General features: G+C 48.2%; 1 protein-coding gene and 1 long non-coding RNA gene across 3 annotated transcripts in view; one reads left to right on the forward strand and one right to left on the reverse strand.

The window, feature by feature from the left end:
- Positions 1-21,517: 21,517 nt before the first annotated feature.
- On the reverse strand, positions 21,518-33,683 carry LOC144162087 (uncharacterized). 2 transcript variants are annotated; one of them, XR_013320602.1, is made up of 2 exons: positions 33,359-33,683; positions 21,518-22,468 (listed from the first exon to the last, which is right to left on the reverse strand). It is a non-coding gene; the product is annotated as an uncharacterized LOC144162087 (long non-coding RNA). The 2 variants fall into 2 exon arrangements; XR_013320603.1 differs by having other exon boundaries at positions 21,518-22,491.
- A 21,658-nt stretch (positions 33,684-55,341) lies between these two features.
- Positions 55,342-72,089, forward strand: part of Udt (protein undicht) — a 28,260-nt gene continuing 11,512 nt past the window's right edge. Inside the window, exons 1-5 of the mRNA XM_077693825.1 lie at positions 55,342-55,470; positions 60,791-60,977; positions 65,193-65,254; positions 65,847-65,939; positions 71,377-71,616. Of these exons, the coding sequence (XP_077549951.1) occupies positions 55,380-55,470; positions 60,791-60,977; positions 65,193-65,254; positions 65,847-65,939; positions 71,377-71,616 (673 nt within the window). The 5' untranslated portion in view covers positions 55,342-55,379. The remainder of the gene's footprint in view (positions 55,471-60,790; positions 60,978-65,192; positions 65,255-65,846; positions 65,940-71,376; positions 71,617-72,089) is intronic.

The raw sequence follows: 72,089 nt of genomic DNA on the forward strand, positions 1-72,089 counted from the left end.
TTCAAACATCTCAGCGATTTTCCCGATCATTGGACGTACCGCGTAGGAGTCGAAGGTTACGAAACGCCAGCTCGCCTTTTTGCCGTAAGGACATTGGAGCATCAACAAAGATTTCATCGCATTCCGCTTGCTTTTTAAACGCTCCGCGACAACGCAATATATTGCTGCGTTTAGGAGGAACAACAAGGCCCCATCATCGCTGTAAATATTTGCAGAAACGATGCGGCACAGACTGCCGCTTTTTTTTGCTATTGGCGGGGCCAAATATCGTCTTCGCTTTCTCTCATCAAATCCGGCTTGTTGTGGAACATCGGGCACTTTGTTTTTTAATCTTCGGCTTGAAACGAGAATGCGTATTTGCTGGGTTAGTTCGATTGTTAGAATTATTTTCGAAAGGAAAAACCAATGCACGAATAGCGAAACGAAGCGAAAGCTCGCTCGGTCATTGTATTTGTCGTTTTAGCGCTTTTCTTCGCGGGATTTCAATTTCACGCTCGCCGCTGTTGAGTTAACAGTAAAATTTGTTGAAATATCGTAATAACGGGCGCTCGCCTCGGTTTGCCTCCCCCCTCCTCGCCCTTTATTTCTTATCTCTGCAGGGCCACACCGTCGGCGGCCATCTGCTGAACACACTTCGGAAGTGCTTACATTCTTTTCTGAGTTATTTCCGCTGAAATGATTGATTTCTGTTATTTTCTCCTAATTGGTTCTTTGCAGGAGGGGCGTTCATGCTTATTTCTAGTTTGGCGCTCCTATTGCTCATGCAAAGCGTTGATTGCTCCATGGCATTGTATAAACGCGCAAGCTCAAATTAAATCAAGCAGCCCAACCGTTGTTAAAAATACTCCTGCGGTATGAACAACGAAATGCTGAAAGGTGCTGGTTATGAAATATTGTGAACACGTAAAAGTGAAGGCGGAAACCGGGGTGAACCAATCGGGGAAATGATTAGCGCAGGGCGTAACACACGTGTTTGGATATTGCTTCGAAGAAATAAATGGGGGCTATAGTTCTCTTGCTAGATGTGAAATGAACGAATGAATGGACATCATAGAGCACGAGCATTGAAACGTAATTTGTATCATAAATAAATGCATTGTGCAGTAATGAAACAACGAAATGGCGGCCGAGGGTAGTTTACATTTGTAATTGGGGAAGAAAAAAATTGCCTCATCTTGCACGATCGGTGCTAGCAAGCCTGGAGAAACAGCAGAGCTGGCGTTCCTTAAAGTGCGCGTGCGTGCGTGCGTGCGTGCGTGCGTGCGTGCGTGCGTGTGCGGGGGGGGGGGGGAGTGAACCAATCCGGGCTTTGCAATATGATGTCATCCCCTGATGTCAGCCCGGATGTCCATCTGACATGATGTAAACGTGGACGCCAGCAGAGGCGCTGCCCAAATCCTATAAATACGAGGAACCCGAGTGCCGGGTGTCGGATTTTGCTTCGCGCAGGCACTACGCGCCAAAGGCTATAGTACCGACTCGTTTGCAGGTACTCTGTACCTTCAGATACGCCGGAAGTTGTAACGAGTTACCCCATTTTATGTACAGGATGCTACGACGATAATCGGAACACTCTAAAAATGTTTCCTGAGACAACCGCTGCTCTGTGCGTGCTCAAACTTCCCACGAAGGTCGCATTTTTCGGACGGCGCTTCCCTGTTTATTCTGAAAATAAATAAAAACGATTTTCGCCTATTGGAAAATAGCGGCCGATTTGGACGTGCGAGACAGTGCAAGCTGATATTTGAACGATGGCGCCATCCAGAGTATACTCAGCTGGCCAGCAAGGCCGCTGAATCTTTGACCCCTGACTAGCCGGTAATTTTTTTTTTGTTTCAAATGTAATTGATTGATGGCGTGGGTTAACGCTACACAGGCGATGAGGTGCGCCGTAGTCGAGGGCTCCGGATTAAGTTTGACCACCAGGGTATCTTTAACATGCGCCGGAATCTTGAAAAAACGGGCGTTCTTGCTTTTCGCCTCCATCAGAAAAGCGGCCGCCGCGGCCGGGAATCGAACCCGCGACCTCGTGCTCAGCAGCGTAACGCCTTAGCCACTGAGCCAACGCGGCGGGTAATGGGGAGTTATGAATGGGTTAACCATAGGCAATAAACCAGGCAATCGATTGCTATCAAATAATAGCTTCAAACTCTACCTGCCACCTTAATTCAGAGTACTCTCCTCTGTCGTCCCTCAAACATACATCCACCGAGTTGCGCATGCGTAAACCGAGACATTGGTGAACTATGGACAAAATGTCGAATCAAATGCATAATTTTAGTAAAGTCCTTACAATCAAACGACAGACCGTCAATCAATTGATCAACGCACGAATCAAGCACTATCAAACAATTATTATAATCCAACTGAATCTAGAGGTCAACCGAATACCAAAACCAATAAATGAATATATAAGTTTCATTTACCCACTCATGAGTTCTGAGAGCTTCAACTCGGTCTGATATTCTTCTGCATGGTCAGGGTTATTATCGTGCTTCGATTTCATTCACTTTCCCAGCTGGTGGCTTCCTTGACGTAGTTGCCACTTCCGCCTCCACAACAGGATACTGTCAACCCCATTTCCTCCTACCTTGCTCTAATAAAAATTTCTTCCTTCTCCTCCGACGCATCAGCTTAAACTTGCTACCTAAGGACCCTAAAATGGATTTATTTGATGATGGTGATGATAATCATGATGTAGTGGCTTGACCCTTTGTAGCGGGTGGACACCAAAGGGGTGTCCCAGCCGGTATTACAAAACAAAAAAAAACACGCAAACACACAGGGGGACATGAAAACACAAGAAAGTTATTGAAAAGTTGTTTCACGGTTAGCGCGCGGTGCTCCCAAGGAAGTTGGGTGCTCCACGCGCGATCCCGCACGTGCACATCAGTAAACAGGTCTGTGGCGCCCCGCCGTGTTGTATTTGCGAACTTCACCATGGCTGGAAGGTTAGGGTTGGCCCGGGAGCTTTGAAAGGCAGCTGGGGCAGCAGGATCGGTAAAACTCGCTGTCAGGTGTTCCGTCCCGCCGGTCAGCACTGTATGGTTCGTATCTCAGGCGTTTAGTCTGCTATGTGGTCGAGTCATATCAGAGCAGCCAGAGCAGCTTCAGTGGAAAGTCATTTCGCGCCAGGCACTCCAAATTCTCAATCAAAATGCACCCGACGCCCGCTATAATTTATATGGACTGCAGCCCACACAGGTCTCGAAGCAAACGAGGCAGCAAATAGGTAAAGTTCGAGGGCTTACCGTCCGAGCTGCGCCTATCCCCGTTCCCTTCCACGGATCCATATCAGCTCGAGACAGTCTCCTGAGATACCAGGATATCACGGCGCACGACCGCCTCTCGCGCGGCCAGCTGCCACGAGCCAACCAGGCGCTAACCAATGCTAAAGAAAGGCTATAACGACTGGTGCAACAAACACCCTGCCATGTAGATACAGAATGTACGTGATCTACCCCCCAGTTTAACCCTCCCCGAACCACCCCGCTTGGGGGAAAGCAGACACCCTAGAACACGCCGTGTGGGAATGCCCCAACGACTCTTTCCACGAGATACCAGACGGCAAGCGCTGGGTTCAGGCGCGAAGGAGATCAGACATAACCATCCAAAAAAGCGTCAAGACGACAGCAGCCAACGTTACCGGCCAGCTAATGCTACCCGTCACCACGCCACCCTAAGGACAAATTTATATGGTTAATAAAGTTTATTTATCTATTTCTCTATCTCTCCGGTAAATAACGCTTTACTCACCCGGACCATGATTATGCAGAGAAAGAGGTGTACGCGATCAGTAGTTGTTATGAATTGGCGCACGTAAGGGGAGGAATGAATTAACTATGAGCCGCGCACTTCAATATGCGCCACACTTTAGCCCTCAAAAACCACATTCGACCTGCCCATCAGGAGCAACTAGAAACCGGGAAATAAATTTGGACTGTATATTCAATTGTAAAATCGGGTTTTCGGTAGTCTTTCTTTGTTACTTTATGATCCCATTTTAAACCAAAAGTTTTGCGAACACTTTTTAGCAACTTTATATGCAGTACATTACCAACACAGCGTATACCAACTTCAAAGCAAGAGCTAACTTTCAACATCATAGAAACTTGGGCTAGCACATCACGGCAACGGAAACTGCGCAAAAGACGTGAACCCAAGAAGAAATTGGACACCCATAACTTTACAGACCTAACATGACAGACATGAACCAAAGGCGAGAATATCCACAGACCCGCCAATTTTAGTGTTACCAGCGTTCGTGCATCCGTTTGTGCGTCCGTAGTTATCACGCCCCTGTACGCCAAGTCACCAGTTGCTACACTGGGTACATCAAGTATACTGCAATTACCGTAGTTGCACGATTTTAACGCGCCCCCGTCTGGAAAGCGCAGGTAAGTTAAATCATCAAAATTCAAGAACATAATTTGACGCCGATGCAACCGCGCCAATGTAAAATATATGGCATCACGTGCCCGTCAGAAGATTTTTTTGACGCACGCAACTGTGGCAGCAAAACTTCCTTGTGGTTCATGAAGTCGCTTATTCAGCTCGTGTTCGCATTTAAACTAAAGTGGGCAACATTGACAGCCGACTTCGCCTTCAGCCCGATTGTATTAACACACACGCAAATTTTAAGGCTACTTTTAACAAAAGAAGGCGCGCGTTAAAATCGTGCAAATACGGTACTTCGGAAGTGACGTCACCACAAGCGACTTCGTCCCTTCCGGCGACATTAACACTGGTGAAGTCAGTGTTGTGCTGCGAAGGTGCACTGGGTGTGAAGCCCGTGCGTCCTGAGGCATAAAAGAAATGTGGAGGAGCCGCGAAGGGCTGCCGCACGGTACTCTTGATGCACACTACAACGTTTGTCAACGGTGAGAAACGCTTCACAAAGCGAGGGAAAGTTTGCAGTCAGTTTCGATTGATTGTAGCGTTTAACGCACCGACGCAACGCAGGCGATGAGGTGCGCCGTAGTGGAGGGCTCCGGATTAATTTTGACCACCTGGGGATCTTTGACGTGCGCCGAAATCTCGTACACACGGGCTTTTTTGCTTTTCGCCTCCATCAGAAATTTGCAGACAGTTTCAAAAAAACGTTGCGTAGAGGCGATGTTCACCTAACATCCCGATTTCATAGTGCGGAAGACAGGTTATTTGTGTACATGCATGCGCACCGTTCTCAAGCCGGCGTGGCAAGCCAGCTCAGGCGCAATGGAAGAGGCGAGGGTAGTTCAGGAAAGTGCTTTAATTCCGAAATTCTCTAATTCCAAAGTCTGTTTCGGTGTGACGTCTTGCTGTGGCGGGAGGAAGGATTCCTGGAGTCTCGTACAGGAGGACACTGCAGGAAGGATGGGACGCCGGCTGACTTTTTGGTACGGGAAAAAGAATAAATGTTCCCACGCACCTTTCTCCTCCGAAGGCAGCACCTTAAAAAGAAGAAAAAGTAAAAACCAAAATCACGCTGAAATTGGCCGCTAAAATGACTATGATTAAGCAGGTGAATTGTAAACGTTGTAAGTTGTAAGTTGTAAAGTTGTAAACAGGTAAGTTGTAAACGTTACGGAATTCCCACCTGCTGTCATTTCACGTCGTTTACGTAGGAAGTGATTTTTACAGAAACGGCTGCAATTCTTGTATTATGAAAACGATTATGAAACAAGTTACAATGAAAATTATCCGCTAAGACACCTTTACCATTACACCGAGTTCCATCTACTTTTTGTTATTACGGTGTTCAAATTGAAGTTAATATTGTGAAATTTCCGTCTGCTCTCAATACATGGACTTCTACGGGAGGGAACCGTGTAGACCCGCATTTATCCTCTAGAATAAAACAGCAGTAATCTCAAGTTTCATTCGGGTAATTGATTAGGTAGTACACCCTCAAACGCAAATTGCAAATGTGTTCCGCTTCGTTCACTTCTTGAACGGCGACACTCAAGTTGCGCCCAGATTTACGGGTCATTCTTCGTTACAGAGTGGATGGACTCTGTTTTCTTTCTTCTTTTTCTTGCATTCCCTTCAGCGGAGCAATTAGTTGACAGCATACGCGAAATGTAACCACTGCGCAAAGCCAAGCCCGAACCACGGCAGTCACGAAGATGGAAATTGGTGGCTATCCGCCGACGATGAGCGTTTCCGACCACTACGGGAAAACAGCAGGGTATAAAGCGTTGGAACAGCTTCTGAGCAGCCGTGATGGCAGCAAATCGCCGCTTCTTTCCAGTCGGTGATAAGGGGAGCCGCAGAGAACGTGCCAGCCGGGTGAGCTGACACCCCCTCGCTCTGCTGCGCATTGGGCAGTGCGTGCTGACGGGCACTTTTTCCAAGCTCGCCGCCGCTCGCACGCTCGGCCGTTTTACTTTCGGGGCACCTGCACCCGCACGGCGTTCTGTGCCGATTGCTTGTTTAGGAATTCGGCGACGAGTGTTGGAGTACTACGTTTTGATGGTTCTTGAAATAAGTTTCCTAGTGACAGTATACGTACACTTCCGGCAACCACGATGACATGGGCAGGCCTTACAGTTGGAAATTTTTAAGACAGCGGGAGCGACGACGGACCGTGATTTCAGTGCCTTACCACGGTGTTCACCGGCAAAATAGGAGAGGGTACGCGCATGCGCATAGAACTCTTTTCTGGGAGCGCCGTCCGCTCCGCTGTTCTCTGAGCAACCCACCTGTTTTTATCTTGCAAGGCAGTTTCGCTACCGCGAAAGGTAGCTACGCAGCGTGGAGCACAAAGTCATTCTGATGCAGTGATAGGGGGTATACCACTCTCAAGGAAACAGCGTAGCAGACGACTCTTACAGCACTCGTATGCGCGTGCACGTACTCCCGCCTATTTCGCTGCTGAACACTGATAAGAGGCCGACATTCCGGTCTGTCGTATCTCCCGCTATACCAAAATTTGGGAGGCGGTCACTGCACTCAAGCCGACAAAGTCGGCGAGCACAGGATTCAAGCCAGCGACACTGAGTGTTATGGTTTGAACAGTTTAATTTCTGCAACTATAGGTGACACGAGTCCAGGTACAAAGGTTTCAACACTGCAGGCAGCCACTGGAAGCACAGGCTTTGGTGCGGGGCACGGCAAACGGGACCACGGCAACAGGGAACCAAGTCCAGGAAAAAGATGCCCAATTCGCCGCACGGCCAGGTATACCTGCGAAAGAAAAAATAGAACGATGTAAGAAACAACTCCCGAAGCAGCAAGGCAGCCAACTCACCGAGCATGGGTTCCAGGGATCACGCCAGGCCGGAACAAAAGGAAGCTGGAAGGCAATTCAGTTGCACAGTAGCAGAGGGAAAACCGGAACAGCTTTATTTGGCTAGAAAACCTATTACAAAGAGCGGCCAGCTAAAGACAGGACAGATTGGAGACGTGTACCTGCCTGACTAAATGCCCATAGTGAGTGTTTGCGTGAAGGTGAACAGAAATGAGACAGTACGCAAAGGGAGGGGAACGCGCGGTAGGCTGCAGGCAGGCCGGCTGAAACGAACCGAGGACAACGAAAGCAAGCACTCGCCTTTGCCGCCGCTCCGGACAGCGTCGAAAGCGACGAACCGCTGAGCAGAGATCCGTGCTTCAGGGGCGCTAGATGAGTTTGGCGAGAATTCCGAACGCCGTGAGCGTAGCGCACACGCCATGACAGTGCCGTAGAGTTTAATGTAAAAAAGAAAACCTCTAGAATTTTGCATGACGCTTGCCCAGTCCTCACGGCGTTCGGAAAGAGACATTGAGCGTCGCAAAAACCTCGCGAGGGCTTGCGAGCTATCCCTATCGAGGCCACAACGCATAGGTCCCACATGGGCCATTACGTTGCCGTCCCGGAAGCTAAAGGGCCTAGGGGCAGCAGCGCAGAGTTGACGCGACCACTGCGCCGCTGTCCCGACAGCTGAAGCCTAACCGCCCACCGCGAGGCTTTCACGACGACAATGTCCCACGAGTGGCGAACTAAGAAGCGGTGGGCTCACAAGCGAATGCCGCTCCGTTCGAGAGGACGATGTCAAAACAGACCAATGTTAGACCTAAGCCCGGCTCCTTAGCCCGCACACACCCGCCCCGCGGCTTTGCCACGGAACTCACCATTTTGACGAGTCGCAGAGGACGCGACGCCCGTGTTGCTCTCAATGGTTCCAAGCGCCCCGAGGTAGCAGTCAGGTTTCCCGAACCACGGCCGGCAACACAGTCCGGTGTTCCGAAGTCACAGTCCGGCTTACCCAAAGGCACAAGCCGCACAACACACGCACAGATACAACGCTATACACTGCTAAGAATCGCACACCCTTCTCAGCAACCAACGCCTCCGCCCGCAGCAAGAAAGAATTACAGCGTCGCTACGCGGCCCGGACCCAACAAGAAGTAGCGCCGAGAGCGGTGACGTTGCGCATCTTATCGGCACACGTGCTACCCTGGCGCCACCAAACGTACGCAACTAGGGAATGGCCAGCACCCCTCGTCATACCTTTTCAAGTGTTCGACGTAAAATTCCCGCACAACAACAACAAAAAAACGATGTGCCACGCCAACCATCTAATCACGTATCAGCAGGAAAAACAGGCGGCCTGTTGCTGGAGGATGACTGAAAGGATTTAATGACGCCGCACCGCGCATCGCTCGCTCGACTGCTGCCCATTTCGGCGCGCAATGCGCGTAGCCCATCTTTTCAGTCTCCGACGGCGTTTAGATGTTTTGAAGACCGGCTGCTAATCAAAAAACGGAAAAAAACGCCAATTTTAGAGAATGAGTGCTTGGCGCACCTTACTGCAACGTGTCTGTTAATGTAATTAATGCAAGAATTTATTTTTTCTTTGCTTGATGTTACACGGAACACTTGCTGCCACCGCACGATCGAAGAACGTGCCGGGATGGTTCTGGTGGACGGTTGAAGCGGAAAGCACAGGATTTTGTTACGTTTCCGCACGGGAAAGAAGTCGCGCCTTGCTACCATCACTGCTCAAAGGCTCTCCTAATGCTTAATGCATGGCTTTGTTTGCCCGCGTGGTCGGACAAGTTGATCTTCGGCGAAACGCCACCACTTTCAATCTGCGCGACTGCCGTAGTTCGCGCTTGGCTTTGCGCAGAGGTTAGGTCGGACATATGACTCCCCACTGCTTTTCATGATAATAACGTTTACTCTTTTCTCTCTCTCTCTCTCTCTCTCTCTATATCTCTCTCTCTCTCTCTCTCTCTCTCTCAACTCAAGGAAAAAATCGGTGTCCTTCCAGTCTGTGGAGAAGGATGACCCGCGAAACTGGGCGCAGTCCAAGGAATGGACGAAACAGAACACGTTTATGATTTGCGATTAAGGATACTTTCTAGTTAATTAGTTGAATGAAACTTGGAAGGTCTCCAGCTTTATTCTTGGGGAAAAACATGGGGCTGTACATTTTCATCCCGTAGACGCTCTTATATTGAAAGTAAACGGGAATCGCACAATATTTGCAACTTCGCAGTGACCTCAGGAATAACTATGTAGATGAAACTTCGGGTAATGTTAGAGCCGCCTCAGTGGCGAATTGTCATTAACTTGTATCGGGATAGTTTCGATTGAACAAAAGTTACAGCCGTTTTCTATAACCATGCTCCCTCCGTAGGCGCTCGTGTGCTGACAGCAGACGGGGATTCTGTAACGTTTACAATTTAACTATGGTAACTGTGAACTAACTCACTAGAGAAGTGCATGAGCTCAGCCTAAAGAAAGAGTCGTATCGGTCAATTTCGTTATGAATCCTGCTGTTCCTTTTTTTCAGCTTTCGGAAGAGTACAGTGCGTGGGGACATTGTGGAGCAGTCAGGTCTTCCTTTTTTCGTACCAGAGTACACCAGCATCCCAGCCTGCAGTGTTCTCCCGTAAAAGACTCCAGCACTCCTTGGTCTCACAGGGAGACGTCAAATCATAGCAGGCTTAGTTTACTCCTAGTTTTTCCTCCGTTTTTGGAATTAAAATATTTTTCACCTTCAACCTCTTTCTATGGCCCCTGAGCTCACTGACTACGCCGTCTTGAGCATGGTGCACGCGCGTGTACTGAAAGAACCTATCTTCCTCACTGTGTAACTGGGATGTTAGGCGTACATCGCCAATACGCAACAAGCGCGAGCGCGCGCGCCCAGACTGGCCATGGTCTCCACCACCTCCACGCTCCAAGCAGCATGACGTCATTCCCAAAACCGTGACGTGTACACACGGCGGGGCATCGCGCGCCAACCGCAGCCGCCGCGTTGGCCCGTCACGAGAGCTCTCACATCGACAGCTCGGGGCCCAGGAGTAACAGATGACGTCATGCTGATGCCATTGCAAAAGGGTATTCATTCTGAGCTTTCTCGTGCGCAAAAATATAAAATTGGTGTGATATATTCTAGACGTAACGGCTAAAGTTGAAACTTGCTGGGAGATATCCCAATATAAAAAGGAAGCCTTTTACATAGTTATCCCAGCTTTGAAATGCCGTGCCAGTACTCCTTTATCCTCGCCATCCCCATCAAACAGGTAAGAGATGGTTTTATCCGATACGCACCACTTACCAGCACGTTTCGGCAGATGAGATCCCTGGAAAAGCCTTCAGAATCCCCTAAATTACAAAGGCGTTAAAGAGTAATGCCAGATATATCCCGAATTGCTATTTAGCTTAGTAAAAAAAACGTTCCTTAGCTTTGGTTTGGTGCTTCCGAAACGGGGTTCTGCCTTCGGGATGTATGCATTGACCTCCAGAGCCTTATTAACCTATTCGCTCCCGCCGCTCGAACGCCCGTCCCCGCGTGCTGTACCGCGCAACTTTCGGCGCTGCGGGCGGCCCTCTACGCCGTCGTAAAGAAACCTCCACAACTCCGGCTATTTAAATCGCACATTAACACTTTTTTATTTTATTTGTTCAAGAAATAGTTTGAAAAGCACTGCAGTCAGAAAACCATGCGTGTGTGGAAGATCTTAAAGCAGAGGGCCATGTGAAGCGTCCCCCCACATTTCTCACACTCCCACCTGCTCTCGTTCGTTTTGCGCTGGGCTTTTCAGACGTGGCATTGCCTGGATTGGTTTAGCTTGATGGCATTCGGGAGTATTTGCCGAGGGAAGCGAGCCCACTCACAGACCTCTAGTCGCTTTGGTGAGTCAGCAACAGGCAATTTGCCTCGACGCCGGTAGCCCGGCAACACAGCCTCGTCGCGCTTCGATCATCTGCTCCGCCAGGTGGACTTTCCAGTCTGTGTAGCTGGCTCGTCTTCCTGTAATCTTGGCTGAGAAGACGTAGCTGTTGTTAACAGCGATGTCCATGATGTGGAAGGTGGTGGGTTGGAGAGGGCGCCTTGCGGTACACACATCGCGTTCAGAATCACTGCCTCTTTCAACGTCCCTCTCTTCACTGCTGCTTCCTTGGTCCGAGAGAGCTTCTGAATCGTCCAGAGTCGCTCTCGTCGTCACTTTCGAACACCGTCCTCGCACGTGTGACGCGAGGCTTTTTTTCTTCGCAGTGTCTAGAGTTACGTCCGACGGAACCCAAAATCGAAAACTAGAGTTACGTCCGACGGAACTTTAAGCCCGTTTCTAGAGTTACGTCCGACGGAACTTTAGGCTGGTTTCTAGAGTTACGTCTGACGGAACCCCAAATTGAAAACTAAAGTTACGTCCAACGGAACTTTAGGCCAATGTTTTGAGTTACGTCCGGCATAACATAAAGCACAAAAAATTTACAGCTCTTGAAGACTTTTGAACCAATTTACATGGTTCAAGAGTAATTAATAGGGTTGGGTGTCAGTTAATATTTCAACTCGATTAATTGGCATCGATTAATTCGATTATGCATGGATTATTTTGTTGTATGGTTTTTTTAGAAAAAAATGACCAAAAATAATTATGTAGTAGTACATATCAGATCAATATGCTCATACACTTGTTCAGAAACATTCCGTATGAGGTAAGTACGTCATCATCACGGCGCATGATGCGGACGCGACGCTTATCAGCTCGTTCGTCACTCACATTTTTTTCTCACGCCGCGCTTTGTCTTCGGCACGAACAGAGGCAAGGGGCATCTGAACAGGCGAAAAGCATCTAATAGCCGGATTTCCGGATTACAATGTTCTCAGTTTCTTTTACTTGTATTTCCTTATATATTATCTGCGGATGAATCGTGACCGCCGCACGCAAATGGCGGCAGTTCTCGGCCACACTCGGCAAGCATGATGCCAACTCCCATTTGGGCGGGCGAGAAAGTTCAATGAAAACTACTCCCCTTGCCTCTGTTCGTGCCGAAGAAAAAGCGCGGCGTGCGCGTGACGTGTACAGCTCTGAGTGCCATGAGCGCGTGGGCGTGGCTTTGCGGCGCTCAGCTCCCGCACGGAGCCCGCTGTGTGCATCTGGAGAGCTGAGGTTCTGAGCGCTGTGGCTCTGCACGCAATTACAATTTCAAAAATCTAATTATCGATATCGGATGGACTAATGATCCTTTACAATTTCCCTATTACAACCAAGCACCTAACTAGAATAAATAGAAAGTTAATTAATAACTTCTAGTTAAGTATGCCATGGCACTTGAAACCGTTTTATAGCTCCCGCCACGGTTCCTGTTCACTTGGCGCAATTAAAACTATTTTAGCTCCGAAAGCCTATTTTTAAAAATTACTTTGTCTTCCCGGAAACACCCAGTATATATATCCGCCGCTGAAAATCGTTCGTCTCCGTCCACGGGGACGACCTGCTGTATCCTAGCGATATACAGTTTCGATGTAAAAAACAAACGCACGGGGAATAAGATGAATACTTGACGTGTTGAACCCTCGATTTGCTACAATAAAGGCAAGAAAAAAATGCTGGTCATACACGACATGTTAAAGCGAAGCTTTTTATGGACACGCGAAAGGAACATCCGGCGCTGCCGTGTACGCAGAAAACTCCGCCGGCGCAACCGCATGCCATACGCTAGAAAAGAAATACAGGCTGGAGAGGAGTTAGAAGTAAGGGGAGAAAGATTGGCTGAGTTTGTAGATGACGTAGCTATACTATCGCTTCTACCGACCCTAAGTGGGAACGGCGCATTGGACGGAGCGGAAACGAGTCTTTCTGGAAGCAGAGCGCGAGCGCAGCGCGCTATCTACGTGAAGCGCAGCTCAAGCGACAACGGCGGGTAGGTTGTAATAAATAAAAAAAATGAATTATTTAATTGAAAAATCCATCAACCCAGCTGGGATTCGAACCCACAGCACTGCATCGTACATCGTATGTCGTGTATCGTACAAGTGACAGATTACACCTATGGAGCGGGGAGGTTCCCGTTTGAACCCATTCCCATTTCACCCTTCCCGCTTGTTCCGTCCCGTTTCAACCCGGCGCAAAACGACCTTCCCGTTTCGCCCTTTCCCACTTGGCCCGTTCCCGTTTGAACCCGTTCCCATTTTAACCTTCCCGTTTGTTCCTTCCCATTTCAACCCGGGGCGAAAGAACCTTCCCGTTTCACATTTTCCCGTTTAGCCCCTTCCCGGAATAACGTACCCAGTTTATGAAACGTTATAAAAACATTTTCATATTGTTTTTCATTTAGTTCCGTTTGTTCACAGCCGCTGCGATAGCATGCTCAGTACATCCAGAGTCCTCAATTGACTGCTTTTCAAACGTGGGCTTCACTTTTTGAATCTAGAGACGACGACATTTGGTTACAATTCGTCATACCAATTAACAAATCTTTTAAATTAACAAAGCCTAACAAACAAAGTAACAATTAACAAATAAATTAACAAATCTTTTAAATTAACAAACAAGTCTTTTAAACTAACAAACCAAAAAATGATAAAATAAAAAAGCCCAGAAAAGCGCCGCGGAAGCACAAATAAAAAATCGCAAAAACACCCTCACTTTGAATGAAATCGTATTTGGCGGACTAACACATGTAATCGTTATAATAGCGCAAGTGTACATCAATGTCGAAAAGAAACAGATGAAAACTATAAAAGATAAAAAGATGTATAAAAATAAAGTAACCCTATGTATCTGGATACATATGCCACATCTGGCTATAAAAAATCGCAGTCATGAGAAGCGGTGAAAAATATAAACTTAGCTTTGCGTTTTATTGATTCTGTTTATTCCCGTCACTCTGGCGTACTCAGTTTGCATAGTAGGGCAAACCTTCAAAAACTTAAGCAGCGCAGGGTCGTCTCTAGCCTAAATTTTCTTTACTAGAGAAACTTAAAATTGTCGCGGGAATACTACCTCTAAGGGCCTTTCAGACGTTCAGCGAGAAGACATCATAGTAAGACTATTAGGCAGCCAACCAGCTGAACGGGAAGGTCGTTTCGGGAACTGGCGCACACGGGACGGGTCAAGCGGGAAGGACGTTTCGGGAATGGGTTCAAACGGGAAGGGGTCAAACGGGAATGGGTTCTTTCGGGCTACACCCATTGATTGTGGCTTGCTTGGGATTTCTGCCTCAGTCTTAAGGCGAGCTGCAACCAGTTTTGTGAAGCCCATATCGCCACTTTGGATGCAGATAAGCCCGGACTGAGCACTTCTGCAGTGCAGCCTCAGAAGTGCTTCACCTCGTATACGTTCATATGCCTTTGTAGATATATGGGGCTGAGAACAACACAGCGACAAGTTGTTTCCTCGGACCATGTCGGCCTTACTTTCTTAAAATTCCTTACTTGTTCAAGCAAGAATAATGCGGAAGACACGTTTTCAGCGGCCTTTTGCCGTATGTATGAAAGGTCCGCACTGAAGGAATCCTCTCTCAGCTGTTGCAGCGGTTTAGTTGCACAATTTGACTCATGAGGTCGCTTTCCTTCCTCTTCCACTTAACTTTTTCTGTAGTCAACAAGGTTGACGCCGATCTGCTGTCAACATAAACACCTCCATCATGCTTGTCTTCAAGGATCACCGCTCCAGGCTGTCCCGAATATCCATCTGGTAGCGTGCCAGCGGGGGCGTCGTCAGGCAGGGTTTCTGGTGTGGCAGCACACGGAAGCGGGATAGAGCGAGATGTAACAGCTGACGAAGCGTCAGCGCATCCTGCGTCCCCAAAACGAGCCCTTTTATTGGAGCGCTCTTGATGTTCCGGCGAGCTCCAGTCCGGTGCTCTGGCTGCAGAAAATTGCATGCAGATGACAACGAACGCGAAAAAACGATGAGAATCAGAGCTCTTTGCCTTTCCCATTTCCCCTGTTCCCATTTGAACCCGTTCCCATTTGAACCTTCTCGTTTGTTCCCTGCCGCTTCAACCCGGTTCAAAACGCCCTTCCCGTTTCGTATTTTCCCATTTAGCCCCTTCCCGGAATAACGCACCCAGTTTCGACTCAGGTGACTCGAACCGAGGCGTGCGATTTTTAAAATTAAAGTTGCGTCCGACTGTATTTTAACCTAATGTTTTGAGTTACGTTCGACGTAACCGAAAGTCAGAAACTTGCGCCCGCCGTAACCTGAAAATTAAATTGAAGTTACGTCAAACGTATTTCCCCGTAAAAAAACGTTACGGCTGGCGGAGCCAAAGTATGAAGACGCCCTATGAACCTGCAACCTTTTTGCAATGGTCCGTTTTACGATACGCGGCGCCAATTAAAAAACAACACGTAGGTTGCTGCGTTACGTCCGACCCGGTACAGCACACCTTCCGTCTGCTTCTGCGTTGGTCGAGCGCGGTCTGGAACGTGTTACTCGCATGCGTACGCCGCGGCAGCGGTGATGGTGCCAGTCCGTACGGTTGTGCCAGTCCGATGGTGCCAGTCCGTACTTATATGCAACGCACACAAAAAAAGAAAGAGCGAGAATTAACAAAATAGAACCTTTCCGCGGTCGCAGTGCCAGTCTGTAGCGCCCGCAGCTCTTCTCAAGAATGAAGTTGGGGTTTTAACAAATGCAACTATTAATTTATTAGGGGTAGTATAGGTATACTGTTTTATTTGCAGGAAAATTATTATTACCAAATCTTAACTAACTACAGAAAAAACTTATTTTATGAAAGCGAGAAAGGGCCAAGCCATGGTGGTACGATCCATTTTAATGTGTACGTCGCTAACGGTCACTTTATATGCAAATGTCTGTAGAAGAATGGCCATTGAAGTCTAAAGCTGAAATTTTTCCTCGGAGGAAACGGTTCGCACATATTTTTCATCCAGGCGTTAAGAACACGTACCCCAAGCCGTTTTCTCTTGCGTGTACTTTTTACGGGTAATACATAAGCGGGCACGCAGTGCGTGGAAAAGCAAAACCACACATTTAGGTAGTTATCCGTCTGTAATAGCGTTTTAGCATATCGTTACTGTGTTTGCGTCACCGTTTACCGTGTTACCGTGAGCGGGAGTTTCCGTTTGCCGCTGAAAACGGCATGTATTAGGCAGTTTTAGCATATCGTTACCGTGTGTGCGTTACCGTTTACCGTGTTACCGGAAGCCTCTGGCGACGGTGAAGCCTGTGCCGGCAAGTTACCGTTCGCGGTAACTCTCGCGCTGCGCAGTCGACTCCCGCAAACACGGTAAACGGTAACGTAAACACGGTAACGCTATGCTAAAACTCTCTTTTATTTAGCACACCGTTTGCGGTTTGCGTATTTCGGCCGCCGCGGCGCAAGTAGCGACATCTGATGAATTAGTGTCAAAGCAAATCACGCATAATTTTTTTTGCTGATATCTATTTGCTTTTGTTTAAAGTAGCTGGAATATTTCACTTTTCGGGTGAAGCGCTCACAATAACTGTAGTTGCTTTGACAATATAGCCATCACCTGTAGAGCTTAAAAAGAAAACGTGTCGGAAGGACCCTTTAAACCTAGTAGAGTTAGAGTCAATAGGCAGTTTTAGCATATCGTTACCGTGTTTGCGTTACCGTTTACTGTGTTACCGGAAGCCGCTGGCGACGGTGTAGCCTGTGCTGGTAAGTTACCGTCCGCGGTAACTCTCGCGCTGCGCAGTGGACTCCCGCAAACACGATAAACGGTAACGTAAACGCGGTAACGGTATGCTAAAACTGCCTATTGACTCTAACTCTACTAGGTTTAAAGGGTCCTTCCGACACGTTTTCTTAACCGTTTACCGTGTTACCGGAAGCCGCTGGTGACGGTGAAGCCTGTGCCGGTAAGTTACCGTTCGCGGTAACTCTCGCGTTGTGCACCAACACGGTAAACGGTAACGCAAACACGGTATCGATATGCTAAAACTGCCTATTGCAAAATAGAATTTGCCCACGCGCTAAATATTTAGGCAAGAAATGAGTAAAATATGTTGTAGTAACTACTCAGTAACTTAATTACACTACCTTGCCCAGCACAATTTTGGAGGCCTAAAAGCCCACTGAACACAAAACGTCTTATAGATGTCCACCATGGTCTTGCAAGGTCTTAGACATCTTGCACTATGCGAGTTAGCTATAAGACGTCTATTTTTTATGTCTCAAAGATGTCTTAAGAGAGATATCTACAGGACAATTGTGCAAGATCTCCGACGTCTTGAGCTCCGTGAGATGTTGATAAGTAATCTTTACTAAGATGACTAGAAGACGTACGAACCTCAATGTGTACAAGACGTTCCCAAGCAGCAGAAATTGCCAAGCCCAAGCACGGCAAATCATCAGTGGCCAATGCAGGGCCGTACCCAGAGGGGGGGTTTGGGGGTTCGAACCCTTCCCGAAATCTTTTCCAGGCAGCACGTAAACAATTCTTACTGTTGCTTTCAGCCAAATTACCCCCTTCCCAAAATTCATAACACCCCCCGAAAAAAATTTATGGGTACGGCCCTGGCCAATGTGTCCGAGCTTGGCAATACTTCGGCCGCCATTATTGGCTGGCGCTTGGGAAAGTTGACAAGCCAACAAATGGCCAAGCTCTGGAAGGCCAATATTGAACAAATCTTGGCAAAGTATGTTGCCATGATAATGCCTATGGGTGCACCCCGTGAATTCTCATGCACATTTTTGGCTTTGTGGCCAGTTTTTATGACCAATGCCTATTTTATGGGATGCCTCGCTGCCCGATTTCTGCTTTATACATGCCCTTTAAGAGGAATTTATTTAACGTTACTCATTTATTTAATGCGCACTCGTTAAATAATTTCCTGTACAATGCATCTATAAAACAAAAATTGGACCGCGAGGCACAATAAACAAAATGCATCAATTTTGCGAAGCAATTACGGGACTTGCAAAACAATTCAGAAACAAATCACCAGGTACCTCTGTGTAGTTGTTTTTATTATGTACATCAAATTTACAACGGGAAACCTGGCTTAACAGTGGCAAGAATAGGAACACAAACACGAAAGCAAATAGAAACAATAGTCGAGAAAAAAAGCGCAGCTCATGAAGCGCGAACCGATTATGCTTCGGAAGACAGCTACGCCGCAGTGCCAGCCGCAGGATGGCACGAAGGTGACAGCTGTCTTTCAACAAGCCCACAGTAAGACAGCTACGGCAAATCATACGGATAAATACGGCAAATACGGATGGCACGAAGGCGACAGCTGTCTTTCAACAAGCCCACAGTAAGACAGCTACGCCGCAGTGCCAGCCGCAGGATGGCACGAAGGCGACAGCTGTCTTTCAACAAGCCCACAGTAAGACAGCTACGCACCCGCCGCGGTGGCTCAGTGGCTAAGGCGTTGCGCTGCTGAGCACGAGGTCGCGGGTTCGATTCCCGGCTGCGGCGGCCGCTTTTCTGATGGAGGCGAAAAGCAAAAACGCCCGTGTGTACGAGATTTCGGCGCACGTTAAAGATCCCCAGGTGGTCAAAATTAATCCGGAGCCCTCCACTACGGCGCGCCTCATCGCCTGCGTTGCGTCGGCGCGTTAAACCCTACAATCAATCAAGACAGCTACGCCGCAGTGCCAGCCGCAGGGTGGCACGAAGGCGGCAGCTGTCTTTCAACCATACCCACAGTAAGACAGCTACGCCGCAGTGCCAGCCGCAGGGTGGCACGAAGGCGGCAGCTGTCTTTCAACCATACCCACAGTAAGACAGCTACGCCGCAGTGCCAGCCGCAGGGTGGCACGAAGGCGGCAGCTGTCTTTCAACCATACCCACAGTAAGACAGCTACGCCGCAGTGCCAGCCGCAGGGTGGCACGAAGGCGGCAGCTGTCTTTCAACCATACCCACAGTAAGACAGCTACGCCGCAGTGCCAGCCGCAGGGTGGCACGAAGGCGGCAGCTGTCTTTCAACCATACCCACAGTAAGACAGCTACGCCGCAGTGCCAGCCGCAGGGTGGCACGAAGGCGGCAGCTGTCTTTCAACCATACCCACAGTAAGACAGCTACGCCGCAGTGCCAGCCGCAGGGTGGCACGAAGGCGGCAGCTGTCTTTCAACCATACCCACAGTAAGACAGCTACGCCGCAGTGCCAGCCGCAGGGTGGCACGAAGGCGGCAGCTGTCTTTCAACCATACCCACAGTAAGACAGCTACGCCGCAGTGCCAGCCGCAGGGTGGCACGAAGGCGGCAGCTGTCTTTCAACCATACCCACAGTAAGACAGCTACGCCGCAGTGCCAGCCGCAGGGTGGCACGAAGGCGGCAGCTGTCTTTCAACCATACCCACAGTAAGACAGCTACGCCGCAGTGCCAGCCGCAGGGTGGCACGAAGGCGGCAGCTGTCTTTCAACCATACCCACAGTAAGACAGCTACGCCGCAGTGCCAGCCGCAGGGTGGCACGAAGGCGGCAGCTGTCTTTCAACCATACCCACAGTAAGACAGCTACGCCGCAGTGCCAGCCGCAGGGTGGCACGAAGGCGGCAGCTGTCTTTCAACCATACCCACAGTAAGACAGCTACGCCGCAGTGCCAGCCGCAGGGTGGCACGAAGGCGGCAGCTGTCTTTCAACCATACCCACAGTAAGACAGCTACGCCGCAGTGCCAGCCGCAGGGTGGCACGAAGGCGGCAGCTGTCTTTCAACCATACCCACAGTAAGACAGCTACGCCGCAGTGCCAGCCGCAGGGTGGCACGAAGGCGGCAGCTGTCTTTCAACCATACCCACAGTAAGACAGCTACGCCGCAGTGCCAGCCGCAGGGTGGCACGAAGGCGGCAGCTGTCTTTCAACCATACCCACAGTAAGACAGCTACGCCGCAGTGCCAGCCGCAGGGTGGCACGAAGGCGGCAGCTGTCTTTCAACCATACCCACAGTAAGACAGCTACGCCGCAGTGCCAGCCGCAGGGTGGCACGAAGGCGGCAGCTGTCTTTCAACAAGCCCACAGTAGTTGTAGTTGTAGTTGTAGTTGTAGTTGTAGTTGTAGTTCCTTCCGCAGCATCCCCAGGGCACGGCTCAGCAGCTCGACGACATGAATGTGAGGAGCACCATTCACCGTTCTTCGCTCTCCCGGTTGCAATCACGACGTCTGGCGGAGCAGCAGCCGCATGTGGTGGCGCTCACACCTACCCCGCCCAGAGAACGAAGTGAGGACCGGTCCTACCACTTTTCAGACATCACGACGTCCACATCCTTGAACAAAGATAACGTGAGCCTTGGAATGGAGCCCTGCAACAACTCCAAGGTGCCGGTGAAAGACCACATTCCGCTTACCACGATGGGTAACATGAACTACCCAGGAAGAGAATCTTGTGCCGACCAGAAGGCAAAAAGACGACCGCTACCAACATCTTGGGAAACTCATCCACAAACGTTTATGAAGAATCCATTGAGGATCAGGACATCGTTTCAGCTAAAAATGATGAAGCCGAAGCCAGCGGTGAGGTAGAATCAAACGCCCGAACAAAAGATGAAAAGCACGACGAACATAAGGATACACCTGCTACAGACAAGGATGCTTTTGCGACAATTACCGATACCGACAACAAAAATCTTGAAGGCAAGCACGTGGACAAAAGGCGGACTTACGCATAAATGAAAACGAGAACCAAATGACCATGAGAGGGAGGAATACCTTCAAACAAACGGACAGCATTGACAGCAGAACACGCCGCTTAGAAACGCCGGAGAGGATCTTTCTGGAATATGCAGTGAAGAATTCCTCATCAATGGAAACAAGCTTTGCTCTAGCACTGGCCAGAAAGAAAGAACCGAACCACGAGACATAACCAACGGGAAGAGACCTGCAACGGACTCTTTAGCCTTTCGTGGGTCTGTCGAGACAGAGCCAGGGGCCCACGCAAACAGCTCGGTGGTGCACCTCTTTGCAGTGTGGCCGAGTGTAGAGACGTAAAACATCAAGCAAAAAGCTGAGACCTAGGTCACTGGCCAATCCACTTCGAAACCGAGGAGGACAGCCGCCGAGTGGAAGTGAAGGAAGAAGCGGGGAATCCGTCCTGGGGAGAACAAACATGGCGTCTTAAGAATCGGACGTGGTGTTATATATATATATATATATATATATATATATACATACATACACATACATATATATATACATATACACATATACATATACACATATACATATACATATACGCATATATATATATAGTAGGATTCTACATTTCACACACTAGTTATTTCCCACCCCGCAGCCATCCGCGCTCAGCAAACATGCCTTGCGAGCGCCGGCTGCGTACGGGTCCGTTGTTTGCGGAGGCAGACAAAGGCAGGAGGCGGAGAGGGCAAAACACCATATGGCAGCATTTATTGCAAAGTGCAAATCAAATATACTGCATACAGACTACTCGTAGGCCATAACGGTAACACTGGGAGCGTGGCATTAAACAACGCTAGAGATCGAGATGGTTTGAATCACCGATGGCATACCGGAGCAGCGGAGCGCTGCGCGTGCGAGCGCGGTTGCAGTCTCCCAGCTCGCCCGGACACGTCCCATTGTGGCGCGTTTCCCAGGTCCGGACTGGCCGCCGAAACGTCCGCGCGCCACCGCATCCCCAAGACAAGAGAGCGTCCTCTCGTCATGCGACAACCCACCAGACCTCGCCATTTGGTGGCGCTAGTGCCGAGGAAGAACTGGTTCTCAGGTAAGGCAGAGGGGAAAAGGGTCAACGCCTCCACCCTGGCGACAACGAAGACTCCGGTCGCTGGCGCCCTCTCGTATGGTTCCCGTCGCGCGAGCGAGGCGCATTGTGCAACGGCAGCCGCGATGGGAAGCTAGCCAGAAAGGGTTCGCGTGAAAGTCGCGATCCCCACATCCCTCCCTCCTAAATTTCTTGCGTACGCCGGCGAGAGCTGACTACAGGACTAGAGGCGACGGAAAGTTCGTTCGTCGATTAAATCGTTAGTCACTGCATAGCGTTACCTACGCCGGCTTCCGCTTGTCCAATGCCACCGCTGGCAATGTTCCAGCAGGCGCGGTCATCACCCGCTGATGTCTGCAGGCAGGTAGATCCGTGAAGAATCGCACCAGCCAGCCCAAGCAAGCGTTGCTAAGGTGGCGGTGCATCCGTGATGGCCCGTGGCCGCAAAGTAGAGACTGCCGACTCCCTCGGCCAGGCTGCACCACTCCGCTTCAGCAGGCTCGCCAGCTGCAGACGACCCGTCGTCCGGCGCAGTAGTCAGCAGCATAAACACGCTCCATCATGTGGTCCAAGCCTGGGTGGCTCAGCTGCACAAAGAAACTCCCCGCACCTTCAGTGAAGGGCAGAAAAATAGCTCTCCGAACGCACCGCCTTTGTGGCGCGATGCTAATGACAACTGCCAGGTTGTCAACATTGTCATCACTCTGTTAATGGCAACAAAGCCTAATAAATTGTCCAAACCCTAAAATGTATACGGCGGGAAAAAACAGGACCGCGTAGCCCCGTAGGAAAAGGGCGCGTGCGCAGGTCGCTATTCATAAAGCCGGTCGTGCTCCGGCACACCGCGCACTCCGGCGCCGCTAGAGCCATCTTATTGGCCGGCGAGTCCTATGCCGTGCGTGCAATGCTTTTACTTTTTTTTTATTAATGCGTGCTCGATTCGAAGACGTTTGTTGTGCACTTTCGGCGTTGAGAGGCCGCGATATGGATTTACGCGAACTATAGTGTGACAGCAGTCTGGAAAAACTAACCTGACCTGGGCAATGGTCGTGCTTGCGCGAGAAACGCGCAGCGCCCCGCGTCGTATGTTGCACCTGGGCGTCAATATTTGTGTAAAGCACAAAGCTACATAACAAGCTGCCAGCCGGCGCCCGCGCGACTGCACAAAGGCAATCGTATGTAAAAAAAAACTCGCGCCAATCCACCCCGTGAATGTGGTTGGAAAGCAAAGCTGTAAACGGCACAAATAAGGATTACCCATGGGACATCACTTAAATTCACTCACATCGCTTTACAAATAGTAAAACCAGAGATAAGTGAAATGCACTTAACCACACCATTTATTACTTCAAAGAGATATTCTTGGTAAGGTTAAATCAATGCATGGTGCATGAACGGTGTTTGGTTGAGTGGCATTGGTGTAGCCCAAGAGTGGAAACTTTTTTTATAAAATTAAAGTAAGCTCCAACCCGGTGTTAGACGATCAGACTTCTCCCACTCTGCGCCGCTGATAGAGGCGACGACATTTGCGGCAGATAAGGAGGAAGAGGAGGAACAAATACTTCTGTCCAGATTTCTGAACGGCCCAGAGTGCAGCCCTGGGGAGTGATTCCTTCTTCTCTGGGGCCCATATGCAGTCCGCACGGCCTGTGTTCTGTCCACCCGCTGAAGCTGGGTAGGTAGAGAGGGCCTGGACAGCAGCATCTCCCATTGCTCTTGTTGGATATTAGGCGGAAAGAGAGAAGGGTGCTCAGGGCTAAAGTCGCACACCCCGATTAAGGGGCGGAGTGTTCCTACTTCTGAAAGAAATTTAAATTGACCTTCGTAGCGATTCGGATACATTAAGGGAAGACGCGTAGGCTGTGGGAAGGAGCCCGGATTGTATGAGCCGTAGGATAGTTTGTTGTTCTCTGGAAAGGTCAGGATAAGGCGGAGGTACGGTCTGTCTCAAAAGGCGATAATCCAGGGTCATCTCCCTGAACGTGACAAGAGGGTGACTGTCCTCCTACGTCTCTATAGCACGGGAGGTAAAAGCGCAGGCTTGTTGTGTGGGCGTATTTGTTGCCCTCCATTTAAGCGTAAGGGGGTGTCCAGATAAGCTGAATGGAACCGTTTGGGGAGTGGTTTTTTAGCACGGGCAGTGCAGGCCAGGACACCCAATTTGACTGGTAATTCCCGTAGGCTTGTTCGGAATCGGTGACTACCCTCCGATCCCCTGGTTGAGTGAGAGCCGAGGTGATGGCTGCCTCTTCTGCTGCCGTCATTTCTTTGCTCCTAAGCGAGGTACACGCAAGGAGGTTGGTTCTGGAGGTAGCCACGATGATGGCGTATTGCTGCCCTCGATGTTTGGAGGCGTTTGTGTAGATAACTGCATGATCCCCACCGAGGGTGGTGTTTAGCGCTTGAGCCCATGCTTTTCGGTGACCCTGGTCATATGAGGGTTCATATGTCTAAGCTAAGGGAGCATCTTCAGTTTTAGTCCCCAAGAGTCTGGGAGTAAGTCAAGCGGAGTGACATTCTGGGCTGCCCAGTTAATCTGGTGAAGCATGCGGTTACCCACCGCAGTTCTGAGTCGGACCTTCTGGTTAGAAAAATGACCTATCAGCTCTTCCACCGTGTTGTGGAGTCCCGTGCTAAGCAGCCTCTGTGTGGACGCACTCATGAGAAGGACAATGGCCTGCTCGACCGCCTTTCTAAGCGTTATATAAAGCATCTCTATGTCTTCCTTGTTGAGAAGAAGACAGGGGGTTGACGTTAGTGACTCTCGAGAGGACAAAAGCTTCAATTAATCGAAAGGTACCGGATTACGTTAGGCCTCGCTTCTTGGTGGCAACTCGCCTGATCATGTGTATGATTTGATTCATGCTGTTTTTGAGGCGCTGCAAGGAGACGTCACTCTTGGTGTTAGCATCGAGATGTAGGCCCAGGATCTTGATGCTGGGGCTTGGAGTGATGGCCTGGCCATCAAGGAGTATTTGAATGTATTCCTTGATTTGGCGTGAGGGCGGACGACAAGGATCTGTGATTGTTTACGTGAACACTGGAGGCCACAGGCTTTAGCACATTGGCGTACTAGAAGTGAAATGCCATGCATTGGTGTGACGTTCCTTTAATTTTTGTAACTCTTAGCACATGGCAAGGTGCGCACCGGGCCGCTATACGGGCGTGAATGGTCGCGTGACGCTTTCACGTGGCATTCAGCGAGAACGCAGGGGGTAAACCCGTAGATGTGCTTGGTGAGTACACCACCTGCCTTCCCCGTCTTTGCGTGGGCTCGTAGCTAAATCGGTAGGACAACGAGCTCTCCCTTTGTTAGTCTGTTAGTTCCAGGTTCGATTCCCGGCGGTGCCAGTAAATTCTTTTATTGTTCGCTGGAGTTTTCTGGTGACACCAACGGTCGCGAAAGAACCCTTGGGGGGTAGAGGTAAAAAGCTTTGCTTAAAAACTGTCGGCAGCTTATTTTAAGCAACGCACGTACATACCGCGGTTTGCTTGTGCATGTTTACGCCATTTGTTTAGATACTCTTATTTATCATCGCTAGGTAGCTACTCCAGGATACTGATTATTAAAACCAAACAAGCCGCGGATCTCGTTAGGGGCGAACGGATCTGATAGTACGGTGAAGCTAGAATGTCTAGTTCATATCGTAGCATCGCCCCCGCTCCCCCGCCGACCTAACGCTTGTCATATTCGACCCGCAGCCGTGGGACACCGCGGGACGCTGCCGCTTCCCACCATTTATTTAGCCTACGCAGGAATTTAGATCAATGGTCATAATATAGTTTTACACCTACAATTTCATTACCCAACAGCGCTTGCGCAAGATTATTCAGCTTACATTTGAAGTGACCCCAGTTTGCGAACTGTAGTGAAGCAATATTCAGTCAACTGGGGTGGGTGGATCGCCATATCCCCCCTTAACAACAAGTACCCATCTTCCAGCCTCTCCCTCACACAAACCCCTAACAACTCCACAATTCCGTAAATATTTTAAAATGACTGCAAGCCAAGCAGCCTCATCAAGAAATGAGCATTACTAAGCCCTAGGAATACCCATGCACGCTCCAAACGAAAAATATGACGCGTTGGGTGCGCGCAACACTTTCGAAGAACAAATCAAGGTGCAAGCCGTGCAACACACTGCGCACCTGGATCACCTCACCAAGATAACCGCGAGCAGACACCTATTAGACAGCCTCCGCATTTTACATGAGAAGACCGCCTTCGACAAGATCTCCACCCCTGCGGAGAGAGCTGCGAGTCCAGGAACTCGAGGAAATCTGAACGTTGTTTGTATTGACACAGCCACGTGGAGCTATGGTTTCAGCCGCCACCGACTGCTCGAGCAAAGTTCTTGACCCCTGCTCCACCCAAACCAAACACCCGAAGGAGGACGAAGAACTGGCCTTTGCCCTAGCCCGTTCTGGTTCTGCACGTTCTGGTCCATATTTTCATGTTCGCGTTCCATTTGATGCCGACAGTACATCCCAGCATGTAGTGCAACTAGAAATGATCACTTCTTTCGCACTGTGAAGCTGAATGTGTAAACCATGCGATAAGGGAAGCAGATCTTGCATTTCAGTAGTTGTTTAATTAGCATTATTTTTAATTGGTTAGCAGTAGTAGTTCAAACCTAGAAGTTAGAATTGGTGTAAACTTGTATGTGATTGCAAAACAAAGAACTGCTTCCCATGTTTCATTCTCCACAACTTCTGGTATCTATTCATGTCTTGCTGGCAATCTTGAATAGTTTTTTTTCTACTGTTCTCATAAACAACCAACGAATTCTTTTAAATGAACACAGAAACTAGTTGCCTCACATCAAAACTAATTAGATATTTGAAATCAGCTAAAAAAACTGAACAAGCCTATGAAGTTTTCAGAATTGGTTGGAAAGCAAAAAAAAAAAAAGATGTTTCTGGAACCAGTGTTTCCTTAAATGGAAAGCCTACAAAACGGCCCTTCGACTGCCCACCTTTACACCCTCACAAAAACTCTTGGGCACCCACAACACAAACTCACTCAAGTTCACCTTCAACTTGCCACCTAGCATAATCAGAAGTTCCAAGCAGGAAAATTTACCCAGAATGCAATACTGCACCGGCTAAGGAAATGATTACACACTTGGTGAAGGGGCGTGTTGGCTATTGAAATGAACTTTACATGAAGTTTTATTCACCACGCATAAAATTAAAGGTAGAAACTAGTAGACACACTATGCAGAAACTAGCAGACACCCGAGACAAACTATGTCACTGCGATCGCTAATCAGCTATAGTGTCAGCTCTCAGATTTTTTAAAATTACAATTCGGGATTGGATGGGAATAATACACACGACTAAAATGCGATCCCAGTACGCATCCCCGTCGCCAGTGTGTTTTATGGTTCCAGGTGAAGGTCGGCCTTGTGAATGCGTTGTGGCTTTCTACTTAGAAAGCCGACTCGGTAGCCGACCTGCAAACCTAGCAGCTACTGTAACTGCTGAAACGTTTATGTACGTATTGAAAACCTTACAACACAAGTATTTGTACAATGTTAAATTGTATATGTATTTCTAAACATTTTCAAAATTCGCAGATCTAAAAATTTCGATTTAAAAAGTTCTAGGGCGTTATCAGCAAGACCGTTTCTCGTCAAGGTGCTTTAAGTGATGCCCTTTCATTTGGGATAGAGAATATATACTCGACAATAATCGGTTGTCTGTCCCTTTAGGACGCCTCACTTTAATGCACCATGAGTTGCACTTGTAAGAAGGCGCGTGCTAAATGTAATGGGGAAACGTATTGTGGCGCGGAAACTATCAAGGCCGCGCCATAATTGAGGACGCATGCACCTATTGCTTCTGTAATTCAGGTATGAATGAGCACAGAAAAAGTTACATAAACTACGCAGCGATTCGTGCTGGCACGCATACGAACAAATCAGGAGCAAGGATAATCAAACGGCCCATATTCAAAGCTTTCATAGCTTGAGACTTGTCATATGGAACTACTCTATTCAGAAGTTGCTTGTAATCGGTCGGCCTGAATTTGTAGTTGGGATAACATACCCTGCACGCGAAACAATACTATCACAGCCGTGATATACTATTATAGTTACAAAAACATCACTGTAGAAAGGACCAATTAATAAATGTAGGTACCACCTCCAGGGACGCCAGGAGCCGTTGCGCATTACTGGCTCTATGGAGTGGAATCATGGGCATGGAGTGGAATACAACACATACTGCAGGCATTTTTTACAGCAAAGCTGTATACCTCTACCCCCCCCCCCAACGGTTTCATCGACGTGAGCAAAAACGATCCCTGTGGGCAAAAAATGCCCGCCAATCCACCCTATGAAGGTGGTTTGAAAACGAAGCTGTAAACGACACCCACAGTGATTACCCATGCAACGTCACTTGAATTCACAGACGTGACTCTACAAAAGATGAAACCAGAGAGAAGTGAAATGCACTTAACCATACCCTTTCTTGCATGTTCTTTGTTAAGGTTAAATGAATGCAGGATTTATGAACGGTGGTTGGTTGAGTTGTATCGGTGTAGCACATGAGTGGACACTTTTTTTGCAAAATGAAGGAAACTCAAACCCGGTGTTAGACGATCTCACTTCTGTTTCCGTCGCTTCCGACAGAGGCGACGGGATCGGTGGCAGAGACGAAAGAGAAGTGCGATGCCATGCGTTGTTGTGAGATTCCTTTTATATTTATATAACCGCATCCTAGCGCATGCACAAGGAGCGCACATGGCCGCCACACGTGCCGTGAGCGGAGCGCACAGCGGCGCGAAAGGTAGCGTGACGCTATCACATGGCATTCAGCGAGAACGCAGGGGGTAAACCCGCAGATGTGCTCGGTGAGTGCACCGTCTGTCTCCCGCGTGGGCTCTCTCCGTGTGATACCTAGCCCTTCGGTGAGCAACATTAGGTTGGGTTTTGTTACCGACATCTCCATCATGACTGCAGATAACAAAAGTTCTGCTCTTAGATGTACTGCTTATATCTAGAAAAGTCAAAAATCCTCGACTACCAAGCAAATTGCGTTAGTGCTCACATGAAGTCAAACAAGCCGATATCAGTGGGCATGGAAGTACAGCAACGATGCGCATCTACAGCGACCCTTTCGCTTTTGTTGTGCAGATTTTGACCTTCCTTGCCTCGTGGAAAATTCTTCCGCTCCCGGCTAAGACACTGCAGCCAACTGCGCAACTCGGCGGCCAAGGCTTCCAGGCGTTGCATTCTGCAGTAAACACTCCGGACTGCCAAGCGCAGCAACCGTTTTTGTGGAACGACTCCCCGGCCCTCTGCGCACCGCCGTCATCCAAAGTAACCGACGCATCACCGCAGCTCCACTTAAACAGCTGGGACCCGAGGATCGCCTTCAGTGGGCATGGAAGTGCAGCAACAATGCGAGTCTACAGCAACCCTTTCGCTTTTCTTGTGCGGGTGGGTTCTGCTCCTTCCCTTTATAGCAAAAGATCAAACAATGTTTGCTTGCTGCTGCTTCCATGCCCTTGTGTAATGATTGCTGTGACAAGCGAGTGTGTTCATGTTGTAAAACTGCTGATCATGTCTTGCGATATTGAATCAAACCCCGGCCCCCCAAAGGATGTTCCTGACAAACACTACAACGAGCTGCTTTCCCTTATTAAGTTATTGCATAACAAGATATATGTAAAGCACGATGAACTGATGGAGTCTATTAATGAAGTGAAAGAGGCGCAATCATCCCTTGAGCAACAGATTACGGATCTCGATAATAGGCTTTCGGAAGTTGAAAAACATGTCAGCTGCCCCGAAGGGCTGCCCACGCAAAATTATCAACCACAAGTAATGGCGCTGAACCAACGGCTAGATGACTTTGAAGATCGTTCACGAAGGGAGAATTTAATATTTCATTGCCTTGCAGACAGCTCTTCCGAGACGTGGGCACAACCACAAGAAAAGGTTTGTGCAGTTCTGAATTCCGTATTGAACTTAAACTTGACTACTAGCGACGACCGAATATCTCGCGCCCACAGGTTAGGCAAGTTCATTCCTGGTAAATGTCGGCCAATTATTGTAAAGTTCTCCTCATCCAAATGAAGAAACAGCATCTTGAATTCCAAAAAAAAGCTGAAAGAGTCTGACGTGGTCGTGAACGAAGATTTTTGCAAGGCAACGAGGAGCATGAGAAAAAAGTTGTACGAGTACGGAAAGGATAGCGGCCAGCAGTTTACCATTCGTTATAACAAGCTTTACCTGAACAAAAAGTGCTATGTCTACTCTCCTGCTACCGATATCATATGCGAACTGGAAACGAACAAGCCAAGGCAGATCGATGATACGTCCGGGGGTTCAGATACCGTGTCATCCTAACATCTGACCCGCGCCCAAAAAATAACGACAAGAACCTGTCAGTCTTATTTTCAAATGTGCGCAGCGTCACTAAAAAGCGCGATGCCTTGTTTTCCCTTTTTGATGACTGCGCTGCAGACATAGTAGGCAAACTCGGAATTGTTTTGTTGCGATAAAAATTACTTTGTATACCGAGCTGATCGTTGTAATCAACCTGGTGGCGGTGTATTGAACGCTGCAGCCGATTGTCTCACTTCCAGTATGGTGATAACAAATTCAGTCTTAGAAATTATCTGTGTTTCGATACACTTAAATAATCAAAACGCCCTGTTTTGCGCCTGTTATCGTCCGCCCAATGCTACATCTGACTTTTGTGACAAAATACATGACGTTCTTAACAACCTGGTCTTGAAATTTCCACATGCGCCGTTGTTCTTGCTCGGGGACTTTAACTTCCCCAAAATAAACTGGTCAGTGCCCTGCTCTGCTTACAGTAATCTATCAGGAGATAGTACTACATTTTTTAACATGTGTCTCGACTTTAATTTGACTCAGCTAGTTGACAAACCAACCAGAGTGGGTCCGACGTCCGCTAACATACTAGATCTGGTCCTGAGAAATGTTCCAGATCTTGTGCGACTACTAATTTTCCTTCCTGGTTTAAGCGCTCATTGTTTCATTCATTTTACCTTAGAAGCTGAGGTTTCGCGCCGGCTAACACACAGCAAAGCAATAAGAAATTACGCCAAAGGAGACTACGCTTCAATTAATACAGAACTCGAATGTTTTATCGATGCCTACATGGTAGGCTTTTTTGATCGCACGGTTGAACACAGTTGGCACTTGTTTAAAGAAAAAGTTACATTTTTGACTAACAAATATATTCCTTTAGTTGTTATTTCTGGCAAGCAACGCTCACCTTGGTTCACATCTGATCTAAAACGACTGCAAAGCCTAAAGAAACGCTCATTTCGTGTAGCCAAGCGCAAAAATGAGACATCCCGCTGGTTTGCTTACAAAAATATTTCCGACGCTTATCGTGTAGCCATAAAAAAAGCAAAGGACGTCTTTTTTACAAACACTCTCCCCTCGCTTCTCCAAAGTAACCCAAAAATGTTTTGGAAGACAATTAGACCTAATAAAAAAGAACGTATATCTCTTAGATATGCTGACAACCAGGTCATGCGCAGTGACGAATGTTGTCGCGTTCTGAATCAAGTATTCGCCAAGTCGTTTTCGAATTGTCCTGCGGATGTTGTGCCGCAATTATGCGATTACAACTTTTTTCCAATGGATCCTATTGTAGTAGATCCTGTTGGAATTATGAAGCTGATTCATGACCTTAAACCTTCCAGTTGTGGCGTAGACGAAATTAATCCCAAGCTCTTAAAAAACACCGAAGTTTATTCGTCACTAATCCTGCCACACATCTTTTTTCAATCCCTTCAGTGATGTGCTGTGCCAATTGATTGGAAGGTGGGGAAGGTCCTCCCTGTTTTCAAATCCGGTATCCAAAGCTCTCCTTTAAATTACCGGCCCATAGGCAGTTTTAGCATATCGTTAACGCGTTTACGTTACCGTGTTTGCGGGAGAAGACTGCGCAGCGCGAGAGTTGCCGCGAACGGCAACTTACCGGCACAGGCTTCACCGTCGTCAGCGCTTCCGGCAACACGGTAAACGGTAACGCAAACACGGTAACGATATGCTAAAACTGCCTAATATCGTTAACGTCTATTTCCTGTAAACTTTTAGAGCACGTCATTTATTCTAACCTTCTGTCATTCCTGGAATCCAACTCCTTTTTCAGCCCATTTCAACATGGCTTTCGGAAAAATTACTCATGCGAAACTCAGCTTCTAACATTCACACACGACGTTGCATCAGCTCTGGATCGCGGTTCATCTGCAGACTGCATCTTTGTAGATTTTCAAAAAGCGTTTGGCAAAGTGTCTCATCAATTATTACTTCTTAAGCTCAGTACCCTAAACATTGACCCTAAAGTGGTTAAGTGGATAGAATGCTTTTTGACCAATCGCACCTAATTCGTGACTGTTAACGAATGCAATTCTCTCCCTACTGATGCTAAATCCGGTGTACCACATGGTTCGAAGTTAGGTCCTCTTCTATTTTTAATATTTATTAACGACCTTCCTAATGGTATAAATTCCTCCATAAAATTATTCGCTGATGATTGCGTAATTTCGCGAAATTTGTGACCGAACGGACAACTTTAATTTACACGCCGACCTCGACACTGTCTCTAAATGGTGCAGCAAATGGCACATGATACTTAACACAAACAAATGCAAAAGCATGACCATTACGCGCAAACGTTATCCCCAGCAGCCCTTTAATTACAAAATTACCAGAGCCACTCTCGAATACGTTACATCCTACAAGTATCTTGGTGTTCATATCAGCAATGACTTAACATGGCACACATACATTAATTATGTCTGCAGCAGCGCAAACCATTCCTTAGGATATATTCGCCGTAATTTCTCTCATGATCCATCCCCCCTCAGGTTAACACTTTATCGGACACTAATTCGCCTGAAACTAGAGTATGCCTCGGCAATGTGGGACCCTGCACAACAAAACCTAATTTCTCTTCTGGAATCTGTACAAAACCGCTCAGCTCGATTTATACTTTCCGACTACTCCCGTACCTCCAGTGTTTCACTAATGAAAAATAACCTGGTTCTACCAAGCTTGCACCATCGCAGAAAAATTTCACGACTCTCTCTGTTTCACAAAATCTATTTCCATAACCCATCTATAAGACGCGACCTTTTCTCACGGCCCACGTACATATCATCCCGCATCGACCATCCGTTCAAGGCAACAACGTTCCATCTGGCCGCACCAACGCATTCTCAGATTCATTTCTCCCCAAAATGTCTGAGGAATGGAACCACCTTCCCCACCACATTGTGTCCATTGAAGATCCGGCATCATTCAAGAATGCACTTTCTGTACATGTAATGCAGTAACCTGGTTTCCGGAAATATGCTTGTGTTTACATACCGCCTGTACTTCTACACTGTTACCTGTTTTCATGCACTGTACCCACCCCCTCTGTAACGCCGTAAAGGCCCTGAGGGTACTCTAATAATAATAATAATAAAACCGTGCTCTCACCAAATCCGACGCCAAGACCAACGCCGACGTATACGCTCCCTTCCGTCGCCACCGCTGCCACCAGCTGCCTGGACGACCGCCGGCTTGCCCAAGAAGGGAGGCGACGCACGTAGTTCCAGCAACACAATGCCCGTCGTTCCTTCAGCGACGCCTATTTTGTGCGCTACCTAGCCAATCAGAGGGTGGCAAAATAAAAAAAACGAACTAAGCGATTACAACAGCCCGAAGACGGGACACGAGAAAGGAGGAGACAAACATGTGCACTGACTATCAACCACATCTTTTTTATTGCATTAGGGCGCAACCTTTGTACGAAAGAGTCAAATCTACGCAAGAATAAATAACAAATAGAAGAAGGCGACGGTGCTGTACGAATTCTTAAAGCACACAATGATGGTAGGAAACCCGTATCAATTCGAAAGATATGCGATCCCTTTTCCGTTCACGCGAGACACTGGGCATACGAATACACTCGTCGCAGCATTGTGCGATACAGAAAGCCTCGTGGGTCACGCGTGCCCTTTCTTCTTTTTTTTTCCAATGCACAGCAAGCTGACTGCTAGCATGACCCTTTGAGAAAGTTCTCGTAGTCACGCAGGCGATCGTCAATGCAACGTCCTGACAAGACAGCGGGATTTTGTAAACAATTCTGTGCCTGCATTCCACAACCGAGCATATTTCTTTTCGCAAGACTTTTCTGCGTTATGCACTGCGTTCCAAAAAAGTGCGGGCCAATTCACCCAGTGGAGGGCGTTTCGAAAGCGACGCTTTATACACCACCTACCACGGGTGCCTACGGCCCGGTTGCGTTATTCACACGTTACACTGTACCTGTAACACGTTATTTATTATTTCACTTCAGCACAATGTTCACAACGGACTGATGACCGGTGTGATACGCACTCAGACTTTGCATTTTCAGCGCAGTTATATTATTCGTGAAAGTTAACTCAAAGCACATTCCACGTATGGTAGTCGGTTGTTTGGTATCGGTATTGCACACGAGTCCAAACTTTTCGAGGTCTACCTGGACAAACCACTGGTGCACACGGCCGCCACACGTGCCGTGGACGGAGCGCACAGAGGCGCGAGAGGTCGCGTGACGCTATCACGTGGCATTCAGCGAGAACGCAGGGGGTAAACCCACAGCTGTTCTCGGTGAATACACCGTCTGTCTCCCCTGTATCTGCGTGTGCTCGTAGCTCAATTGGTAAGACAACGGGCTCTCGCTCCGTTTGTCTATTCGGTATATGCACGAACAGGAAGCTGTCGGTTTTCAGAAGGTACCTTATGCAGGAAACACTAGAGTAGGTAGTGATAGAAAATTCCTCATACGTCTCCTTCGTGAGGAACTCGCTTGGATCGCCGCAACTTCTTTTAACATCTTCCAAATACATAGGCATGGTAACCTCCAGCCACTCAAGCCTGTCATAGTCAGCATCGCCGTAGTGCCGGACATCGGGGAACTTTTGCCGCAGGTGCCGGGTTGTATTGCTCATGTCCAGAAGTATGAACTCCTGATAGAGGTTCCTCATGAATGTGATGGTGTGGCCTGCAGTTGCGAACAATGGGCTGCATGTGTGCCTGGCTTGTTCTTTTAGGTGTTATAAGGCAGCGGTCACAGCCGGAGGCAGAACTTGAATGGTCCTTCTCACGTTCATCTTTTCGATATTATTCGTATGGACGGGCTTTCGGTGTAGATAACGGACCGGTTTCACCGTCAGGTTCTCTTGCAGGTCATACACATACTTTAGGTAAGATACCTAAATTTTCCCCTTAGGTCCTACGTCATGAGCGTGCGTTCTTCATTCTTCAGCACATCGCAGGAGTCGAAACTTAGGAGTACAGGTTTGTTACAGTCGCACGGGGGTTCTACTTCAAACGCCAGAGTGCCCTGGTCCAGCATCTTCATTTTGACTCGGTGGTGGTCGGTGACAAGTTGCACTATGCGGCAACCACAGGTTTTTTTCCTTTTTTCATCACAAAGAGTACTAGCTCGGGAAGCTGACTACCCGTTGGACGTTTAGTGAAGAAGTAGCCTACTGGGATTGCGTACGACGAAGACAATCCACTTAAAACGAAGCAGAGGAGGGAGTGGGCTAAAACAACATCGTTGCTGCTAATCCAACATCCGCTTGCCTAACAAAGCATGCAGTCCCGCTGCTTGTTATACTGAAGCTTTTCCCTAAAGGCCAACTGCACTCAAATTTTCGACGGCGTAAAAATAAGGCCATCCAACAGGGCCAATAAAAAGAGTGCGACATGCAAATATACTGCGTTTCAAGCGTGAATGCGCGCGACGCAAACAGCTCGTGAAGATTGGTGTTTTGGGAACCTAAACTGAAAAACGCGGCCATTACCGGCGGCCGGGCGTCACATAGGTGATGGAACGGAAGCATGCGCATCAGAATCAGAGGCCGCTCACAGCAGCCTCCAAATGCGCGTGATAACGCCGCGTGTCCCAATGTTATTTCCACAGAAGATGTCCCACTAACGTCTGCCCAAGCTAATGAAGTTAGGCGCAACTCCAACACCACGTTGCTATCGATCAGGATGAAGAAGACCATCCGACAGTTATTTTTGCATCAGAAAAAGTTGCCGTGACATGTTGGACGCGATAGCGTTACTTTGACGCCGAATGAGCGTTTTAGAAGGGAGTTGCTGCGTTTACAATTTCTGCTTTCCTGTTACCGAAGGTTAGCCAAGATGGTTTTAAATTGCCCTGACACACAAATAACAGACGGCATCTACGCTTGTGTGGCTGAACATGTGGGAGTGAAGGTTGCGGCTGCTTGATCTTGGTCAGTTTCAGCGACAAGGCGACACTATCTGTCGTACAAAGCGCTTATTCCCTCATGCCGTGGCTCGTCTAAGCATTTTGGTTTTGGTTTTTACTCTACGCTACCTCGAGCAGTATTCGCGGGGTGACCAGTTTTGCCCTTGCGCGCTAGAGGTCAAACCACACCCCCTTCCGTAAGCGCCCGGCAGCGTATTCCCAAACCATATCCCGTAAGGGACCAGGCCGACCCCCCCCCCCCCCTAAATAGCGCCCCAGCATCGTGATGTCACCGACGTCACTTCCACTGAAGCTGTAGCCAAAATGGCGGCGCCCATTTGAAAGCAGTCCTGCTGTGGCGTCTCAGGCTCTCAGGCATTGCGCTTGCTTTGGATCCCAGGATGCGTGCTTTGACAAACTACGCGCACCGCTACGTATTGCTCAAGTCGTCGCTACGCCTTTGCGAAAGTTCGCTGCACGTTTGCTTTTGTCGTGAGAGGAGCGCAGCGCTGGCGCAGTTAGAATCTCGGTGATTTGCACGTAGGAGGCATTTGCACGCAATCTTTTGGCTGATACCTTCAGTGCTAGGTGCATCTACTCCGAATCATTACGTCCCCAAAGCGCTGGAATCGCGAAACAGTAGCCTATAATCGATATCGGCGCTCTGCATGTAGGTAGGGGGTAAGTGATTGCTATCACATGTACTCGCTCGCACGCGTACGGAGTGAATTGGCGTAAAGCTTGCCGACTTACCGCACAGTTATTCTTCCAAATCTCCGCCTGCGCGTCGCTTAGGCCTGGGCGGTGCTCTATAAAATAATTTTGCCCTATTTTGAGCATGTTAGATGCGTTTTGCAATAGTGGCCAATAGGCAAGCTCTGAAATTGTTCGACACGTATGCATATTGCGTAAGAATTCTGGCCTGGTGCAGAGGTAGTGCAGAGTGCTTCCCCTTCTCTACACACACGCCCACACAAACATTTTGCAAAGTATATTTCACCTTACGCGCTGCGCTGCAACGGCGTACCCGTACGAAAGCAGTCGCTGTTCGTTTTAATCGAGACAAGCTGCTTTCTCAAGCTGGTCCACTTTCAGGCGGGAAAACTCTTTATTCCTTAAAACAAACTGAACGTCTATATGTACCCTTGTTTCATCTTCAAATAGGCAGCGTTGGTATAATGTTGACACATTTTATAGCAAAGTTTTTTTAAAGCAAAGCTTTTGACCTCTACCCCCCAAGGGTTCTTTCGCGACCGTTGGTGTCACCAGAAAACTCCAGCGAACAATAAAAGAATTTACTGGCACCGCCGGGAATCGAACCTGGAACTAACAGACTAACAAAGCGAGAGCCCGTTGTCCTACCGATTTAGCTACGAGCCCACGCAAAGACGGGGAAGGCAGGTGGTGTACTCACCAAGCACATCTACGGGTTTACTCCCTGCGTTCTCGCTGAATGCCACGTGAAAGCGTCACGCGACCAGTCACGCCCATCTAGCGGCCCTGTGCGCACCTTACTCATGTGCTAAGAGTTACAAAAATTAAAGGAAGCTCACACCAATGCATGACATCTCACTTCTACTACGCCAATGTGCTAAAGCCTGTGGCATCCAGTGTTCACGTAAACAATCACAGCTCCTTGTCATCCGCCCTCACGCCAAACCAAGGAATACACTCAAATAATCCTTGATGGCCAGGCCATCACTCCAAGCCCCAGCATCAAGATCCTACCTGGGCCTACATCTCGAGGCTAACATCAGGAGTGACGTCTCCTTGCAGCGCCTCAAAAACAGCATTAATCAAATCATACACATGATCAGGCGAGTTGCCACCAAGAAGCGAGGCCTAAAGGAATCCGGTACCTTTCGATTAATTGAAGCTTTTGTCCTCTCGAGAGTTACTTACGTCAACCCCCTGTCTTCTTCTAGACAAGGAAGACATAGAGACGCTTTATATAATGATTAGAAAGGCGGTCGAGCAGGCCATTGGTCTTCTCATGAGTGCGTCCACACAGAGGCTGCTTAGCACGGGGCTCCACAACACCGTGGAAGAGCTGATATAAGGCCATCTTTCTAACCATAAGGTCCGACTCAGAACTGCGATGGGTAACCGCATGCTTCACCAGATTGGCTGGGCAGCCCAGAATGTCACTCCGCTTGACGCACTCCCAGACTCTTGGCAAGTAAAACTAAAGATGCTCCCTTTGCTTAGAAATATGAACCCCTCACATGACGAGGGTCACCGAAAAGCACGGGCTCAAGCGCTAAACACCACCCTCGATGGGAATCATGCAGTTATCTACACAGACGCCTCCAAACATCGAGGGCAGCGATACGCCATTATCGTGGCTACCTTCAGAACCAACCTCCTTGCGTGTACCTCTCTTAGGACCCAAGAAATGACGCCAGCAGAAGAGGCAGCCATCACCTTGGCTCTCGCTCAACCAGGGGTTCGGAGGGTAGTCATTGATTCCCAGCAAACCTACTGGAATTACCAGTAGGGTTGGGTGTCCTGACCTGCACTGCGCGTGCTAAAAAACCACTCCCCAAACGGTTTCATTCAGCTCATCTGGACACCCCCCTCACACTTCAATGGAGGACAACAAATACACCCACCCAACAAGCCTGTGCTTTTACCTCCCATGCTATGGAGCTGCACGAGGTCAGTCACCCGCTTGTCACGTTCAGGGAGATAACCCAGCATTATCGCATTCTGAGACAGACCGTACCTTCGCCTTACCCTGACCTTTCCAGAGAACAACAAACTACCCTACGGCTTATACAATCCGGGCTCCTTCCCACAGCCAACGCGTCTTCACTTAACGCATCCGAATCGCTACGACGCTGAATGTAAATTTTGCTCAGAAGTAGGAACACTCCGGCCCGTAATCGGGGTGTGCGGCTTTAGCCTTGAGCACCCTCCTCTCTTTCCGTCAACTACCCAACCAGAGCAATGGGAGATGCTGCTCTCCAGGCCCTCTTTACCTACCCAGCTTCAGTGGGTGGACAGAACACAGGCGCGCGGACTGCATATGGGCCCCACGGAAGAAGGAATCACTCCCCAGGGCTGCACTCTGGGCCGTTCAGAAATCTGAACAGAAGTATTTCTTCCCCCTGCTCCTTATCTGCCGCAAATGTCGTCGCCTCTATCAGCGGCGCAGAGACGGAGAAGACAGATCGTCTAACACCGGGTTGGAGCTTACTTTAATTTTATAAAAAAAGTTTCCACTCTTGTGCTACACCAATACAACTCAACCAAACACCGTTCATGCTTCATGCATTGATTTAACCTTAACAAGAATGTCTCTTTGAAGGAATAAATGGTGTGGTTAAGTGCATTTCACTTCTCTCTGGTTTTGCTATTTGTAGAGCGATGTGAGTGAATTTAAGTGACGTCGCATGGGTAATCGTTATGAGTGCCGTTTACAGCTTTGCTTTCCAACCACATTCACGGGGTGGATTGGCGCGATTTTTTATCATGTTATCACAGGATTCTCTGTGATGCCTTTGTATGTTCTAACCTCACAAATAAAAACTTTTGCATAGAACAACTTCAACTGTTGTTTTGTTCTTCGGACACCTGACAACTATTCGAATTCATCTTCGCAGCGCACAAATGACAGGACAAAGAGGAGGAAAACACTGGACAAGCGCTGAAGATGTATCCTGCCTTTCCTCCCCTTTGTCCTGTCATTTGTGCGCTGCGAAGATGAATCTGTACCAACTAGCCCGGTTTTCTGCGCGACTATTCGAATTCACTTCGAAAATATTCGAACCCAGGACTATTTGCTTCGAATTCGCTTCGAACTAAAATAACACTATTCGCACAAGCCTAATATTTTGTCATTGCAAGATGCACAATTTTGCCAAATGTCCACCACAAGAAAAAAATGTTCTATTGTGGGTAGTAGCCTGGAAGAGAATGCAGCCAATATTCCACACCCCCTGTGTTTGTGTTGCCCCTCTTCTAAATTTGCTTTAATATTGTGGAAATTGATGAAATGATTTTATGCTGCTTTATTTTGCCTAAAATAGTTGTCAAGCAACGTTTTACTATTTCCTACAACTAATTTGGATTATTAACCTGACGTTGTCATATTGGGCATATTATTGGCATCTTGCATAGGTGGCACTCTGAAGCCTCTTAAATGTATACCCACTAGCCCCCTTCCCCTATCATCAGTCGCTGTTGACTTCCCCTACCCATGGCCTTCCATGTATCAAAAGAATGGTTCATTAAAAATTTTTTCAGCAAGAGTTCACTGGTTACCTGTAAAATAGTAGCTACCTTAAGCATTTACCTTTGCCCTGCCTTGTGGTCTAAAAAAGTCTCCTTACACAAAAATGTGTCCATCGGGTGTTTCATTTGGGTGCGTGTCTGTGTATACTCAGATTAGTGTGTTTACCTCATCGCAGGAAGGTTAACCCTCCGTCATTGGATCAGCCTACCTGGATTTCCAGCACTTCAAACATCATCAAGACTCGGCCACTTTGAATAGGTTTTCACTCTAATGCACATGTTTTGATATATTTTCGGTGATCCCTAACTTATTTTTTATGATCATTCTTTTTAGTTCTTGCAGTTGACTTTTTTTGCTATAACATTGAAAGGCTGAAAGGCATTCAGTATCTAGTCATTTTTTATAAGCATGTTTTAATTGCTATGGCAGCCAAATAGAACGGGTTGTTTCTAATTTTTGCCTTTTATGCATATCAAGTTTTTTTTTACTCCCACATCTTTTGGCCACCTTTTATTCTATTTTGACTTGTCATGTGTATTTTGAATAATTAAATTGCTAGTCTTGCAAAAGTTGCTCAGTGTGCTTATTGCTGCATTTAAGGTGTGTCTAGACACTTTAGCTCAGTCAGATTTGTCAGGCCACACGAAATGCAGTAAAATGTGGTTATGCTGTCCCATCTATACAATATCAAAGTTGTTTTAGATGAAATAAGTTATATATGTGCACTCTTATTCTGATAACCACATTTCTATATACCCCTGGGCGTAAAACAGGAAAAGAGCTATAAGAGTCGTCTTGATGACATCTTAATAAGGTGATAGCAAGATGGCTACAATGCCGCTGGCGTAAACTGCTGTGAGAGGTTTTCCTTTATGTCTCCACAATTACTAGAAAACATCTTTACAAGACATTATGTCTCTATCTGGCATGCTTAGAAGTCTTCTTGTAGATTGCTATTCAAAATTTTTGAGAATGTCGTCAAAACGGAGAATAAACGTTTTGTTGCTTTCAATCCAGATAGCTATGAGGTGTTTAGTATTCGTCCTGTAAACGTCTTGTTGGAATTTTTAGCAGTCTCTGAGATATCATCAAGAATATCTTGCAAGACTTGTAGCTCAGGCATAGCGTCGCGTTAGCCGAGCTACAGGATGGCTATCTCCAGTCTTGGCAATGTCTGTAAAAATCTTCAGGTGTTGCGTAGACATCTTGGAGGTCTTGCCCAGATGTCGTATAGAAGTGTGGTAGCTGTCCTAATGTGCAGATCAAGATGTATTGGACAGCTACACAAGATAAGTTTGAGAATTCTACAAGACGTGCTTGCGTTCACTGGGAAGTGAACTGCGAGCTCAGAAACTTATCTGAGCTATTCGAAGCGGGCGTTTTGGGAGCGGGTTGAAACGGGAAGGGTGTTTTGCGAACGGGTTGAAACAGAAAGCAGCCAAACGGGAAGGGCGTTTTGGAAACGGGCGTACACGGGACGGGCCAAACGGGAAGGGCGTTTCGGGAATGGGTTCAAGCGGGGCGGGTTCAAACGGGAATGGGTTGTTTCGGGCTACACCCATGGAGCGTCATGGTATTTGGTGCCGTTAGCTGTAATTTTTTAATGCTTTACGTTCGCCGGACGTAACTCAAAACATTGGCCTAAAGTTCCGTTGGACGTAACTCTATAAACTGGCTTAAAGTTACGTCGGACGTAGCTCTAGTTTTCAATTTTGGGTTCCGTCGGACGTTACTCTAGAAACTGGCTTATAGTTCGGTCGGACGTAACTTACGTTTTCAATTTTGGGTTACGTCGGACGTAACTCTAGAAACTGGCTTACAGTTCCGTCGGACGTAACTTTAGTTTTCAATTTTGGGTTACGTCGGACGTAACTCTAGAAACTGGCTTAAAGTTACGTCGGACGTAACCCTAGTTTTCAATTCTTGGTTCCGTCGGACGTAACTCTAGAAACTGGCTTAAAGTTCCGTCGGACGTAACTCTAGTTTTCAATTTTGGGTTCCGTCGGACGTAACTCTAGACACTGCGTTTTTTCTTTCGCGACGCCATGCTTCGAGGGCGGCGAGCAACTCGAAAGAGAAACGGGAACCAAAAGAGCCGCCAATTTTTTTTCGACAACCAAGTGTGAGAATACTGGACAACTACGTCCATCTGGTGTGAAGAGAAGAAAACAACCAGGCAGAAAGCAGAGGGTAGCGCCTTCTACCGGGGTGTTTTAAAAGCAACATTTTTTTTCCGGAGGCCGGCGAACCGCCGGCTTATCGCAGGTTGGCCTTGATTCGCGGCCGGCCGTGGTGTTGGGCCGGAGGTTCGCCGGCTATAGAAGCGAATGGGTTAAAAAAAAAAAAAAAGAACTGACCAATTCCTGCTAGAACTGGCGTCTTTTGCTGTCGCTACTTATAAAATTTGTATTTATTTTTTTATTTACACGATTCTCGATTAGGGTTTCTAATACTCTGCCTTAATATTTATCAAGGTATGACTAAACTCCGTAGCCATTACCACTTAATAACGACATACGCTAGTCAGCGCTCATTAGGACCAAGTGTGCTGTCTAAGCATCCAAGCGGTAGTCGCGACTGTGACGTGTCAGCAAACGCTGCGCATGCGGTTTCAAGATTTCGCTATGGTGGATTTCCCCCATAGAGTTTCTAACAACAGTCGAACACGGATATATCGAACTCCAAGGGGATCGCGAATTAGTTCGATATATGAAAAATTCGATATAAAAAATATGGGCTCTGAGACCTCACCTATGGCGGACAATTACTTACCGATCGTCGCATTCAAGAATGACAACTAATTCCGCACTCACGACGCAACGGGACACTTTATTTCCGTGAAAAAAATAATCGCTGATCTTGGCCTGCTTCTTCGTCTCGATCTTCTCGAGGCTGCACAACTAGAAAATTCCAGCAGCACGCTGCGCCTTCGCACCATGCACAACACGCACGCAAAAGAAGAGCAGCGCGCACGTACCACAAGAACTTTGAAGGTAACAATTCCAAGGCTTTCTGAACGGACTCCAACAAAGCGCTCGCGATGGTCATCTCCGAGAGAAACAGTGATCTCCGAAAGGTGCGGGACAACTCGCCAAACAGCAGCAACAGCAGCAGAATGCAAAAGAAGGAGGAGGCCGCCAGCGCCTTCGTTCCATCTTTCCTTTCCCGAGACGACATCGGGGGAAGCAAGGGGAAGACAGACCCAGAGAGAGAGAGAAAAATCTCTTTTTCGGCAAGACCGGGCTCCGTTCGCTAACGCTACGGCGGCCGGTAGCGGGGCCCGACTGGGCAAGCGCAAATTCGTTCCGGTAGGGGGGATTAGTTCCGCGAGCCAGTCTTCGCCATGCCCGCGCATTCTTACACATCCTCCTCAACGTCAATCGGGAGTGCAGCGACCTCCGAAGAGCACCTTCCAACTCGCGCGGCGTTCGATATACCCAATGTCGGGAAAAATACGGTTCGATATAAACGTACGAATTCCTATACTTTTACACAGAATTTTCAAGGGGATAATTTATGAGTTCGATATAGACAATAATTCGATATACCCGTGTTCGATATATCCGTGTTCGACTGAATATCCTTACTAAGAAACTCTATGGATTTCCCCCTTGCCACGGGACAGTGGCTGTGGCTACGGCTAAATGTGCGCCTGACCGTTCAACATTTTTTGTTTCGGTTTTCCTTGCCTTCCTCATCGTCTGCTTCATGTCTACTGTAATCAGTTTGCTTGCATGCCTGTGGCTTTGTGTGCCCTCTGTCGTCACCACAATCCTCGGCGCGGAGTGGCCGTTTAGTAAGCTTATTAACTATCCAAATATCTCATTTAGCGCTCAAATTCGCTGTGAAAATTGTCTGTCGTACGCCGTATGCTCTGCTCCGAGGTTTCGGACCAGGTGCTAGTCACCTCCCGAGGCCTCCAGGTCGCTGCGGCCCTGTGGGTAAGGTCCCTTACCTGTGGGCAGCCGCCACCGCGCCATAAGGGGGAGTTCTTTCAATAAGTGTGATTTCTCTCTCTCTCTCTCTCTCTCTCTCTCTCTCTCTCTCTCTCTCTCTCTCTCTCTCTCTCTCTCTCTCTCTCTCTCTCTCTCTCTGTCTGCACCACGGCCAGCAAACGGCGCAAACGCACCAGAGGGAGCGCTGAACGGAGGGTTGGCTAGTATCATGTGTGCCGCAGACGGTGGAGACACTTATACTATAGTGCCTAGAATATATTCTAGGCACTATACTTATACGTTAGCGCCACCATTTTTAGTTGCTCGCTCGCCGCCGCAGCAAGTCACTGCATCAAAACCGCGCTAAAATTATCGCCGCAGCGCTGTTCAATCGCGAAGTTTAAAATCATTTTATTGGTTTCGCGTTCGTGGGTTTGTGGGAAACGAAAAGAACAACGGGTTGACCACTTTGACCCAATTAATAGCGGTGGCATGGGACCGGTCAAAGGGTGTATCCACCCTGTACAGCGGCGCTGATATCCAGTAGTTTGTCTCGCGCGGAAACGAAAACCGCGAAAACTTGGATAACTTAACACCACCTAACCTCGCGGTTGTGGAATGACCCTCCGTTTTTGCCTGCTTTTGCAAACGGAGGGACGGTCCATCTTTCTGCGGAGGGGGCGCCTGCCATAGCTTCAAATGGATCCGTACGGGGAGACCGTTAGAGCCGTGAGGCTGTCGCAAGAGAGAAGAAAGTTTTTCGGTTTTTCTGTGCTGTTACGTTCAGCAGTCCCATTGCCTTATTTTATTGCGGTGGTCCGCGTTGCCCTGCTCCTTCAGCTTGTGTTTCTTGCTGTCAGTGTGAGCCAGTTACAGTTGTATGGAAGTAATGACCGTGGTGGCAAAGGCGCACCTCCCAGCCCACGTTCGTTTAAATTAATCCAAGCGGAAGCCGACGAAGACTTCATTGCGGAAGATGGAAATTTCTCGTTTACCCAGTGTTTCGATGCAGTGTTGTGGGGGGTGGTGTAGGTTGCTGTGAAAATGTGAAAATAGCCTTTTCGTGACAGCATATTATGAGCTCGTCACTGCTTGGATTATTTGGATACTTACGCGAACATTCAGGTTGGTGAAAGGTAACGTCGAAAGCATTGTGTTGCTTTCATTGTGTTGCTTTTCATTGTGTTGCTTTCAAATGCTGCCGTAAATAAATAATTATCTTTTAATTCTAACTCATTTCTTCGCAGGCGGTGAACAATCTCTTTATATGGAAGATTTCGCTCCACTTTTTTCTTCCCTAGAGCATTCTGTGTATGCAACGTCAGACAGCGTGCGAGCAAAATTTAGCGGCATTCCGAAGTGGAACATATTTGAGAACGTGTGAAACTTGTTCGCGTTTGAAGTAATGAGTTCTTTGTGATTTGTGTTTTACACTCCTAAATCATTGTCCCCTAGTGCTTAACAACAATCGAGTGTTATCGTGTGCGTTGCTGATGACACAAATAAAGCAATAAAAAGGGTTTCGTACAATCGAATAGAGTATTTCTCCCCCTATGATTGTCAGAGCTCTTACCTGATCGTTTACGGGTTTTCTCCTGGGAACTGTAAAGAAGGGTTTGCATTGGTTCTTTGCATTTTTATTGGCATGTGGGAGCTAAGGCGGTTCCCCCGTACTGTAGTGGCGCAGACGACACATTCTCTTGAGGTCACCGGTTGATTGAAAACTGCACAAGTTGCTTTACTTGCGCCCATGGCCCCGACGCATTGCACGCGATACCAGATTTATAGTTTGGGTTGTTGTGTGCACTTTAAAAAATACGTGCTCATGCAAACAGCGCTTATTGCGTGGACGGTGTTCCATCGCCTATTGCCGCGGCGCTTCGGCCTCGAAGCGTACTTTGGTCGTGGTTGTCTTAGCCCGCAGTGGCGTTTATACGTGCCGCTGTTTGAACATGTAGCTTGATTGGTACATTAACGGGGCATGTCGTGCGCGTTGTGGGGCAGATATTCGCTTAAAATTGGCCCAAGTAGCTAGCCCTCACAAGCGGAAGCCATATTTATTCACGGCAAAAAACAAGTCCCAGGCACGAATAAATTTCCCTAGTTGCGCGTTAGGTAATCACCGCTACTAAACGCTAATCACGACCCCTGAATACGAGCAATGCTAGTAGGGGCCACTAAAGGTGGTCACGGGCCATACTTAGTGGCGTAGGAAAATCGGCCGTTTGTCAGGCTTTAGTCACGAGACGTGAATACGGGAGATAGTTTTTTCTTCAACCGCTGATGTTCGGCCTATCCCCTGATCGTGTATGCGCCAGTCCTTGAGGAACAACAACGGCAATGTGGGGCAAATCTAGAGAAGCGTCCCAGGTGTTCAACTGGCCATCGATGCTTTCGCTAATGCGGCTCCCTTTCGTCCGAGAGTAATTGTAATGATAACGAACGGCGAAGTACCAGATAGTCCGACACAGTTCTGCAATGAAGATACATAGCAGCGGACACGGCATCGCCAGCGTCCCAGCGTGGAAGCCAGCCTGGAAGCCAGTGTGGAAGCCAGCGTAGAAGACGCCGTGACGTGTCTACTCTTCACCAAGAACAGTGGCGTTGCCGTCGCCTGGTTCGAGACCGAAGAACTGCGCAGTTCGGTGCCATCTTAATTTTTGATACGGCCTTTCACCCGTTGTTTCCGCAAAAGAAGCACGTCTGCCCTAGAGTCCAGGCAGAAACAAGCCGGCATCAAGTGAGTGGAAAACGTCATTTCTTTGCTACAACAGCGCCAGCTCAGCTGAGGCTGCCGGCCGTCGACAGCGTCTCAAGGCAAGACCACCGATATGGCGGCCTCCAGAAACGCAGCTAAGCTGTGGACATTGACAAAGAAGATCCCGATTCGTGGTGCACTGTGGGGCTGCTTACCAACACCGAATGCCATCAGTCGATTCTTACGGACGAGAGCGGAATCCAGAGTTTCAGCAATCTCCCCGCCTATGAGCAGCACTCGATCGCGGCTCAGCTAGGCACCGGCGCGTTGCGTACTATCTGCTGCCACCACCAGAAGTTTTACCTGTACACGGAGCGACACAAGCGGGGATGCCTGGACCGGTTTCGCCTACACGGGTCCGAATCGGCGCCGACAGGTCTAGTCAAGGTAACGAGCCTCTTGGCGGAGTCGTGCCGCGACGTTGTCACCTTGGAAGTAGGCGAGCGTCTCTGCCAGCTATGCGTCGAAGAAATCAAGAAACGGCAAGGTTCATCTCGTGACGGGACGTCGAAGGGCAATTCCTTCGCTAGCGTTTTGGCCTCGAAGAAGCACCAGGAGCGAGCCAAAAGGATGACTGACGTAGTGGCCCGCTGCTCGGTGGGTATCATGACACGTTCCCTGTGCCACATCACTTCGGAGCCGTTTGAAGACTACATCAAAGCGTTCAGCGCACTGCCGCGTTCCACCGCAGAGATCCTGGTGTCCTCCTTGGGCCGAGCGTTTGAGGACATCTGCACGTATCACGAGAACCTCTACCTCCAGGGTTACGGCGAACCTTGCTTCGACCCGCAGAACAAGCACAGCAAGCTAGGATCCTCGTCGCCGAAATGGCTCGTTCCACGGCAATTTGCGCTGGCGTGCCGCGGCAAGTATCCAATAAAGCCTGGCCGTACGGTGTGCTTACAGTGCCTGAAAAGCTTCTGCAACAAGTACCCGGAAATCGAAGCCTTCTTCAACGAGGACGAGCGTGCGACACGAGATAAACTCGCCACCACAACTGAAGGCGCAGAAAAGGAAGGGAACGCCGAGCATCAACCGGGTTCGGATGCGGAGAATGCTTCGATGAAGGAAGGGAGAAGTTCTGCAGTCGAGTACGACCGCCTGGGGATGCGGAAACGGAAGAAGAGTAACCTTACTGCGGTGGAGCGGGAACTGCGCAATTTGCGCGTGGATGATCCTCACCTGAACGACTTCCTGGGTTCGGGACACCGCGAAAAGCGCAAAGTCAAGAAGAAGACCAAGGATGTCACCGGGATGTCGGCGGATCGCTCTACTGCCCTGTACACAGACCAAGGCATTCACATCGCTTCCAACACAGACGTTTGCGACTGCCTGCAAGTCGACTGCCCGGGCTGCCATTTCCCGTGCGCCAAGTGCGGTTCTGCAAAGTGTGGCGTCGAGTGCCGCCGCAACCGCAACTGGGTCTACGAGCAGCTGGAAATTGACGGGGTTCCCAATACTGTCTACAAGAACCCCCTCTTGAAGTGAGGTTCCTTCTCTTCTCTGCCCGTGTGCACGCCTTCGTTCTTTGACTCCACGTGGCTTTCCACTTTTTTACTGCTGGTCTTTTCATTCCGTTTTGTTTCTTTTTTTTTCCTGCCTTTGTTTTGTCTCCACTGCGTTTGTGTTGAGAGAATAAACAGGTTTATTGACACATTGGAAAGAGTCTTCAGGGAGGCCTCCTCATTCCAAGTGTCCATTGGCACGAGCCCCTTCTCCTGGCCCTCTCTGCAAACTTGCGCTGGACGCGTCAGGGGAGGGGCTGGCCAAGGAGCTGCCCCAAAGCTCACGAGTGGGAAATGATTGTGGAGGGGGGTGGGTTCAAGTGGACTTAGTGCACAGCAACCCACCATGTAAAAGAGAGGCCCGAACTCTCCGAAAAAGGGACAGATAATGCGATGCAGAGTGCAGGCTATATAATTATATCGTTGAGGGTGTGGGTAAGTATTTGTTGGTCTCTCAATCCCATTGGGTAGTTGTTTGTTGGGAGGCGGGGGTTTGTTGGGATTTGTATCCTTCTGGTAATCTCTCCATGTAAGAACAGAAGGAGCCGACGCCTTCCTTTTTTTGTGAGATGGGCAGTCTCGTTCCCTTGGATTTTAAGAAGGGCTGTCGCCCACATCATGACGAGTCTCGCTAGCCGTTTCCGCTGCAAGATTTCAAGAGTGCTCTTGGGGTTACTGCCGTAGGAGAAGAAGCGACAAGCATGTTGATAGTAACCGCGGTATCAACTTGAGTTTCGCTTAGCGTCAATGCAACAGCCGCCTCTTCTGCGAGTAATGGATTGACTTGGTCCACTGATGTGCTGGTGCGCTGCTCTTTACTCGGAATGACTGCGGCTGTTGAGGCCTGCCTCCCGGATTATAGGATCGCATCCATGCATGCCAAGGCGGGATGAGTTGGAAGAGCACCAAACGCGGTATGTGGATTTCTTGGATTCTAGGATGGGGCACACGGCTCACACTTTCTCTCTTCGGCCACATGTTCGCCGTCAGCGCTTCCTATTTCGCCATAAGATGTCGTATATTCTCCTACAAAGCGTCTTTCCAAAAATGTGGTTAGAGGTGAAGACGACTTTAAAAAGATCGATGTTTTGTCGGTTTTAGGGCGGAGCCCTTTGGCGGCCGTCCCTGGGCTGAGCCGGTTGTCGGCGTAACCGACGGAACGATGGCCTCGACCGACGAGTGAAAGAAAAAGTGAACGATGAAAGAGAGTCGCGAAATTGGGAGGGGAAGGTGGTTCGCCGTGGCGGCGCGAGCAGCGCTCTCCGAAAGTATGCGGTGGGGGATGGCAGGGGTACAGTGCCACTGTATCAGGGGGCAGTATGCTGTGCCCGCACGATACGATCGACGGCGCGACGCTGGGGCGAAAACGTGAGGGGGGCGTGCGCGTGACTATGATGCGCGTTCGCTCAAGACCCAGTTCGCGGTCCCTTGCGGAGACGCACTTTGCGCCGCCGACGCATAGGCTCACCATAGCTGCCGTCGAGAGAACCCACGAGTTACTGCTGTTTCAGCGTACTACTGCTGCGCCGAAATATCGCGTTAGGAAGTATCGTAATCGCCAGCCAATTTTTACAGACACTTTCCTTGTCCCATATACATTGGTTCTTCATGTAGTTCAGATATAAAGGCAAGAAGAGCTACCATTACCGGTGCGAAGATAAAAATGTGATTCTATATTGACGTCAACTAATACAAGCAAATGCGGCGCTGCCAACGTCACACCCGAAGCCTCCGGATATGGCGACGCAACGCGGGCACCCTACCACCCTACGATTGGCTGAGCTTGCAATATTTTGTATATATGTCATTGTATTGAATAAACGAACCCAAATAATTCTTTAGGTCTGATTGTTTCCTTAATGGAAGCATAAAACATCGCCGTGGATAGAACGAAGGCAGACACTATATATATTGCCCGCTACGAGTTCTACTTTTTTATATATTGCGAGGGATTTCCCGAAGGCATAACAGGAAGTTAAAACATTGCACCCGTTTCACACAAAAAAATCAAAGAGACCGGTGCTGGGGTCCCCATATCCAACGCTTAAGATCAGCGGGTCTCCCAGGATGGAGCCCTGTGCCTCGGAGGTGTTGCATTCGGGCGTTTCGACCTGAGAAAATCCACAATAGGTAGCTTCTAACGCAGGAGTCAGACAGATTGGGCAGGTGTCCGCAAACTGGACGTGATATCGGAAATGCGAAGCGTGGGTAACTGCCACGGGGATAACGCCACCTCAACTCGAAGATTCCGCAGCAGGACACCCTCCCAGCGAACGAGCCCACTGGGAAGGTCAGTTCCACGCTGTGGGAGTAGAGCACGCGAGGCTCGGCGGTGGTCCTCCATTTCCACAAGCAGTTCTATGTTGGATACAGGAACAAGTGGAAGTGGGCGGGGGAGGTCTCTCCGGTGGCAGGCGCGATCCGCCCCTGTGTGTGCAGTAAGCATGTCCCGGCGAATCCATAAAACACGGACAGGGCATGGGTAGGTGTCCACCGCGTGAATGCATGCAGCCAGGCTTGTACACCACGCAACTCGACGTAAATACCGAATCAATGCCGTTCAGTCTGCGAAAATTTCCAGCTCCACCACACTAATCACTGTCGATGCAAGCGCCTGCAGACCATCCCGAATTCCAGTGAGTTCTGCTAGCAGGCTACGGAGGGTCTCGTACACGCAGCGTTGGTTCAAGGCAGGGTAAGAGGGACACGTCAAGGCCGTGGTGTCGATGCAGTCGTATGCCCCGGCATCCACGAAAACCTGGACAACCGGTTGCGTCCCAGGCGCCCTGTTAGGTACACCAAGGACGGTGTCCGGGTGCTGATGAAGGCCAGAGATACGGACATTGACGCTTGTCAGAGGCTTGTTGTCGGACGCCTGATGGTATAACCAGGCGGCCTAGCGTGAAAAAGGCTGGCATCGTCTCGGGCGGCTGGCCCATGTACGCGGCCAGAGCGGCCGTCTCTGGAACTAGTCCACGATTCAGCAGGCGGGTGGAACGACGCTGATGAATAATTTCATCGAGCGTGTTTAATTAGGCTTCTGCTTGCAGCTGAGGAATTGGCGTTAAGCGGGGGAGGCCGGTGATGGTGCGCATGGCGGCCTTATTAATCGTCTCAAGCCTATCCCAGTCCAGTTGCGTCGTGTTGGAACTGTTCCTGAGGCTGGTACACGAGCCTTGGCTGTAATACGAAACGCACTAGGAGACGACCAATCGTCCAGCAGGCCCCGCCAGACCTCTAAGAGATGCGATGAACAAGGTGGAGCAGTTTTCCGACTTTCTTTCGAGCAGAACGCATCCACTGAGCCGCCAACGCTGAGGTCGATATCTATAAGCCCAGAACCGGAAGGTGTCCGACAATGGGAATGGCGGTACCATTCAGCTGCAGGATGATTGGAGATACTGCAAGGGATGCGACGGCCCCAAGCGTAGGCTACTGGAAGTGCTGCAGTCTTCTCTTGAGAGAGGTTGAGGCCCACATACTCACACCATTTCTGGCAGTCTGTTAACGCTTGTTGGAGGCACTCGTCTTGTCGTGGCAGGTCTGGATGGACTGTTCATACACTAGTGTCACCCGCGTACATGAGGAAATACAAGTCTTGTATAGTGGAAAGGTGCCAAGCTAGCGGCAACAAGACAATGCTAAAGAGTAGTGGAGACAAAACAGACCCTTGTGGTACACCGCGCACTGCTGTAAAGGAGCTGGAACTTCCACCGTTGTTTCCTACGGGAAAAGAGCAATGCTGTAGGAAGAGCCGGACAAAGAAAGGTTTTGTCTGGGGGGTGGAGACAACTTAAGAACTCTAAGATGTCAGCGTGACTCACATTGTCATATGCCTTGCACATGAGCCGGATGTTTCTCCGCGCGGCGCAAGTAGGGCGTTACTTGGAATATTTTGAACATGGCGTGAGCCGTTCCCGTAATTTTTTGGACTTAATATGCTTATAAACGACTCCAGTGCCGACAAACAAACTGCATGAGACAAGGCAGACGATATCACGCATTCATAGCAAACCCCTTTCAAAACGCGCGCGCACTGACGTCACGGGTCCGGCGCTTTGGCGGAGGGATACACTACATGAGGCGGTGCCGTTCTTGAGTTGTAATTGTAACCGAGTAATAGCACAGTCCTCACAGGAGAGAACGGCCTCCTACCAAAACCATAGATGACAGGTATTCCAGGCCATCCTCAGTGCCAAGATGAGGCTTGAATCTGATTTGCGGCGGGTGATACCGTTGAAAAGTATCAAGCCACCACTGAAGACGTGTGGCAAGCATCCGCTCTAACAGCTTGCACAGCGTAGATGTCAAGGCGATTGGGCGCAAGTTGCGAAGTTCATGTGTTGGTTTCCCGGGCTTTGGAATAGGGACAATATCCGCCAGAATTCACGATTCAGGGAGTTTACCGGAGAGCCACAAGTACCGTGAGAGCTGGGTCGTCGGTATTTTTGTGCAGCTCGTAAGTAATGCCGTCGGGACCCGGAGCAGTCCGTAGTTTAGCTTGATCAATCGCGGCCAATTCAGCCATTGTAAACGGTGACTGGATTCGCGAAATGGCTTCGTGAGTTGGCGGTAAGACCACACTGTTCAGCAGGTGGAACGGATCCGGCTTTGCCCCTGGCACGGCATCAAAGGCCAGGAACAAGGCTCGGGCAACGTCGGGGTGAATTGTTCCGCATCCTTGTTTGATGCAATGTAAGCTCTTACTGCTATTTCCGGAGAGCGACTGCCAGATTCCATGGCGCGAAAAGTGCGCTAGACGGACGCCGTTGAAGATGACGGACTGAGAGAGGCGCACCAGTCAAGCCATCGTTGCCTGGGCAGTCTTTTTCTCGTGCCGTCTGGCAGCAGCGGCCAGGCCCTGATACTGGAGCCTGGCAGGTATCGACGAAGGGTCCCGGGTGGCAATTACTTCGGCTTGCTTACGTTTGGCCCAGAACTGCAGGAGCTGGAGATCGGGCCTATAGGGCGGGACTCTTCCCCCACGTATGCTGGGAGGCCTCCCTGAGGATACGGCAAAGCACGCTTGAGCGATCAAGCAAAGTTGATCGCTCAAACAGCTGCTTTTCTTGCGCTTGAGCGATCAAGCGCAAGCAAAGCAGCGGTTTCATTCTTCGCTTAGTCGCATGGTACCTCAACAGCGAGGCTCCGAGTGAGCGAAGGGCTACGAAAGAAGGACGCAGCTTGCGCGCAGGTAATTGAACGCCACTTGTGACGAGATAAATGACATTTGAAAGATGTAGCGTAGTACAGCTTCCGCTGTAAAAGAGCTATTGTCCAAATGTCTTAGGTCATCCTGCTGCTGCTGGAACACAGTTCGCCAATGGGCATAATCTCTTATTAAACGCATATCCTCTTTACCACTAGCGTACACAGGGGATTGGTCGGCGCCCCCTTCTCCTCTAGGAATGAAATCCTGCGAACGCCACTGCCCTTTGTACGAAAATGTTTTCCTAACGAGCGGAAAAAGTGCGAAAGATTTGCCGAAACTCTCTGTTCTTTTTTTTTTTTTTTTTACCAATTGCTTGGATGGATTGTGGTCCGTGGAGGCTTCGATCTATTCCGCTACATTGACATTTTGTCTCCGCCGTGCGACAGAGCAGGCTTCATCGAATCGAAGCTCACACGTCGCTCTGAAGGTCCCGGATATACCGCTGTAAAGACGGGTGTTCTGGCTCTCTCCACAGCCAACGTGGGGTCTCGCAAAGAAGTTGCTGGAGACGAAAGGACTGCCCATCTCCCAATGAGGACAGCCGTATCGCGGAAACAGGAGCAAGTAACGAAATAATTCTCTCGCATAAATAAATAAGCGAATGAATAAACAACAATAACAAGAACGATAACAATCATAACAATAATACTAAGCTGGGCAGCAGGGTGCGAGAGGGGCCATATTTTGATACCGAAAAGCCCATCACAAGGGCATAGAACCGGGAAAAGTAGAAAGGGGAATTTAAAAAAAATGTTTCTACATAGTTGGAGTTGGGCTTTAGTTGACCATATCGCTAAACTAGCACGCAGCTGAGCAGATATAGGACCTACTCCACTCCATTGGTGTCAAATGGAGCTGCCTGCGACCAACAGAGAACGCTGCAGGCACAGACCTCTCGAAATAAAGGAATTCTGTGGCAAGCGCTTCCGGTAAGGCTTGGTTCAAAATCATAATAGTAGCATATAACTCTACAACGCATCATGAGTCATGACCTATCAAGAGATATCATCCACCTCTTAAATTTTCATGCGATTGTAAGGTGCTCCATGATCCGCGTAAAGTAATCGCACAGACTCTAGACGGATAGAGACGTGATGAATAATTATTTTAAAAAATTTCCGGCAACAATGTTCTTCGAAGAACGCGAGCTTGCAGTGTGCAAAGAATTAGCTGCTGTTTGAAAGAGGAAGCGTGGGAGCCAACAGAATGGAATGCCGGGGAGTTTCTCAACACGAATGTTGCTCCGCTAACGTTGTATAAAGCTTGACGAAAGATTATTAGATGCCCTCTGGAACCGAAGTTGAATATGACGGGTAAAAATGTGTGCACAACCAACAGGAGCTGCATATCATACTTCGCCCGGTTCAAAACTCGCGCTAAACGACTGGTGATTTTTTTCCCATTCGGACGGTTTAAATGTTTAATAAGCATTATCTGCTATTATATATCGTACACATCTGCCAAGTACTTATTTTTTTTGCAACTAAACGCGTAGAGTTGAGTAAACCTTGTAAACGCATCTTTTAAATTTGCATATGACAACCGAGCGTCCAGGTGCAAAGAGCGGAAATGGGGCAAGCAACATTGTTGTGTCAAAGATGGCGCCGCCCTCGGAATGTAAACGTCGGGGAGGTGGCTGCCTTTTAAATATTTTTGAACTCATCTTATTGGTTTGCACTCTGCCTGTTGGTGAGTACCGTGACTTCGCTCAGTTATGCTTATTATTTCGTTGTTGCGATGCGTTGGTCCTTTTTTACGGACAAAGCGCGTGCGGCTGTCGTACGGACACATAGGCGTTGTCCGGAGCAGCGGACCGTTGAATCTTGGAACAATTGCTATTGCTAATTTTGGGCGGTAAAACGTAATGAATTCTGCTAAAAAAAATATGGCACATAATTAGGCGATGGGGAACACAACAATAACATGCACTCAAATGTGGCGGTTCTTTCTTGTAAGGCTGGTTGAACGTTCGCGTAGTCGAATGTTTACCGTGTGTTTACGCTTCCGCATGCCAGAAAACTTAAAAGTAGCGAGCTGTTTTTCCATCAGCACGGACAGTGTCAAAGAATAAGTAAATCTATGTGCTACATATTGAAAAAAAGAAAGTCAGAGAAGTGCGCTACTTCTTAACTGTCAACGTCCGTAGTTTGGTTCACGACCGCGCGCCCGTCTTGTTTCGCCGATTTCCAAGTCGTTTGTGCCGTTTTTAGTTGTTTCACTACTGGCTTCAAATTTGCTGACATTGTAATTTTGTACTCGTTTAATTTTTGTTCAAGTCAATTCACGTTGGATGTTGAGTCATCAATTCCGCGTGACTCATTTACTGAACGCGTAAGGAATGCTATTTACTTTATGTTTTTTGTTTTCTAACGTACCTGTCTTCTTGCGCGTTGCCGCCAGCGGCTCGTTCATTGTCACGTTGCTGTACACTTTTCTCAGAGTGGCGTCGTTATTGGGATTAGTTGCGTGAGGGGGAAGTTTTGATAGCTTAATTTTCTCTAAGAAAAAATTATTTATTTTTTTCCGAAGTTCTTTTTTTTCAAAGGAAACTAATAGCAGACCATTCGTCGTCGCAGATTACTTAAAATAAAGGCATAATCACGCGCAGTACAATTTCCCAAAAGCGCGCAAGGTGACCGCAGGAGTGAGATATCAATCTCTAGCCCCAATTACCCCCCATAATACAGTCTAGTCCACTTATAGCAATATCCAAGTGCCAAGGAAATCCCATCGCTATAACCGATAATTGTTATAAGCGGGTTGTGAAATAACAAGACGGAACAGTGCTCAAAACATTTTATTCGCATGCCAGCAAGGTCGTACTACTACTAATTTGCGGAAACGAAGCCACAGTCGGTCACCTTTGTTTGCCGCGTGTGAAACTAGCGCAAATCTTTTCCAACAGCATCTATAGGTGCTTCACCTAGCTGAGGTAAATGTCCTTGGCGGAAACAAAGTCCTCGAAGGACTGTGTCACTCATTGGGCCTCCTACGAAGACACTACCTGAGTAGGCTGTGCAACCGCATCATTAGAGTTGTCACTGTTGCACTTTTGGTGCGTAATATCACCGGATTCGATCGTTATATCCGATATCGTGGCACTGAAGCATTGTAATCGGTTTATTTTACCATAGAAAGAATACAAAAGTTGACGGTGTCATAGCTGTTCATCGTTATATCCGATATATTGTTATAAACGGTATCGTTATAAGTGGACTCGACTGTATTATCATTAACACCAATAAAAATGGTTCAGTCTGAAAGTAAAAAAGAGGTTTTTAAAAAACGCCTTGAGTTGCACGTAAGTTTAGATGGATCAGTGAGTTAACGTTAGTAGCTCTCTCTCCTCAAAACTGCAGTGCTAAAATCAGGACTTTTATGTTCATCGAGTCTTTCAGTTCTACATCACTACAAGCACAAAAACAACGTACTGAGCCAGGTCGGTGTCATTTTCAGTAATGATGAGGTGTTAAGCCATGTCAGTGAAACCATTTAGTGGCAAGGTTGTGATCATTATCGTTATAAAAAGGCTTCACGCCTTAAATTGTCGCAAGTGACCGGGACAAGCAGTGAGACTGGGAGGTCGGAGGAGCCTCTCACTGACTTCGGCCGTGAAACGGGGCGTTGCCCAGTCAGAATGAAAATGGACCCCAGTGAATACCCAGTAGCTACAAGAATGGATTTACGCCACTATTAGCCCATTGTTGGTTTCATCTAGTGCACCTGCTTGTAGAAATGGCTACCTTGCAATTTATTATTTAAAATTAACCAAATTAACATATCTCAACGCAAGCATTTGTTGCGCAGTTTACGCGTCGTGTATCTCGGGGGTGGAACAGCTGCGCCTTTTGCGCCATTGAGTGCCAAACTTGTTTGCCTGTGCCATCCTGCGCCAAACTTGTTTATCAGCGCCGACCTGCGCTGCAGAGCCCGAATCGAGCAGCGAGATATGACCGCCATGATGCCCTGTGCACCATAACTGGGCTGAAGCATCGTGTCTTCGTTTTCAATGCAGTTATGGTTTCGGTTTCGTCAGAGCTATGAGCGACTGTGGAAGTTGGATTTTGCTTAGCTGTAAGGCCGCATCACTCGTCTTCACTTTGGATTGATTTGTGTCGCATTTGCACGGTTTTGTTTGAGGGTGCCAGCCGCTGCGCCACAATCTATGGAAAATGACCGAAAGTGTGTGAAATATTTTTTTAGTGTCACATTGCAAACAGATTCGCACGAAAAGTTGCAGTTTATTGGAAGTGAGCCTACGTTCAGCCGAAAATTTTTGACAAGCGTAGCTTCATGTATTGAACAAAAGGGGTATTGGATGCTTTGCCCTCGCTTTCTAATTCGGTTCGCCTTGGTTGTGAAATAGTGACTCATTTTAGCGTGTGGACTTTGAGGTTAGCTTTGCTTGTGTTGAGTGTGGGCCAGAAAACTAATTATACATTCTAACAAGCTCTCAATACGTAATCGACGCCGTACGTTCGTCGGCTCTCTCAACTTCGTGACGGGCAAAGACAAAGATACATTCCGCTTCGTACGCACTGAAACTGCTGTTCCACAGAAAAAAATGCAAGCAAGCGCCTCCTTTTACACAATGCCGCCGTGAGTTCGTTTAGCACTGCCATGTACCGGACACGAAGCAAGGCCCATTATCTGATCCCCTTCGACTACGTGCTTGACTCTTTGAACTGTGATAACGCTGCGCACCCGCTGGTGGCGAAAGTAGCAAACTCTGCATATTGTAAATTTCCCGGTATTGAACAACTGCGTTCCTAGTTTGGAGTAGCTTTTAGTGCATAATATAACACCTAATATAGTTGATAAATTGATTAAACTTAATTGGCAGGTGGCTGGAACAGCAGCCTGTGCTAGCCCGCTGCCAAACAGACTTTCTGGCTGCTCCTTCCTGCTACTGAAAGCTCTTTTACCGGCTCCCAGGACTGCTCCCAAACCCATGTACCCTGTTTCACCCCTGACCCGCCGCTGTGGCTCAGTGGCTAAGGCATTGCGGTGCTGAGCACGACGCCGCGGGTTCGATTCCCGGCCGCGGCGGCCGCTTTTCTGATGGAGGCGAAAAGCAAAAACGCCCGTGTGTACGACACTTCGGCGCACGTAAAGGATCCCCAGGTGGTAAAAATTAATCCGGAGCCCTCCACTACGGCACGCCTCATCGCCTGCGTTGCGTCGGCGCGTTAAACCCTACAATCAATCAAATGTTTCACCCCTGGTATCTGAGCAACTCCTATCACCCTTTACCATGTGAAACCCCTCCTCACCATGTACAGGCACGGCCACTGCTAGGGGTAACTCGGAGCACGTGGTCGGATAACCATTGACAGGTGCCGGGGAAATTGTGCGTCACATGCGCAGTCAGAGCCAGATGCGCAGATAGCTGTGTGTCGTCTGCTACAGTTCCTCCCACTTCACCTCATACTGCGAAAGTACACAGTCTAGCCACGGTGCAGTAGCAAAACGCGGGTCAACATAGCTATCATAGCACGCATTGCTGCACACAGAGAATTTTAAATGGGAATTCCTCGTCTGGAGGATAATTTTCATTGCGGAGGTTCACTTTGAGCACTTTTATCCTGGCAAAGAAAAAAAATCTTGGGACAAATAATGTTGATTTAGTTAAATCCATGCTTCAGATTTGTTTAACGATAAATTACAAAATGTTTTAAATTTTTGGGTGCATCTTTCATCACTGCCTCGATACCTCAGTTTGAATACTTTAACAGAGCACCGTGGCTGCAGTGCTTTCGTGCAAGAGCGCACGCGGCGAAGTGGGAGGAGCCGTAGGAGACGACGCACAGCTAGACCCCTTTCCACAACACATGCACACAGTTGGCACACCTTCGCTACTGCGTTCATCATCATCATCATCACCACCAGCCTATCTACGCCCACTGCAGGGCAAAGGCCTCTCCAATTAATCTCCAATTATCCCGGTCCTGTGGTAACTGCTACCAATCTATCCCCGCAAACTTCTTGATCTCGTCTGCCCATATCTCACTTTCTGCTGCCCCCTGCCACGCTTGCCTTCTCTATACTCTGTGACAACTTAAGAACGGCACCGGAAGTTGCCGCTGTGCCTTATCACCGTAGCCGGATGTTTCTCCACGCGGCGCAAGTAGGGCGTTACTGGGAATATTTTGAACATGGCGTGAGCCGTTCCCGTAATTTTTTGGACTTAATATGCTTATAAACGACTCCAGTGCCGACAAACAAACTGCGTGAGACAAGGCAGACGATATCACGCATTCATAGCAAACCCCTTTCAAAACGCACGCGCACTGACGTCACGGGTCCGGCGCTTTGGCGGAGTGATACACTACATGAGGTGGTGCCGTTCTTGAGTTGTAATCGAGTGTAGGGATCCACTCTGTTACCCTTAACGACCAGCGGTTATCTTGCCTTTACATTACATGCCCTACCCACGTACATTTCCTCTTCTTAATTTCTACTAGTATGTCCTTAACACGCGCTTGTTCCCTGACCCATTCCGCTCCTTAATGTTACACCCATCATCTTCCGCTCCATTGCTCACTGAGTCATCCTTAATTTAAGTTGAACCCTCTTAGTGAGCCTCCAAGTTTCTGCCCCGTAGGTGAGTACCAGTAAGATGCAGCTGTCATACACTTTCTTTTTCAGGGAGAATGGTAGGCTGCGTTCATTATCTGAGAATGCCTGCCGAATGCACTCAACCCATTATGATCCTTCTGATTATCTCTGCCTCATGGTTGGTATCCGGGGTCACAACTTGGCCTAAGTAGATATATTCGCTTACCACTTCCACTGCCTCGCCGCCTATCTCAAACTGCTGTGGTGTCCCGAGGTTATTGATCATTAGTTTTCTGCATATTAATTTTCAGGCCTACGGTTCTACTCTGTTTGTCCAGTGCAGTCAGGAGTACATTAAAGGGACGTAGATTGCCATTCCCTCATTGATCTTGACTCCCTCTCTTCCCAGTAGAGGTCTTCTCTCATGCGAGCGTGGTTCTCGTTGTTGCAGGCCACGGCTACTATGGGCCAAGAGGCAGGTGCTCGATACCGCAGACCCTACAAGGGGAGTGGTACTCCAAGGAGGCTGGCGACGACACATACACGACCATCGACGACAACCGCATGTCCAACAGGGGCAACTGCCTGCACCTTGTCAACCGCAACAACGACAACTTCACCATCATATTTGAGAACAAGTAATGAGTTCCGTCTGCACTCTGTTCTGGTGGGAATGTGGTGGTTAAAGGAGCCATGAAGAGAAAATACAACTTCGTTTAATTTGAAAGAACCAGGATTGGGTATCTTGCTCAGCTCCATTATAGCCACAAAAGATGTTTTTTTAACGAAAAAAAGCAAGAAGTATTTAAAAACTTCAAATTTTGCGCCACAGTGACGTGTTATGGGCAAGAATGAGGTCATACGGGCCAACAATAAAACATAATTTTCAGTGCGTTAACTTCACGTTAGCATTTAAGTGATGCGGTCAAATTGAACTAGAGGCCCCATTACAGACATCCACTCATGTGTCATCGCGACAGGTCAGTTAGGCGGCCGCCAATCGCACAAACAAGGTTCCGTGACGTCATAGAGAAGTTGCGGGAAATTGGCTAGGGGCTCGCGACTGCTTCACACGTTTTCTTTAATATCTTCGTTATTTGCTCGAAGATTGCGATGATATTGGTATCATTGTTATCGGTACTAAGCAGTCTGTCTAATAAACTCAACTTGTATTTTGTCTTCGTGGCTCCTTTAAGTGTGGATTGGCTTGTGAGTGTCCAGTGTGCGAGCTGTTGAATATGTTGGCATACCACATAACCGTCAAGCTCAAAGGCAAATGTTTATGAGGGCAGTGCCAACATCGCAACCATACCTGTGGGATTCGGTGGCCTTCTGAACGCATTGACATCTTTAGGCATGCTGGCTGCCGATTCCCCGTGCGATTCTAGTGGGAGATGCATATACACAGAGCGAGAGAGAGTGCACCTTTACTCAAATGAGAAAAGTCATGTGAGCCTTAAGTCCTGGGCGCCATTGGAGCAACCCGCCGTTTTCTCCTCTGCACCTGTCTGCTGGGAAAGAGCTGGCGAGTTCTCTTTGCCCTCTGCCCTCAGGATACAAAGCAGCACTAGGATTTACAACAAAGGGACTTTGGTACAGATTGGGATTGGGATGTGGCAAACAAGAATCATCAGGAGATAAACTACTGCCTGTACAATCGACAGCACGAACATTTTCAGTTATTGGCACCAATATGGCACAGATAAAAAATAAATCATGTTTGAACTCTTCTGTAGGTTGATAAAGCACTTTAAAGGGACACTAAAGGGTGGAAGCAAGTTGGCCTGCATCAATGGATTACGGTGCCGAGAATCTGAATACACCATTCTCACAACTGGCAAGTGTCTAATCAGGCACAAAACGCCAGGAACGTGAAACCAGGAGGCGCCACTCTGTACGCATTCGGGTACTACGGTTGGTGACGTCACAAAAGTGGTGAACAGCGAGAGCCCACTGCAGAAGCTTTGATAGATCGTTTCTGGAAATCAATCGTTCCTGAGTGGTTCAGCACGTGATATAAACGTAAACCAAAGCTTTCTGTGAGCTCATCGTAGCGCAAAAACCCACATTACGGCTTTAATACACTGCGAGGCAGGCTCTTCCCTCACGATTCAGTCAACCATCACATTTCAGTTTTCGTCGTCGAAAAGCATTGGCGCAGAACTAGCGAACTACGACAGTGAGCTTCTGCAAGCAATGTACCTGGCAGAAAGCAGCTAAAGTCTCTCGATTAGAATCGGCAAAAGGAACAAGATGCACTGCAGGTGGTTAAACGAGCCGCCTGATCTTCCAATTTCCTCCTCTTTGCATGCGGTGGAGTAGGAATAGGGCAAGGCATAACACTTTATTTAAAATGTTGCTATCGGTAAAGTGCTCCCAGTTCGAGCATATTCGCCCGTGAAATGGACTTCCTGCAAATGGTTAGCTGACCTAGCCACCCGTTCGCCTCAAGCTACCACTGGTAATCCGCAAAGCGTGCATCACTCTGCGCGGGCAATAACGACTACTGGACACGGCTGCCGTGAAGAGCGTTTAGTTCATGCTAGGTTCGCGTTGCGCGAGAGAAGATAATGTGAGATGGCTGGGATCGCCAGAAGAGGTGATATAAAGGCGCCAACCTGAACAACGCCACCCGGGAGCCCAGGACGTTATGCTTGATATTCGAAACGGCCCTTGTTACTTCAAAAGTAGCTTCACCGCAGCCCTGCATGCTCGAAAGCCGGCTCAATGGGGGTCTGGGATGCCGGAGTAGGCGGGAACACCGGCCGCTCGAGCATCTAAACGTGTTTTTTATTCTGTCGGTGAAAAATCAAAAGTACAAGCCGGCCTCCTTGGACAAAGAAACGTTGCCGTAGTAGACCAGTGCGCCGCCGCCCATGTCCCCAGAGTGAGCGCGCGCCGCCGGGGATTTGCTCCTATTTTGTGACACCGTTGCTGCGTCATGAAAAGATGGAAGCGGGTGCAACAAACGTCAGCTTTATTTACGTATTTCTCAGCAAGTAACACATCATTGCTGGTCAAACAAAAGCCAAGAGAGTTACAAAACATACGATATTTCAGTTAAAATAAAATTTTATTCAGCCTTTTAGTGTCGCTTTAATAATTATTGCTGATTGTGCACAGTTTGCTTTCAACGAGGCTTAAAATACCCTACAAACCTGTGATACTAGTTATAGATTTTGCCCGGACTGTTCTATTCAGGTGCATGGCCAGGATTTCTTTTCAAGGGTGGCTAAGGTTTTCTTCAAGCCTCCCCCCCGAAAGAAAAAAAAAAACTTGTGAAAGAAAAAAAACTATAAGGGAGACTACACACATAGCACTGTCTTTTTTTCTTCATTATTATTATTTCACCAGTTTTTGCTACGCTGTACACACCACTTCCATATCAAGTTGAGATATCGAAGAACGTTTTGGTGTGTGTTTACCTTCAGAAACACGATGCTCTTGGCAGTTAACTGTCGCGGTGGTCAAACATTGCCAGCATGTGGGAGATTTTGTGAAGGCAGAAAAAGAAAAATCTGTGTCAAATTTCAAGTAGCTGCTTTGGTGTTTGCTATATTTGATTTGAATCGCAAATATCTGGTACCTGTTACACGGGGTATTAATTTATGCAGTTTGATTTTCTTTTATGCAGTTTGTCATTTCATCGCTATACAGTGTTTCCAGTGAGGTGTAGGGAATACTTGATGAAGCTAGGGCTTTGTTTCGAAGGAAGTAATTTAGGCATAGTCCGGCTGCTAATACAGTAGAATCTCGATGATACGATTCTGGGTGATACGAATTTCGGGATGATACGAATTTCTGAAAAGTCCCGCCAAAATTGCGTTGTTTGCAATGGGAAAAATTTCGGCTGTTACGAACGGACCTGCGCGGCCCGGCGGATGATACGAACGAGCCGGCGAGGCGCCCGAGTGCCGAACAAGCAAGTGGCGGCTCTCTCTTCCCATTTGTCACTCTTCTTTCTCCAGAAACGGCCGGGCTGTTGTTTTCTGCTCGCGAAAACGCGCACCGCACGCCCCATGCGCGCCGCGAAACCTCTCGCACGCTGCGCGCGCCGCGGCCGGAGGCGGCAATATGGCGGCGGCTTCGGCCGCGAGTATATTCTAGGCACTATAGTGGCACGGCCGCTTGAGCGACTGCTTCTAGCCGCTCTTTAAAATGCCGCTCAAGGCAGACACGAAGTTTCTTGTGCAGTAAAGAAGCTGATAACGTTGGCGAAAACGGTACTATAAAACACCATCCGCGCCGCTAGTGAAAGCGCCCATAAAATATCTGCCGGAGTGCTAAGCCTAAACATCTCGGGCGGCAACTCTATGTCGGGCGGAGCCAGCGGGCTGTCTCGATCGTTTCGCAAGTCGTCAGCGTCTTTTTCTGACCGAGGTAGGAGATACCGCGGGCGTGAAATTGTCAATGCAGCCGTGAAAATACAGCGCGCGCAAAGCCGAGGCGTGCGAATCGCGTGCAAAAACGCACCATGCGGTTCACGCTTGACTGTTGCGGCGTGTAGCGAGCTTGGCCACCGGGAGTGAGGAGACAAGCGCGAAGCTAGGCGAAGCGTTACGCGCTCCAGAAAGGACTGCTTTGTGACGTGGGGGTTTAAAAAAAGAAGAAAAAAATCACGGATTTGTTCACGCGAAAGTAAGAAAAGAAATAAACAAAAACTTTTTTCAGCGCTCAGTTTTTTGGTCTGTGTTGGTTCATACGAATTTCGGATGATACGAATATTTTTCGCGGTCCCACGAGATTCGTATCATCGAGATTCTACTGATACACAATTTTTTCAACGAATCAGTCCTCATGAATTTTTTTTTTCTGTAGCTAAGCATAAATTAAAACTGAGATTTTTCTTTCAGTGACTGCTACTACTGCGTGCGCATTTTCGTGCGGACATTGAACGTTCTGGAAAAAATAGAAAGTGAGTCATCTTTCCCTTTTTCAACCTTGCACGGTTTTGTACGGCTTGGCGACGTCGTCTCTCATTTTGATCTGGTGTCTGAGAGGGGGAGAGGGAATAGTAAGCCATACCTATTGGTTATCATCATCGTTGTCGTCATCGTTAATTCTTTGTATAATTAAATAATAATAATAATAATAATAATAATAATAATAATAATAATAGTGTTACAATCGCATCATAGCACTTCATTCAAATTTGCGAGAATGTGGGATGCTAAGTGCGCCGAGCCATTCTTGCCAGTTTTTCTCTCATGTAATTTTCTCCCCATTTTTTTCCCCTTGAAAACTGCAAAACATTGGCTACGAATTGCACCATGGCTGCCAGTTGTGTTTTGCATTTTTGACTGGGACAAAGTAAAAAGGGGAAAGACAGTTGCATGGTCACCACGCTAAAAAGGTGCCAGGTGCCATTTACTGCTGGAATCGTGCACGTACATTACGGCGTCTCCAACTTGCACAGTTGCTTTTAAAGGGGTTAGATGCCATGTTATATTATTACCCTGAGCATTTGTTGAGAAACGGCTTCATGCCGAAACTGGTTCTCTTTGCAGCCGGCTGTGTCAACCTCAATGACAATGAGATGCCGGACATCAAGACTGTCTGCCGCACGCTTGACGTGAACCAGGAGCTCATCACTCTCTTCTGTGAGTGCTTATTCTTCATTACTTTTTTAAAGACAATAGTCTTTCTTGGGCTACTTAAACACAGAAATTTCGGTCTGTCTGTCTGTCTGTGACTCTATTCAGCCACCCACCCAAAGTGAAACTGAGTCTACACAGTAGTCCTATATACCCACAGTCAAATCTAAACGTCTAAGTCTGGTGGCAATCTTCATACCTGTCAACATCGTGGAACAAGAACAAGACATCACACAAATGTGAGGCAGAAAATCAATTCATAGGTGATATTTGCAGTGTTTCTTTATTAACAAATTCATGGATGCTTGGTTTTTGCGATATCAAATGAAATACTACATCAACTGCAGAAAACCGTCGCCTGCTGTTACCCGCACCACTGTAGCTCCTGGCGGAATCTTAAGAAATCAAGTCGCAACAGTAACGAAAGGTTCCACGAGATAGGTTCCATGTTCCGCTTGGAATGCGTGTGGAGCAGGTCAATGTGGTTCTAATCGACCAGATTTAGGGGAAATCCCCAAGGTGGAGGAAGTTTCTGTGAAGGAAAGTTTGACATCCACTTAAATGCAGCCATACAGCTACAAAGGAAAGCTATACAGCTTTCTCAGAAACTTCGCAGTTGAAGAAAAATTCGTCCTGGTCCAGGATTCGAACCCGGGACCACTGCTTAACCGGAGCAGTCGCTCTACCAACTGAGCTAACCAGGAGGCTAGTCGTTAGTGGCGCGAAAGCGAATTAGGTGGATGTCAAACTTTCCTTCACAGAAACTTACTCCACCTTGGGGATTTCCCCTAAATCTGGCCGATTAACACCTGTCCTTCCCTTCGAGTTGTTGATCAATTCGCTTTCGTGCTCCTAACGACTAGCCTCCTTTTCTCCGTACTGCAGCTCTGGCATTGAGGAACCCGGCCTGTAGCAGTGGAACGCGGTAAATTCAAATCGCCTTGCGCAAAGCTTTAGTGTATTTACCTTGGGATGAGCGCGACGGTACAGGAACAGCATGAGGTGAGCGGGAACGCAAAGGGGGGCATTTCCTTGGCAAATGTCTACAAAGACTATCGTCTTTTGACGACATTTGCAACGAAAGGAGCAGATAGGCGGCCAATTTAATGATAGGACAACCACGACTGCTCGAGGGCAACATCGAAGGGATGGCCTACCACATCAAATAGCGATAGCTTCTTCCCCCTCCCTAGTTCTCCTATTCCTTCGCCTACTTTGGTAGATTCTAGGATAACATCTGTACACAAAATACTTCTAGAACCAATTAGTAGCCACACAAGTTTCAATTATCTCAATGGCCATATAACATTCCCCTGAAATGCGGCCGTACGGCTACAAAATAAGCTCGCGTATCGAACGGCCAGACTCCTGATGAGCTCAATTGGTTTGGGCGACTGCCTGAAGTTTTCTTTGTGCTGGATAGATGCAAGCTAAACCTGAACCTCAAAACAGAAAGAAGGAAACTCGTGAAAAGTTAAAAAAACCTAGTATGATGTCAGTCAGAGACATGACGGAGCAGTTTAAAATAACTCTCCAAAACAAATTTTTGCTTCTCCACGATGAAAACTGCACACATCTGCTAATATTAGAGGCTATGTTTGACTTGAGGGTCAGTCTTTGTCGTATCTGCTTCATTTAATCACATTCAGAGACGTGTTGAATCAAGGGCACTGCTTTCGAACTGCGCTTTCGTGTTTGCAGTCCCAAGGAGCTCACATTCGATGGGACATGATTGGGTAAATTAACTCTTAATATCGAAAGTCGAGCTACTCTTGCATTACCCCGCTGCTTGGCATATGGGGCGATTCCGTATTACCATCTTTATTGACTCATCCCTAGCTTGGGAGACTCTATTGAGCAAGGACTCTTTTCAACCGCACATGCTGCTGTCGGCTTCCGTTTATGCCTTACGCGAATATAATTAATTCTCAAAAGACTTGGCCTTGTGCATAAAAATAGAAACCGGTTAGTTATTGCCACGCAAGCTACACTTAAAACAAGACACCATAAATATTTTGTACGTTGATGTCATTTCTTACGTACTTGTGTACGGCCAGCGTCCAAAAATCATAAAATTTGAAGTAAGCTTTCGTGAAACTTCTAGAATATCTCAATAGACCGCTTTAGGCTTGTAGCGTCAATTTTTAAACCCGTTTTCAGTTGTCAAAAATGTAACACTGTAAATAAATACTTTCGCCGCAGTAGTGTCTATAAAGACGAAGAATATATAGTTAAACAACCGTCCAAGCTACAATTACATATGCCCCGAAGTGAAAACATGCTTTTATTAAAAAGCACACATATTACTAGTTTTTAAGAAAACAAACAAAAATTCCCTTTAGCAGTCAAAAATGTGGCAATCTGGCTCGGTAACAACAGAAAAAAAAAAAAGAAAGAAAGAAGCGCTGTCTCGCCCTTTGGCTCGAGGGGAACTAAAATGTTCGAGTATATTTCACCCCGGACTTCCTGTAAACCCTCTTTATCAACTCCTCGCTGTTAGCAACAAGCGTAATGAGCCCGCTTCAACGATAGTTCTTCCGGAAGCTTTCGTCGCTAAAGTGCCGGGGATATCTTATCCCCCTGAGGGGTATTATAGTCCAAGAACTGTTACTAGATTATGAGCACACCGTCGCCACTAGCTTTCGGGCGAGTTCGCTGATGCGGCACAGGTTGTCTCGGCTTCTATTATACTGGCCAAGCAAGCAGCCACTGCTTTAGCGGAAGCAGGCAATGCGTACTCAATAATAGAATCCTCACTCAGACGGGCTCGCATTCTCAATGTTTCCGCAAGCAAGATAAATGTTGGGGGGCACTCCAGCGTGTGGGCGCCGTCGGCACCTTTCATGGCCGGCCAGCGTTGCCGCCGGCCGGGCTCGGGTTTACGACTGCGGCTGATGCCCGCATGCGGTGAACGTAGTACAGGTCCTCAGGGGTCGCGTACACCTCACGAAACGCCGACGCCCTCATCTCAAGCCGGCGTGTATAAAAGATATATTGACGTCTTCCAAGCTTCTCGACCTTCATTGAGTAAATATAAGTCTGCTCCTTTTTTCCTGCTCATTTCAAATATGCCATTATTTTTTAGTCGGTCAATTAGTTCCTGAGAGAATTAGCCAGTTTTGGAGGAACAACAGACAAAGCAGTGTTGGTCATAGAAATGTAATCTTTATAGTTTCCAACACTATGAACCGTGGTGAATGCAATAAGGGAATCGGTTTTTTGATGCGCCGCTTAGAGCTTATTTTACAGCTCATTAAACTTTGGTGTTTGAAATGGGCATTCGAAATGGTTCCTTGCTACTGGTGCCACCAAAGTTTAAGGATCTGTTAGATTAGTTCCAAGCGATGCATCAAGAAACTGCTTCCTTTATTGCATTCACCAGGGTCCACAGTGTTGGGAAATGTGAAGATTACAGTTTTATGACCAACACTGTTTTGTCTATTGTTCCTCCAAAAATGACTAATTATGTTGTATTATCTTGGGAACTAATTGACTTACTCAAGAAGCAATGGCATATTTGAAATCAACGGGGGAAAAAAGGCAGCAAGACTGGCAAGTTTCACAGAGTTTACTTAAAAATTAAAGGGGCCGTTTTAAAGGCCAACTGCACTCAAAATTTCGACCGCGCGAAATCACTATTCCTGCGTAGTATGACTAAAAAGACCACGATGTACGAAGTATGATGCCTAAAATGTGCGTAATTACGCCGCAAGCGAGCGGCAAAAATCGACGATTTTGAAAACGAAACTGGGCAAAACGCGGCCATTACGGGCAGGCGGAAGTGACGTATCAGTCGTCAGCGCGAGCGGCCAGACGGCCTGGCCTGACGGCGCGAGCTGTGCGGACCGGCCGACGCGGCCGGCTCGGCCAGCCAGGGGGAGAGTGTGAACGCGCGCGTGCGGGGGTGTGGGAGGCGTGAAGAAAAGCGAGCGCTTGTTCCGCCACACCGCATAGGCATGATGTCGCGACGACACTCGAAAAGGAGAGAACCGCACGGTTGACGAAGCCTCTTCGGAGCCACGAAGGCCAGGCGTACCGGCGACGCGAAATACGAGTTTCCTGGATTCTCCCGCTGCAAGGCAGGCCGATCGGCCTGGACGGCTGGCATGTCACTTCCGCTAAATGGCTGTTTGCGTGACACGCCGGCAGGTGCTTTGTCGTCTGCAAGGGCGTTATTCTGAGTGCCTGAAACTGAATAACCACGCATTGCACAGAGCTACCGGTCGCTTCGCAGTAGTTCTCATGGTACCTACTACACATTTCGAAGGCATTTAGCCAGGGTGAAATTTGAGTGCAGTTGGCCTTTAAGAGCAGTGTCCCCCCTTAAGTTGTGTTATTCAGTAAATGTTTACCGAGGTCAGTTTATGTCCCCTCAGTGCTGTGCCCATACACTTGCCACTCAGCTTCAACGAAGAAGGGGTGCTCGTGCAACCCAGATTCTGGAGTGGAGTTTCTCAACTGGTATACACTGAAGAACTGTGCCAGAAAGTACACGATTGCCGATTTTGTCTTCCTGATTGCTGGAGAAATAAATGCGACTCTTGTGCTTAACTTGGAGAATACAGTAGTGGGGTTCATAGGGGTGACCTAGCCGGCCCTCCGGCATAGGCCACTACATCAGCTCCCAGTGCGTCGACTGCATGGGTCACCATACGCATGGTAACCCAGCGAGGTGCATTGATATGAGAACACAGCAGACAGTAATGCCGAAGCACAGTTGTTTATTTGGGATTGCCCAAAACACGCGAGCGCAAAGATGGGACTCACGAATCACACCATCCAGTCATGACTGGGACGGGAGGCACTGAATGCACACTACAGAAACAGTCCCCACCTGAGATACGTGTTCCGCCGATCGCTCTCTGTCAGACCTGACCTCTGATCTGATCGCCTTTGCTACACACATTCTCTGCGTTCGCAGGTCCCCTGACAGTTCACGAGTGCATGTACTCACGAGTGCAAGCACTCGCAAATACAGTACTCATGAGTATTGTACTCGTGAGTACTCATGTTCATAAATACTGTACTCATGAGTACTCATACTCATAAATACTGTACTCATGAGTACTCATACTCATGAGTAGTGCACTCATGAGTACTGTACTCACGAGTACTGTACTCACGAGTAGGGGACTTACCCCTGTACTCAATCGTCATCGTACTCACTTTTTTAATCTGGGTGTATACTCGCTCGTCATCGTACCCACTCGTGAGTTTGAGTATAAATGAGTGTACTCACGAGTGAGTACGCCGACCTGTGCCTGACAGTATGCAAGCCATGGAGTGGTGGTGCCATCTCTCGGGGCACCACTGAACTAGCATCATGGCCGCCTGGCAACACGTTTTCGGCATATCACGTCTCTTCCCGAAGCATGCACTGACTCTGGACCGTGGGTACCCACGATTCTCGCAAACTAAAAGCAAAAATGCCTTCACTTTGCAGCCATGGAGCCCGTTTCCATCAAGTGCCCGGTGGCGGGCAAATTCCGGTTTGACCAGTCAGGCGACATCCCGTTCGAGACCCGCATCCGCGGCGGCGTCACCCAGATTCCTCGGCCCAATGTCTACTGCAAGGAGAACATCTCTGACTTCTCAGTCTGCGACAAGGACCAGAAGATCATCCTCATCGATGCCAACTACTGCATCTCCGTGGACTACTACGGCCGTCCTGTGGACATCTACAGTGAGTTCGCTGTTGTTTCGTTGGGCTTCTTTCGTGGCTTTTGTTGGCTTTTCTGGGCTGCCTTTTGTTATGTCTCACCATTTTTAGATTGTGTCATCGCACCAACTGCAGTGCCTCAATGTCTAAGGCGCTGGGCTGCTGGGCCTAATGATGCGAGCTTAATTTCCGCCTGTGGCAATCACTTTTCAGATGAAGGCGAAAAGTGAAATTGCCTGCGTGTGGATATTTCGGTGCACATTAACTCTTCCGTTACTGCGGGAAAATAGACCGATTTTTTTAGGGGTCCAAGCAAACATTTTTTTTTGCTCAAAAAATTGGTTAGGCACTAATTACAGGAATACAAAATGCAGATTATTTAACACCCTTTCCAATAATCTCAGTATTTTTAATGTTTTCATACAGTATAGTTGCGATAAAAATATCAAAATCAAAATTTTTGTTAAGTTGTCGAAGAAAATGATAAAAAAAGAGTT

Source organism: Haemaphysalis longicornis, unplaced genomic scaffold (assembly GCF_048455015.1).
Source record: "Haemaphysalis longicornis isolate Haplotype H1 unplaced genomic scaffold, Haemaphysalis longicornis Haplotype H1 scaffold_12, whole genome shotgun sequence".
Taxonomy (NCBI): Eukaryota; Metazoa; Arthropoda; class Arachnida; order Ixodida; family Ixodidae; genus Haemaphysalis; species Haemaphysalis longicornis.